At 36.5% G+C, this 72089-nt stretch overlaps 5 protein-coding genes and 2 long non-coding RNA genes across 8 annotated transcripts in view; 3 read left to right on the forward strand and 4 right to left on the reverse strand.

The window, feature by feature from the left end:
* Positions 1-1894, reverse strand: part of LOC104093113 (mitochondrial import inner membrane translocase subunit TIM8-like) — a 4411-nt gene extending 2517 nt beyond the window's left edge. Inside the window, exon 1 of the mRNA XM_009598829.4 lies at positions 1738-1894. Coding sequence (XP_009597124.1) covers positions 1738-1785 — 48 coding nt within the window. The 5' untranslated portion in view covers positions 1786-1894. The remainder of the gene's footprint in view (positions 1-1737) is intronic.
* Positions 1895-40291: 38397 nt separating this feature from the next.
* Positions 40292-41879, forward strand: LOC104093122 (NAC domain-containing protein 83-like). Its single transcript, XM_009598837.4, has 3 exons — positions 40292-40582; positions 41077-41363; positions 41460-41879. Exons 1-3 carry the CDS (start codon positions 40402-40404, stop codon positions 41727-41729), a joined length of 738 nt encoding a protein of 245 aa, XP_009597132.1. The 5' UTR covers positions 40292-40401; the 3' UTR covers positions 41730-41879.
* A 6282-nt stretch (positions 41880-48161) lies between these two features.
* On the forward strand, positions 48162-49355 carry LOC104093128 (uncharacterized). Its single transcript, XM_070198883.1, has 4 exons — positions 48162-48483; positions 48609-48775; positions 48846-49217; positions 49320-49355. Exons 1-4 carry the CDS (start codon positions 48162-48164, stop codon positions 49353-49355), a joined length of 897 nt encoding a protein of 298 aa, XP_070054984.1.
* Positions 49356-52414: 3059 nt separating this feature from the next.
* LOC138908788 (uncharacterized) lies at positions 52415-53866 on the reverse strand. The gene is made up of 4 exons (XR_011415194.1): positions 53635-53866; positions 53400-53523; positions 52654-53177; positions 52415-52574 (listed from the first exon to the last, which is right to left on the reverse strand). It is a non-coding gene; the product is annotated as an uncharacterized lncRNA (long non-coding RNA).
* Positions 53867-53918: 52 nt separating this feature from the next.
* Positions 53919-55225, reverse strand: LOC117276074 (uncharacterized). The gene is made up of 3 exons (XR_011415193.1): positions 55165-55225; positions 54533-54950; positions 53919-54457 (listed from the first exon to the last, which is right to left on the reverse strand). It is a non-coding gene; the product is annotated as an uncharacterized lncRNA (long non-coding RNA).
* A 4012-nt stretch (positions 55226-59237) lies between these two features.
* Positions 59238-61495, forward strand: LOC104111016 (uncharacterized). 2 transcript variants are annotated; one of them, XM_070197325.1, is made up of 3 exons: positions 59238-60414; positions 60919-61007; positions 61193-61495. In XM_070197325.1, the coding sequence occupies exons 1-3, from the start codon at positions 59979-59981 to the stop codon at positions 61334-61336; spliced, it is 669 nt and encodes a 222-aa protein (XP_070053426.1). In that variant the 5' UTR covers positions 59238-59978; the 3' UTR covers positions 61337-61495. The 2 variants fall into 2 exon arrangements, with proteins under 2 accessions (XP_070053426.1, XP_009618908.1); XM_009620613.4 differs by having other exon boundaries at positions 59259-60414; positions 61190-61495.
* A 130-nt stretch (positions 61496-61625) lies between these two features.
* Positions 61626-69969, reverse strand: LOC104111017 (uncharacterized). Its single transcript, XM_009620614.4, has 4 exons — positions 69703-69969; positions 68773-68983; positions 62733-67477; positions 61626-61856 (listed from the first exon to the last, which is right to left on the reverse strand). Exons 1-3 carry the CDS (start codon positions 69859-69861, stop codon positions 62733-62735), a joined length of 5115 nt encoding a protein of 1704 aa, XP_009618909.1. The 5' UTR covers positions 69862-69969; the 3' UTR covers positions 61626-61856.
* Between the last annotated feature and the right edge of the window lie 2120 nt (positions 69970-72089).

Consider the following 72089-nt stretch of genomic DNA (forward strand, 5'->3'; position numbering starts at 1 on the left):
TTGTTCATCTTTTTTACCCTTAGTAAGTGAATTCCAAGTTGGATATAATTGTAATTGTAATCATTAATAAATTTTTATTTTTGGGAAAAAACCAAAAACAGCGGTGTATTTAGGTTTAGCATTTTTAGGTTTTTCTTTGTTTAGGATTAGGATTCCTTACTACGGCTTTCCTTTAGGTTTAGGATCCTTAGGTTTTTCTTTGTTTAGGATTCTTTATTTAGTGTCTTTTCTTTGTTTAGGTTTGGGATTCACTTTAGGCTTCTAGAATATTAAAACCAAAACAATTTAGAATAAGAAGAGGTAGCGACAACTTCCATAAAAGAAGTCAATATTCACATTCTTTATCATAAACTCTTGATAGTATTGACGTGCTTGTGATTTAAGGTAAACTTTCAAACATGTAGTATTCTTCAAGTTATAGAATCGACATGCTTGTGATTTGAGGTAAACTTTCTATTTATCTGCAGTATGTTCTTTAAGTCATGCAATAATAGACATTCGTGTATTATTGATAAATATTTGCAAATTGAAAAGTAGTCAATTGTGATTTTTGTTTACAATATATCATATACACCCATCAATTTAAAACTGCCTTATTTACAATTTTTGTGCATGTCATTTGGGTCATTGATTTGTAACAAAAATTGGTTAGGCATTCGAACTCATATCTATTGAAGTCTTATTAATTCAAGATTGCTTTTGCTCTATGTTTTACAACTACAATATTTAATTGCTATGCCAGCTCACGTTGCTCATATTTGGCACAAGAATATTAAATTTGATTACCTCTTTTAATTGATTGTATTATATATATTACAATTTAAAATTGTGTTATTTAAGAATAGCCATTGGCAACTGGCATCCTTGCATCTAGCAGGAATTCTTAGATAATTCTTCTTAGCTCATAAAAAATAATTATTATAGAATCACTTCGGTGCGGTGTATAATTTTTCTATCCCACTTACAATTTAAAACTTTGCTAAACAATATAATTGTGTTTCAAAATTTTATTACTTAAAACATATTGTTTAATTGCTACTTATTTAATTTTTTAAAATTGTGTACTCATTGATACGGATACACGCGCAATGTGCTTACTCTAAAACCAGTTTAGTATTAAATGAAACAAAACTGGAACAGAGTAAAATTGCATATAGTCAGCTCCATTTTAAGATTGAGGCACAGTTGATTGACTAATTGATATTGACTAAATTATATAAGGAAAAATCAGCAATGAAGATGTTCTTATATTCTGTTGCAAATAAACGAGCTGCTAACCATAAAATAGTCATAGAAGACAGCTTTACATTATAGAAAGCCAAATCATACATGATATTACTAGCTCATACACAGATGTGCATAATGAATATTTGTGCTACAGCACCATCATATATAGAATATGCATATCCCACAAATTACACCAAACTACAGACAAGATAAAACCAAAAAGATCAAAGATCAAAGTAATAATTTCCCTACCCATTAAGTCATTAAAACAATATCCACAAAAAGACGCATAATTGTCTGAATCAATCCTTCTAAAACCAGTGCAGCAAAGCATCTTTCCAAAGGTATAATGCCCAAATAAATTTTCAAAATATAATGCCAAAAGAACTGTTGGTAGCCAAAACTGGATCAGTTTACAAATATCTAGCATAAACTATAGGGAAACCAAAAAAAAACAAAAACAGATAAGTGAATACACATCAAATAAAACTGTTCATGATTGAAACTTACACTGAGAAATTGCTGCAATTCCGGGGAATTTAGGGCTGAAGGATCCATGGAACTTTTGGGTTACGAATGCTATTTTCCGGTTTTCGTGGAGGAGTAAAGATTTCTTGATTAGAACCCTATGTAAAACCCTAACAAAAGTCGGTTGAAGTCGGCGGGTTATATGAGATGGGCTACAAATTGGATACTAGAACAAGGACAGGCCCGTTTTCCTACCAAATCGGATTATTAGCCCATTGTTATCTGTTATGCATAAAACTGTTAAGGGATTTTTGTTGGGGAGAAGTGCACAGTTAAAAACAGAGATGTCGTTACTCTTTAGCCACTATTTAAAATGTATTTATTCTTTAGTTAGTGTTTAATAAATTTTTACTCGTCCGAACAAAAATACTCTTGTGCTAGACATGAGTGTTGTGTAAATATTAAGGACATGATGTCCTTAACTTCATGAATGTTGTGTAACAATTAAGGACAAAGTGTCATGTATTTGCACCTTTCGCTATTAAACTTTAGGACAACATGTCCTTAACTTCATATGTGCAGTGTAAATGTTAAGGACATGTCGTCTTTAACTTCATGTGTGCAGTGTAAATGTTAAGGATATAATATCCTTAACTTGTATTTACACCTTCTTGTTAAACTTTAGGACCTCGTGTCCTTAACTTCATATGTGCAGTGTAAATGTTAAGAATATGGTGTCCTTAACTTCATGCGTGCAGTATAAATGTTAAGGACATAGTGTCCTTAACTTTATGAGTGTTGTGTAAATATTAAGGACATGATGTCCTTAACTTTATGAATGTTGTGTAAATATTAAGGACAAAGTGTCATGTATTTGCACATTCCGTTGTTAAACTTTAGGACATCATGTTCTTAACTTCATATGTGAAGTGTAAATGTTAAGGATATGGCATCCTTAACTTCATTTGTGCAGTGTAAATGTTAAGAACACCATGTCCTTAATATTCTCATGAGAAAATGGTAAAAATGTCTTTTCGTATTAATTTTAATAGAGTAGTGGTTATTTTTTCTCAGTATTAAAAATAGGCAGAATACATCGACAACCCCTTAAAGTTGTCCCCACTTTTCACTTAGACATTTTATCTTATATTTGTTTCATTTGAACACTTTAACCGAATATTAACGGTGTCATTTAAATAAATTTTGATGATGTGACATAGTGTGTGTATTACACCATTTTTAAGAGCGTGAGAGATCTATTTTTCTTTTAATTTTTTTTCTCTCTTTCTTTTTCCTCCTTTTCTTTCACACACCATGATATGCTTTATTTTTCACTGCCGGATAAGTTTGCCGGAAAAATTTCACACATTTGTTCTTCTTCGTTTCTCTCCTCTTTTTCCAACTCAAATTCAAAATTTCACACAATTTTGACCTTTCTCCTTTCAGATACCATAAATGTTTTTGACAGTTTCTTCGGATCTGAAACACGTAGGTTCCGGTACTGGCGAGCTTGGTGGATTAGTGCTTTTACTTTGGGGCATTACTAAAATCTTTATTACAGATCCAATCCAAGCAACATGGGTATCTCTGGAAGATCCAAATTTGTCCATTGGAAACAAATTAATCCACTAATATTCATTGTTGGTGGATTTATTTTTTAGCAATTTGGGATTAATATTCCATGACAAGAAAATTGTTACTATTTGATTTCTATGTTTGCTTGTTCTTAGTGTTGTAGAGCGCTCGGGGTGGAGATCAGGAGGAAGAAGAATGATGGCAGGAGTGAGTTTGTGAAGAAGACAACATGAGCTTCCTTCGTTTTTTTCCTTTTTGGCATAAGAAGACAGAAGGGAGGGGGAGTCACGAGGAAGATGACGAAAGAGGGGTTGGGGTTCTTGTTTTTCTTTTAATTTTTTCTTTTTTCAAATCTTTTATTTATATATTTAAGTTAAATCCACATGTCTCCATCTTATTCGTTATCTTGGTGTGTTAATTACACGCATTTTTTATGTTTAGCTGCTTATCAATTTTGTGTCTAAATGACACAGTTAATGTCCAGTTAAAGTGTTCAAGTGTAACAGACTTAAGATGGAGTATCTAAGTAAAAAGTGAGGACAACTTTAAGGGGTTATCAATGTATTCTGCCTTAAAAATACTGGATAAAAACTAAATACCATGTTAAAAAGTGGCTATCCCACGCCATTTTTACTTTTTGTTGGGCAAGTTATATGGTTTGTCGGTAAAAAATAATTACATCTGCTAGCAAAATATACAAAATATGTATATTATATATTAATATACCAAAATATACATTTTGCTGGTTATTATTTATGGAAGCGGCTATACTGTTTAGTATTTCCTTTTTTGTTTTAAAGCTTAGAAGATTTTTGAAGAATTGTTTTTTCTCGAGTGATTTTGAAGAAGTCGTTAGACACTGCAAAGCAATTAAACCAACGTATTTGTTACCCGTCGTATTGTATTGTATTGTATTATTATCCCAGACACAATTTTTGTTTTGATTGTTAATATAAAATTGATTGTATCGTATTGTTAAATCCACTGTTTCGGAACAATGAAAAGTCTCATTTTATGAAACAACCAAATTGGTGTGGTGGGATTGTTCCATATTTTTCTTTCCAATTACGCCCCCACTTATTATTATTCTATATTTTAATTTTACCCTTAACCCTATTATTTATATTATACTTCACCCAACTACATACTTTGTCTCCATCCTTCTGCCGTGCATTATTTTGGTTAGTTATCCCTATCATTTTTTCTGTATTTTTATCTCATCGATGATCTTTGCAAACTTTTTGCTGGTTTTATTAATATATATAATTTGCTTAGGTTTTTGCCATTTGAAACTACAGGTACTTTTTTCCCCAATGACCATATATTTTAATTCTCCTTATTGTGCTACAACTATATTTAATTTTTGATGGGGCCGTGAATTATTATTATTATTTTGTATAAAACGAGTTTGGTCATTTCGCTATTATGGTAAAATGGTAATTTTTTTTGTTGGTAAAATGGTGATTCCATGTGAGGAAGACGGGGATAAAAATAAATCATTTTTATGAGTAAGTCTTTAAAAGTTTACTATTTAAAATAATTGAGGGTATTTTAGTAAACTTACAAGTACAATACAATACAGTCAAATCAAACAATAAAGATGTTATTTAACAATAGCAAATGATACAATCTATCCAAACGTTGTATCCATCAAAATGATATAATACAGTACAATACAATATATTATAAAATGATGGGTAACAATGATCCAAACATAGTGTAATTTGGATTTATTTTATCACCTTTTTATTCACTTTGATTCAGTTACAAGTGGAGATCAAGTATATCGTCAAAACTTGAAGTGACGTTACTCATTAAATTCTTCATTAGATAAAAATATTTTTATGGACTTAATTAATATATATTAACAATATAAAAATATATTATGTCATATTTTTTAGCTTACCAACGACAACAAGCCATTTAATGTTCTATAGGTTACTAATTCACATTTTCTATGAATGATACTTATAATTGTGTATAGGGTAAAATATGTTCATATTTAACGATCGCATGAGAAAGCGACACGTGGAGCCGAAGACAGAAGACAGTCAGGTCTGAAGGTAACGATCTCGAAGAGAATGGTATTCATAAAGGCGAATTAAATAACTTGTCACCCTGTAGCATTTAATGGAGAATATTCTATAGTATTAAGTGCACGGTCAGTAACCGTATGGCATTCACTGCCCACCATTACACATTCTTCAATGGTCCTCATAATTATCATTTAATAGGGCCTTGATCCTAGGACCGTGTTTCCTAAGCGCAACTATAAATAGTGAGCTCTACAATCATTGTAAAATATGAATTTTTTGACAAACATAAGCTATATTCTGTTCAAAGCTCAATAATATTTTATTTTCTTGCTTATGTAGGGGATCAAACTTGGTTTGTTGTTGTTGTTGTTGCTTATTATTTTGTTATCACTGCCTCCGGAAGCTCTGCTCCCAGAACCAAGATTTCTGTTGTTTTATTTCGACTTCAAGGCTAAGTCTTACATTATTGTCTAATTTATTTATCATTTTAGGATCAAGCTGATTCACTTGTCTATAAACCACGTACAAATTCAACTGTACCATTTTACGGGTCAACAGTTTGGTGCCCACCGTGGAGTTTAGACAGTTGTGTAATTGAATTGATCCTTGAATCTATTACTAACTTGTTATATTTTTTGTTCTTAGTAAAAATCATAAAAAATGGCAGATAACGATGTCAACATTGCACATAATGTTGATGCCCAAGGAAATTAGCCTCAACACGAAGATTCCATAAGTGATACCCGCAATGAGGGGGTGAGGCATGGCTGGTTCATGGAGGGCAATATCTATGATATGTTCGAGAGGCAACTCCTGATGATGTAGAAGATAAGCACGCCATTAAAACATTAAGGATCATGGGGGAGCAACAAAAGTCTATTATGGGCCATCTCTCACGGTAGGATTAGGTCATGACGGAATTAAGGCAGGCGTTCTCGGGTGCTTCAAACAACGCAAAGGGTCAACAACAATACCCTGAGGGGTGAAGTCGGCTTTGACAGGGCCGGGGGGAACCATAGAGGATCCGGTAATAACAATGAGAATGATCCCTTTAAGACCGAACTCATACAATTTATGAGGAAAATAAACGCCCGGATGGATCAGATTCCGGGCGCACCACCAGTGTTGAAAGGACCGGACTCAAAGAAGTACACCCAATTGCCATTCAAACCAAGCGCGACACCGGAATTAATCCCGAAGCAGTTCAAAATGCCAGACGTGCCAAAGTATGATGGGACTTCAGATCCTCAGTAACACATCACCACCTATACAACAACGGTGAAGGGGAACGATCTAGATCCGCACGAGATTGAGTCATTCTTATTGAAGAAATTTGGGGAAACCCTCACGAAGGGGGCCCTGGCATGGTATTCACTCCTACCTGAGCACTCCATAGATTCCTTCGAGATGCTCGCAGACTCTTTCATCAAGGCCTATGCCGGGTCCAGGAAGGTACATGCCTGAAAGGCCGACATATTCAGGATTGCACAAGGAGAGTCCGAGTTGTTGCGGGAATTTGTGACTCGATTACAAAAAGAGAGGATGCTGCTCCCGGCCATACCAGACGAATGGGCAGTAGAAGTATTTATTAAAAGGCTGAATCTGAGAAGTTTCGATGCTTCCCAAAAATTGAAAGAAAGTCTGCTTGAGTTCCAGGCGACAACTTGGGAAGATGTTCACAACAGATGTGAGTCAAAGATAAGAATTGAAGATGATCAACTCGGTTTTCCAGCATCAACCAAAGGCCATGACTGGGAAAAGAATAAGGAGAAATCAAGGATGATTTCGACACAGATCAACGGTCTTCAAGAGGTCGGTTTTTGCTCTATGAAATGGCCGACGGATTCTGGTCGGCGGATAAATTCTCTACCGATAGGAGAACTGATCGTGGCCATAATAATAGGTGATTGCAGGACAAGGAGATATCTGGTTCTCGAGATTCTTTCCACCCCAGGCTTTCCGAATACAACTTCAACGTCAGCGTCGTGGAGCTAGTGTCGTCTATGAGGAACATTAAAGAGGCACGATTCCCGAAACTAATAAGATCTGATACCATCTAAAGAGATCCTAATTTGTGGTGTGAATACCATGGGACCAACGGCCACCGGATAGGGGACTGCCGACATCAACATGAGGAGGTGGTGACATTGCTGAAAAATAACCATCTTAGAGATTGTTTAAGCGACCAGCTAAAAATAACTACGGCCGCAATCGTGATAATGCAGAACCTTCGAAAGCAGGAGAAGATTCCCCATTCTTGGTGATCAACATGATTTTCGGGGGAACGAGATTAATGGTGTGGTCATTTTCGGCGGCAAACAAGACGAAGGTGTCAGTGACCCACAGTAAGAGACTCTGGGAAGTCTCTGAGGATGACATTACTTTCACGGAGGAAGATACAGATGGACAGCTGTCGCACAACGATGCATTGTAATCTCTTTAAATATCTTAAATTTTAAAATTAAATGTGTTTTGGTGGACCTAGGAAGTTCATCCAATATATCCAGTAGAGAGTGTTGGAGCAATCCAAGCTCACTGGGAGTATCATTCCGGCCACAAAACTCATCGCCGGGTTCAACATAACGAGCGTGACAACCCGTGGAGAGATCCTGCTGCCCACAAATGCCGAGGGTTAATGAAGACGACCCTTTTTGAGGTAGTAGACGACGATATGGGATACAATATTATCCCCTGGAGACCATGGTTGCATGACATGAAGGTCGTGTCATCAACATATCATCAATTGCTGAAGTTCCCAACTCCTGAGAGAATTAGACAAATAAGAGGAGACCAACCAACGATAATAGAGATGAATGCAATCTCAGTTTTCAGCAGCAAATGGAAGGAGCGTGCAACATAGCAATTACATGAACCGGCACCTGCTCCTGAGATGAGCGAAGCCAACCAGGGGGAGGAGTCATCTTAATCCTATTAGGTACCAAGATATTTCTAGGTACCAGAAGAAACGGACGCAACAAAATTCACAGTGGAAGAACTTGAACAAGTCGCATTGTTCGAATTTCTTTTGGAAAGGATGTTCCACCCGGGGACATGACTAAACCCCGAGCTCACGTCTAGATTTATCAAATTTCTTAAATTTAATGTTGATTATTTTGCGTAGTCGCATGCGGATATGACAAGTATCTCGCCTGTCATGACCAAATTCTATTTTAGGCCGTGATGGCGCCCAACACCATTGCTAGGCAAGCCAACAGTGAACAAACTAGTGATTTTCCCATTTTAATAAGTTTTTCCCAAGTAATTAACTTTCCTTAATTTAATAGGTTTAGTAAGAAACAAATTTAAATCAATAAAACGAAAGCAACTGAATGTATTTATGGCCATAGGAATAAAACCAAAATCATAAGTCTACTAATGTGTGCCAAGATCTGGTGTCACAAGTGCGTGGGCTACTAGTAGAATATACAAAAGATCTCTACTTTACTGTTTGAAATAGAATATACAGAAAAAAATTCAAAAGAGAGACTCTGGTTGTTGCTGAACACTCGGAAGGGCAGCTCACCGTGTGGTCTCGAACCAGAAGTCAAGCGTGACGAGGGGTCGACTTCGACACTTACTATGGGCCAAAAATATAATAGTATGAAGTTCTAATTAAACATGATATATAAAATGATAATGGAACTCAGAGCAGGAAAATAAGTAAAACAATCCTTTCATTTCAAGTAAGAACCAAGTCATTTCTCTCGATTAATCCTTTCACCTTTCAAGTCCATGGAACAATATTAAATATAAAAGGGTTCCAATATATTTACTCACGATTTATGCCGAGGACGTACGACCCAATCCAAATATACATATAAATATACTGTGCACTGTCGAGGGTCGAACAATCCAAACCATAGATACATCAATTAACATGCCGAGGCGAACGACCCGCTCCCATGAGAGTAGTGAAAATTTATCCCGCTCGCGGAATATACTTGCTAAGCGGTTGAATATAGATTTTCTCAAGTTATCATAATATTTCTCAATTCTTTTTCAAAATAAGAAATTCAGCTAGGAACCTTCAAAATATTGAAATCCTCAACCTCCGCTCTAATCCAAACAATTAGTAACATGGTGTACGCCTAAATCTACCAGGACATAAGCATGAATAGTAGCTATGCACAGACTCTCATCACATCGTACGTACGTAGCCCACACAAATAGAAGTACATAATTATTAAGTTCACCTATGGGGTTAATTCCCTCTTACAAGGTTAGAAAAGAGACTTACCTCATTTCAAGGCCTACTTCCCGGTCCAAGAATGAGCTCACACCCTTAATTTGGTGCCGAATCAACCCAAAATTAATCAAATAGTATATAAACTAATCAATACATGCTCAAAAGTTCGTATTCTAACTATTAAAGAGCTTACCCTACCCTAAATGTAAGATTCTTAAAATTCACCCACGTGCCCGGATTCCGAAAATATTTGAAGAAAGTTGTTACCCATAACCTCGTGAACTAAAATATATGATTTTTACTATATTCCATAACAAATTTCTTGATTAAATCTCATTTTTATCAAAAACCTAAGTTTTTCTCCTAAACCCATGATTTTCACTAATTTACATGTTATAATCTACCCATAAGTTATGTATTTGACTCATATTTGGTAGGAATTACTTGCCTTAAGGTGTTAGATGAAAATACTCTCTTTAAGAGCTCCAAGAATCGCCCAACAATGGAATAAATTAGCCAAAATGACTTAAGTCCCGCATTAAATGAAGGATACTGCCTTCAGCGGTTTCTACAACTGCTGAGGGACTTCCGCTTCTGCGGTCAAAGTACGCTTTTGCGGAACCGTCCTGGCCACTCGCCCATCACACCTGTGGAGCCAGGGCCGCTCCTGCGGGCGACACTTTCGCACCTGCGGACACAGTCGCTTATGCGGTCACAGTCATCACACCTCCGCGTTCGCAGGTGCGCCAAACTCCTCGCTCTTGCGGATCCTGGGAAGGCTTGGCTTGCTCGTTTAAGTGGTTCCTGGATCACACCTGCGAGCTCGCACATGCGGCTAGCCAAGCGCAAGTGCGATTACACCAGCAGTTGGGAACTTCAACTGTTGCTCCCAGGTTTCAACTTGGTACGAGCCTCATCCGATCGATACCTGGGGTCCCCCGAGGCCCTACCCGAACATACTGACAAGTGTTAAATCATAAAACGGACCTGCTCGAACCCTAGGAAAACCCAAAACGATATTAAAACTAAGAATCACACCCCAAACCAATTGGATAAAATATATGAACTTTAAGTTCTTCAATTTACTCCCAAAGCGCCGAAATGTACTTACACTACTCGGATTGACACCAAATTTTGTGTGCAAGTCTTAAATGACATTACGCAACTAACCCCAATCTCAGAATTCCATTCGGACCTCGATAACACCAAAACCTACCCTAAACCAAATTTAAAGAATTTCAAGAACCTTCAAGGAACCAACTTTCAATATTAGGCACTGAAACGCTCACATGTTATCCACAACCTAGTCCGAACATACTCCCAAGTCCGATATCACCATACGAACCTATTGGAACCGTCAAATCCCGATTCTGAGGTCGTTTACTCAAAATGTTGACCGAAGTCAAACTTAGCCTTTTAAGGCCAACTTTAAAGAACCAAGTGTTCCGATTTCAACCCGAACCCTTCCAAATATCAAACTAACCATCCCTGCAAGTCATAAAACAGTAAAAACATATACGGAGATTCTTATTTAGGGGAACATGGTTCTAAAAAAATAAAACGACCGGTCAGGTCGTTATATTCTCTACCTCTTAAACAAATGTTTGTCCTCGAACTAGTCTAGAATCATACATGGAGTGTTGAATAAGTGTGGGTATCTGTTCCACATGTCTTCCTCAGACTCTAAGGTCGCCTCCTCGACTGGTTGGCCCCTCCACTAAACCTTTATAGTGAAAATCCTCTTCGATCTCAACTGGCGATCCTGCCTATCAACAATGGCAACTGGATCCTCTACGTAACCCAGATTCGCATCTAACTGAATTGTGATGAAGTCTAACACATGTGACAAGTCGGCATGATACCTCCTGAGCATAGACACGTGGAATACCGGATAAACTCCTAATAGACTGGGAGACAAATCAAGCTTATAAGCAGCCTCTCCAACTCGTCTCAACACCTCAAATGGGCCGATAAACCATGGGCTCGACTTACCCTTCTTCCCAAATCTCATGTTCCCCTTCATCGGCGATACTTTCAAAAGAACCTTCTCGCCTACCATAAATGATAAATCACGCGCCTTCTGGTCCCCGTAACTCTTCTATCTGGACTCTGCTGTGTGAAGTCGTTCATGAATTAACTTTACCTTTTCCAAGGCATCCTTCACCAAATCAGTACCATATAACTTAGCCTTGCCGGGCTCAAACCACTCGATGGGGGAACGACATCGCCGACCATATAAAACCTCAAATGGAGCCATCTCGATGCTGGACTGGTAACTATTGTTATAAGAAAACTCGGCCAAAGGTAGGAACTGATCTCACTATCCCCCCAAAGTCAATCACATATGCTCTAAGCATATCCTCCAAGATCTGAACTGTCCGCTCCGACTGCCCGTCGATCTGTGGATGACATGCGGTGCTGAGCTCTACACGGGTCCCCAAATCACTCTGTACTGCTCTCTAGAAATGTGAAGTAAATTGAGGACATCTGTCTGATATGATGGAAACAAGCACACCATGCAGTCGAACTATCTCCTGGATATAAATCTGGGCCAATCTCTCTAAAGTATACATAGTCATCACAGGAAGGAAATGTGCTGACTTGGTCAATCGGTCTACAATGACCCAAAATGCATCAAACTTCTGCAAGGTCTGCGATAACACAACTACGAAGTCCATAGTAATGCGCTCCCACTTCCACTTAAGTATAGTCATCTGCTAGAGTAGGCCTCCTGGACTCTGGTGATCATACTTAACCTGCTGGCAATTTAGGCATATGGCTACATACGCAACTATGTCTTTCTTCATCCGCCGCCACCAATAATGTTGTCTCAGGCCGCGGTACATCTTCGTATCTCCTGGATGAATGAAATATCGAGATCTGTGCACCTACTCTAGAATCCTCTCCCTTTAGCCATTAATATTTGGAACACATAGACGACCCTGGAGTCGCAGAACACCATCCTCGCCGATAGAAACCTCCTTGGCACTACCCTGCAGTACCGTCTCTCTGAGAACCGTCAAGTGCGGATCATCAAACTGTCGATCCTTGATCTGCTCCAATAGTGAGGACTAGGCAACGACGTATACAAGAACTCAGATGGGCTCTAAAATATCCAACCTCATAAGTCTGTTAGCCAAAGACTGAATGTCCAAGGCTAGTAGTCTCTCCTCCGCTGAAATGAATGCCAAGCTACCCATGCTCTCTGCCTTCCTGCTCAAGGCATCGCGACCACATTCGCCTTGCCCGGATGATAAAGAATGGTGATGTCATAGTCCTTCAGTAACTCAAGCCACCTACGTTGCCTCAAATTGAGATCCCTTTGCTTGAACAAATGCTGCAAGCTGCAATGATCAGTGTAAACCTCATAGGAAACCCCATAAAGATAATGCCTCCAAATCTTAAGAGTATGAACAATAGCGGCCAACTCTAAATCGTGCACAGGATAATTCTTCTCATGGGGCTTCAGCTGACGTGAAGCATATGTAATAACTCAACCCTCCTACATCAATACACAACACAAGCCAACACATGAAGCGTCGCAATACACAGTATACATCCCCGAATCGGAAGGCAACACTAGGACTGGTGTTGTAGTCAAAGCTGTCTTGAGCTTCTGGAAGCTCGTCTCACAATCATCGGACCATCAAAACTGAGCACCCTTCTGGGTCAATCTAGTCAAAGGTGTTGCAATAGATAAGAATTCTTCCACGAACCGGCGATAATAACCTGCTAACCCCAAGAAGCTCCTGATCTCAGTCGCCAAAGTAGGACGAGGTCAACTCTAAACTGCCTCAATCTTCTTGGGATCCACGTTAATACCTTTGCATGATACAACATGCTCCAAGAATGCCACATAATCTAACCAAAATTCACAGTTAGAGAACTTAGCATATACCTTCTGTTCCCGCAAGGTCTGAAGCACCACTCTCAAGTGCTGCTCGTGCTCCTCCATGCTACATGAGTAAATTAAAATGTCATCAATGAAGACAATGACAAACGAATCAATATAAGGCCTGAACACCCTGTTCATCAAGTCTATAAACGCTGCTGGGGCGTTAGTCAAGCCGAAGGACATCACCAGAAACTCATAATGGCCATATCTAGTACGAAAAGCAGTCTTAGGAACATCCGAGTCCCGAATCTTCAATTAATGGTACCCCGACCTCAAGTCGATATTAGAGAACATCCTAGCACCCTGCAACTAGTAAAACAAATCATCAATACGTGGCAACGAGTACTTGTTCTTGATGGTCACTTTGTTCAACTGGCGGTAATCAATGCACATCCGCATAGTCCCATCTTTCTTCTTCACAAGTAGCACTGGGGCACCCCAAGGTGATACACTTGGCCTGGCGAACCCCTTTGCTAGAAACTTCTCAAGCTTCTCCTTCAACTCCTTAAAATATTTTGGAGCCATACAGTACAGTAGGATAAATATAGGTTCGGTACCTGGAGCCAAGTCAATACAGAAGTCGATATCACAATCTGGTGGCATGCCTAGAAGATCCGAAGGAAACACATCAGAGAACGCCCGGACTACTGGTACTGAATCAATCGCCGGAGACTCTATAGTAGTATCCCGAACATAGGCTAGATAAGCCAAAAAATCCTTCTCGACCATGTGTCGAGCCTTCATAAAAGAGATAACTTGACTAGATGTACTAACAGACGAACCCTTCCACTCCAATCTAGACAACTATGGCATCGCTAAGGTAACAGTCTTGGCATGACAATCAAGGATGACGTGACATGGGGATAGCCATTCCATGCCCAGGATGACCTCAAAGTCGGTCATATCTACATAATGTGATCACACCGGACCGATAGATCCGATCCAAAACAACAGAATAGCACACATAAGTGGACACATAAATAAGAGTACCCAAGGACTCACGAGGAATATCCAGAAAATGAGCAAACATAGATGACACATACGAATAGGTAGACCCTGGATCAAATAGTACTGAAGCTTCCCTAGCGCAGACAGAAATAATACCTATGATCACGACATCTAAAACCACTGTATCTGGTCTGGCCGGAAAAGCATACAATCTGGTTGGAGCGCCACCTGGCTGGCCCCCACCTGCCAGCCCTCCGCCTTTGGGCAGCCGGACGGCTGGTGCGACTATTGGTGCTGTAATCATAGTTTGCTGACCCTGCTTCATTGCCTTGCCCCGAAGTCTGAGGCAATGTCTCTTCATGTGACTGGGATCCATGCACTCATAACAACCTCTCAAAGCGGTGGACTGCTGCCCTAAAGTCTGACCCAGATGGCCTGAATACCCACCGGGAGAACCCTGAAGAGCGGATAGGCGGTATGAACTCTCTAGCATAACACTGAAATAGGCAGTGGAAGAACCCTATATAGCTGGCGGGCGGTAATAACTCTTCGGCATAGCACTGAAGTAGGGTCGTGCTGGAACACCCCGAGGAGGTGGTGGTGCTGAATATGGGAGCCTGTTGGGCTGCCCCTCCCAAAATGACCTCTACTCCCAGTTGGGGCACCTCTTAACTCTCCAGAAAAACTAGACCTCTTGTCATGCTGCATCTACTCTCTACCCCTCTAACGGTAACCCTCAATCCTCTGAGGAATCTCTACTACCAACTGATAAGAAGTCCCCATCTCAACTAGAGTGAATACTAGAGTCCATACTAGCCTGAATACTAGAGTGCAACCCTGCAACAAACCTCTGAACCTTCTTTGTGTCGGTAGGAAGTATCATAAGTGCATGGCAGGACATCTCAGAGAATCTCACCTCATAGTCGGTCACTAACATCTGACCCTGCTCGAGCTGCTTAAACTGACACCGCAACTCTTCCCTCTGGGAGGGAGGAATATACATGTCCAAGAATAGGCGTGTGAACTGGTCACAAGTCATGGAAGGAGAACCTGCTGGTCTGCTAAGGAGATAAGACTTCCACCACCTACGTGCTCTTCCCTCTAACTAAAAGGGAGTAAAATCTACCCCGTGCGACTCCAATATGCTAATGTTATGCAGCCTGTCCCTGTACCTATCAATGAAGTCCTGGGGATCCTCATGTTGCCAACCCCCAAAGACCGGAGGGTGAAGCCTAGTCCATCTATCCGGTAGCTTCTGCGGCTCGCCGATCGCAACTGGTCTAGACTCAGGTACAACTGTTGCAACTGTCTGGGCTCTGCCCACGGGTAGTGTTCCCGGGGTCTGATATACTATAGTTGCATGCCCAGGAGCCTGAGCAGTAGGGGTTTGTGCTCCCCCTCTCGCCAGAGATGTGGCTGGGTCTGCTGGAAATAAACCAGCCTAGGTCATAGAATCCATGAACCGCAGTATACGGCCCATGACCTCCTGAAAGCCCGGTGACCGAGGCTGGCTCTACTGTGGGAACCTCACCATGCTCCTCATCAATGAGGTCCTCAACTGGATAGGCTGGTGGTGCAACTGGGGCAACTCTGGGATGTCCTCGTCCCCTACCTCGGGCAGGTGCCCTCCCCCGGCCTATGCCTCGTCCTCTAGCAACAGGGGGAACAACTCCTCCTAGGTCCGGAACATCTTCCGCACGTATTCTCACCATATATGAGAGAGTAAAAGAAGAAACTTAGTAGATCATCAACTGCACGATAGGAGATGAATAAATAGTAGTTTCCTAACATCCTATAGCCTCTCGAAGATAAGTACATACGTCTCCACACCGATCCGCAAGACTCTATGAGGCCTGCCCATAACTTGTGAGACCTACGTAAACCTAGTGCTCTGATACTATATTGTCACGACCCAATTCCATTTTAGGTTGTGATGGCACCCAACACCATTGCTAGGCAAGCCAACAATGAACAATCTAGTGATTTTCCCATTTTAATAAGTTTTTCCCAAGTAATTAACTTTCCTTAATTTAATAGGTTTAGTAAGAAACAAATTTAAATCAATAAAATGAAAGCAACTGAATGTATTTATGGCCATAGGAATAAAACCAAAATCATAAGTCTACTAGTGTGTGCCAAGATCTGGTGTCACAAGTGTGTGGGCTACTAGTAGAATATACAAAAGATCTCTACTCTACTGTCTGAAATAGAATAGACAGAAAATAAATCAAAAGAGAGACTCCGGCTACTGCTGAATGGCTCGGAAAGGCAGCTCACCGTGTGGTCTCGGACCAGAAGTCAAGCGTGCGCGCCGGACTGATAACCAGATGCACCTGCCTCAGATCCTGCACATCAAGAGCATAAGTGTAGCGTGAGTACATAAACATCATGTACCTAGTAAGTATCAAGTCTAACCTCGAAGAAGTAGTGAAGAGGGGTCGACTTCGACACTTACTATGGGCCAAAAATATAATAGTATGAAGTTCTAATTAAACATGATATATAAAATGATAATGGAACTTAGAGCAGGAAAATAAGTAAAACAATCCTTTCATTTCAAGTAAGAACCAAGTCATTTCTCTCGACTAATCCTTTCACCTTTCAAGTCTGTGGAACAATATTAAATATAAAGGGGTTCCAATATCTTTACGCATGAATTATGCCGAGGACGTACGACCCGATCCAAATATACATATAAATATATTGTGCATTGCCGAGGGTCGAACGACCCGAACCATAGATACATCAATTAACCTGCCGAGGCGAACGACCCGCTCCCATGAGAGTAGTGAAAATTTACCCCGCTCGCGAAATATACTTGCAAAGCGGTTTAATATAGTTTTTCTCAAGTTATCATAATATTTCTCAATTATTTTTCAAAATTAGAAATTCAGGTAGGAGCCTTCAAAATATTGAAATCCTCAACCTCTGCTCTAATCCAAACAATTAGTAAGCATAAACAAGCAATGGTATCAACAATAGCATGGTGTAAGCCTAAATCTACCCGGACATAAGCATGAATAGTAGCTACATACGTACTCTCGTCACTTCGTACGTACGTAGCCCCGACAAATAGAAGTACATAATGATTAAGTTCACCTATGGGGTTAATTCTTTCTTACAAGATTAGAAAAGAGACTTACCTCGTTTCAAGGCCTAATTCCCGGTCCAAGAATGTGCTCACACCCTCAATTCGGGGCCGAATCAACCCAAAACTAATCAAATAGTATATAAACTAATCAATATATTCTCAAAAGTTTGTATTCCAACTATTTAAGAGGTTACCCAACCCTAAATGTAAGATTCTTAAAATTCACCCATAGCCCATGTGCCTGGATTCCGGAAATATTTGAAGAGAGTTGTTACCCATAACCTCATAAACTCAAATATATGATTTTTACTAGATCCCATAACAATTTTCATGATTAAATCTCATTTTTATTAAAAAAACTAGGTTTTTCTCCTAAACCCATGATTTTCACTAATTTACATGTTATAATCTACCCATAAGTTATGTATTTGACTCATATTTGGTAGGAATTACTTACCTCAAGGTGTTAGATGAAAATCTTCTATCTAAGAGCTCCAAGAATTGCCCAACAATGGAATAAATGAACCAAAATGACTAAGTTCCGCATTAAATGAAGGATTCTGCCTTCAACGATTTCCGCACATGCGGAGGGACTTCCGGTTATGCGGGACCGCTTATGCTGTCAAAAGTCCTCTTCTATGGAACTGGCCTGGCCACTCGCCCATCGCACCTGTAGAGCCAGGGCCTCTCCTGCACAACCGCTCCTGCGGCCGACACTTTCGCGCCTGCCGACACAACTACTTCTACGGTCACAATCATCGCACATGCACGTTCGCAGGTGTGCCAAACTCCTCGCTCCTGTAGATCCAAGTGCAGGTGCGATTACACCAGTAGCTGGGAACTTCAATTGTTGCTCCTAGGTTTCAACTTGGTCTGAGCCTCGTCCGATCAATACCTGGGTCCCCTGAGGCCCCGCCCAAATATACCGACAACTTTTAAATCATAAAATGGACCCGCTCGGACCCTCGGAATGCCCAAAATGACATTAAAACTAAGAATCACACCCCAAACTAATTGGATCAAAAATATGAATTTTAAGTTCTTCAATTTACACCCAAAGCATCGAAACATACTTACACTACTCAGATTGACACCAAATTTTGCGTGGAAGTCTTAAATGACATTACAGAACTAACCCCGGTCTCAGAATTCCATTCAGAGCTCGATAACACTAAAACCTACTTTAAACCAAATTTAAAGAACTTCAAGAAACCAACTTTCAATATTAGGCTCTGAAACGCTCCCGGGTCATCCACAACCCGATCCGAGCGTACGCCCAAGTCCGAAATCACCATACAAACCTATCGGAATCGTCAAATCCTGATTCCGAGGTCGTTTATTCAAAATGTTGACCGAAGTCAAACTTAGCCTTTTAAGGCCAACTTAAGGAACCAAGTGTTTCGATTTCAACCTGAACCCTTCCAAATATCGAACTGACCATCCCCGCAAGCCATAAAACAGTAAAAGCATATACGGAGAGTCTTATTTAGGAGGACGGGATTTTAAAAAAATAAAACGATCGATCGGGTCATTACACTGCCAGAAGTGGCCGTGCACAAACTAAGTCTGGATCCCAACATCCCTCCGGTAAGACAGAAAAATGTCCTATTTCTAGGTCATAAACAAATTCGTCAAAGAAGAGGTAACTCGATTGCTTGATATCTGTTCAATCCGAGAGGTAAAGTATCCTGACTGGCTAGCTAACGTAGTAGTAGTTCCAAAGAAAAATAATAAATTTCGCATGTGCGTAGACTATAAGGATTTAAATAAGGCATGTCTAAAGGTCTCGTTCCCATTGCCAAACATTGATCAAATGATTGATGCGACAGTCGTGTACGAGTTAATGAGTTTCCTTGATGCTTATTTCGGGTACAAACAAATCAAGAAGAACCCGGAGGATCATGAAAAAAACTTCTTTCATAATGAACTTTGGCACATATTGCTATAATGTGATGCCTTTCGGGCGAAAGAACGTCGGAGCCACTTAACAACGGTTCGTAAAAAAACTGTTTGAGAAACAAATATGGAAAATTATGGAGTTTTACGTAGATGATATATTGGTTAAGTCTTTGAATGCAAATGATCATCTTAAACACTTGCAAGAAACTTTTGACATCCTACGAAAACACAACATGAAGCTTAACCCCGAGAAGTATGCATTCGGGGTCAGCTCTAGTAAGTTCCTGGGATTCCTGGTGTCGCAAAGGGGGATCTAGGTTAATCTCGACAAAATTAAATCATTCGAAGATATCTCAAATCAACTATCGAGCGTGAAAGAGGTTCAAAGGTTGGTAGGAAGACTGGCCGCTTTGAGCAGATTAATTTCCTAATTTTTGGAGAAATGCCATCATTTCTTTGCACTCCTCAAAAAGAAGAATAACTGCTCGAAAGCTTAGGCCTTATTTCCAATATCACCTGATAGTCGCGATGGCCACTTTTCCCCTGCGCAATATTCTTCACAAACTTGAACTTTTAGCTAGGCCGGCCAAGTGGACCGTTGAAATGAGTGAATGTGACATAGAGTATAAACCTAGGACTGCGATTAAGTCATAAGTTTTGGCCGACTTTATGGTTGATTTCAGTCTGGGACTGTTACCTTTAGATACGAAAGAAGCAGTGATGGTGTCGGAATCGACATCGGGAGTTTGGACCTTATTCACGGACGAAGCTTCTAACGTGAAGGGGTACAAGCTCGACGTAGTGCTAACCACGCCCTCGGGAGAAACCCTAAAGCAGACCATAAGAACCGCTCTTCTGACTAACAATGAAGTGGAGCATGAATCTTTGATTGCAGGACTCGAGCTAGCCTAAGGACTAGATTCTGTGGGCATAGAAATCAAATGCGACTCCAGTTGGTAATAAATCAGGTCTACGGAATCTTTGAAGCCAAAGAGGAATGCATGCAATAGTATGTAGTGAAAGTCCAGGCTTTGCTCGCTCGGTTCAGGGAATAGTTAATTATGCACATCTCGAGGGAAGAGAATGCGGAAGCAGATGCACTAGCCAATATGGGTTCGTCTATGGAATGAAGGGATCGAACTCCGATACAATCGTACAGTTTATGCACTCAGTAAAATTAAATGCGACCAACTTGGTCTGGGACTGGAGAAATGAGATCATAGAGTATCTTGAGCACGGAAAATTACCTGAAGATCCCAAGGCATCTCGGGCGCTACACACTAAAGCATCGTGATACAACTTCAAGGGAGGTCAATTGCACAGAAGATCTTTCCAAGGCCCGTTGGCCCAATGTTTGGGAGCTTCCGGATCTAACTATGTTATGCTAGAAGTCCACAAAGGGATCTGCGGAAATCACTCAGGCGCAAATTCCTTAGTGTTAAAATTAATTAGGCCAGGATACTACTGACCCCTGATGGAACAAGACGCCAAAGCTTATGTTAAAAAATGTGATAAATGGCAACGCTACGCACTATTGGTACATCAACCGGCAAAGCCATATTTAGTTTTGTCACCATGACCGATCATGAAGTGGGGGATGGATATAGTCGGTCCGCTGCCATCGGCCCCCGATAAGGTAGGATTTCTTTTGATTTTAACTGACTACTTTTCTAAGTGGGTTGAATCAAGTCCTTATAAGAAGATCGGCGAATGCGAAGTGGTAGATTTCTTATGAGAAAATATAATTTGCAGATTTAGGATACCAAAAGAGATAGCCAGCGACAACGTGCCACAATTTAAAGCCGCAAAGATCACAAAGTTCCTAGAAGACATAAAAATCAAAAGGATCACATCATCAACCTATCATCCGAGTGCAAACGGTCAAGCAATATCAATGAACAAGGTGATTATACAAAATCTCAAAAAGAGACTGGAAGCAACCAAAGGTAAATGACCCGAAGAGCTGCTAGGAGTACCGAACAACAGCCAAATAAAGCACGGGGGAAACTCCTTTCTCTCTTATATACGTAGCAGAAGCCTTAATCCCGGTGGAAGTAGGGAAACCTACCTTGAGATATTTTTGGTAGAACTAAGAAACAAACAATGAAGCAATGTTGGTCAAAATGAAGTTGCTCGATGAACGCAGGGACTTGGCGCATATAAGGATGGCATCCCAAAAGCAGAGAATGGAAAGATATTACTTTCGAAGAGCCAACCTCCATTATTTTAAAGTAGGAGACTTGGTTTTAAGGAAAGTAACTCAGAACACCCGGGAGCTCAATGCAAGGAAGCTAGATCCAACATGGGAAGGACCCTACCGGGTTTCAGCTGTCACTGGGAAAGGGTCATATGAGTTGGAAAATCAAGACGGAATAAAGTTGCCGAGCAACTGGAATGTGGCACGCCTCAAAAGATACTATTGTTGATGAGTCTCGCCTATACTAAAAGTATGTGCTGCACTCTTTTCCCCTTCGTCTAGTTTTTGTCCCAGTTGAGTTTTTCTAGCAAGGTTTTTAACGAGGCAGCAACATAAAGCATACTACGAAGGAAGCTTCGTCAGCAGAAATAAGACCTTTAAATGACAAGGCATGCAAGCAACGAGCCAATACGGAGCGGTTAGATAGTATTTTGCTCTGTAGCAAAGTTCATATCGGGAAATAAAGTTTGTTGTTGGATAAAGATTACCCGACCATTCACAAGTGCAAGCCACTGGGGGATTGTTAGATAATCTTTGGCTCGATAGCATAAGTTCCTAAGGGAAGTGAAGTTTGCTATCGAATTGAAGATTATCTAACCATTCACTAGTGGAGTCTTCGAAGGTGCAAAACTTTCAGTGTTCAAATTCTCATTCTTCGCATTCAAACACTGGGGGGAATTATGAGGACACAGAAACAATGACTGCGGCATCGATCGGGAACACAAAAACTGGAAACAAATTTGTATCATCGGGACCGGGGACTGCGCGGCCAACCTCGTAGAAACAAGTTGTACAAGTTAGCCACAAATAATGGCAATTTATTTTTAGCACAACGGATGCTTATGTACTTTTGAAAATGGAAGGAATAAAGTAAAGTCTTTTTATTTTTATCTTGTTTCTTGTCCTATCGATGAATTAATTTTATCATTTGAAAGTTAAACAAGTACTTTAAATGCTAGTGCCATAATGAACAAGAGACGTCCTCTTCAAGAGCACCGTAAACATAAGAGGGCCCTCTCTTATGAAACCCTCACATTAAAGGGTTGATTTCAGAAGAACCTATGCCCAGAATCCAAATACTATCGGGGAAAAATACACCTGAAGCCTCGCATACCTCGGCACAAAAGACTTGCGAGAATACTTAAGCAAAAAGGAAGAAAAAAGGAAAACTTGCACAATACTTAGAGAGAAAGTACGTAAAGAGAAAAACTTGCACGATACGTAAATGAAAATATGCTTCTATTCACAATAAACGTGCTCAACAGTACAAGTACAAAGATATCTAAAATAAAAGAAAAATAAACTAAGCTACTGCATCTCCGGGTCCTGGAGGAAGAGAAGCATCTGCACCTCCAGGAGAAGTGGGTGGATCCGTCGCCGGCTCAATATCTTGGCCTTTACCATTTTGGCCTTCAGCATCACTACCTTCCGGTTCTTCTTCAGTTCTCGAGAACTCGGAACCGGAACCAGAAGAGTCGGTAGCATCAGGCCGCACCGGGAGACCCCTTCAGGCAGTTGACTCCAGCTCACGAGTCTTAGCAATTTCGGCATCAAAGTCAATGATACCCTTTATGGCCTCTTTCAAGGTTTTTCTCCTCATGCTATACATGGAATATGTTTTTTCAATAATGAGGGAAGTCGCTCAGTGCTGAAGCTCTTCCTTAAGCTGGTTAACCTTGGTCGAAGTATTATTCCTCTCTAGCCTAATGGATTGAAGGCAAGCATCGAGGTCGCAGATGGTGGAGTGAAAAATTATGTTATGCTTTATACCTCTTTTGTGCCTCTCTTCCAACCGGACATACTTCTCCTCGGCAGCAACAACTTCTTCAGCTTTGGAGTTTAAGGCTGCCTCCAAATTATTCAATATTTTAGCAGAGGTAGCCTTACGATCGAATGCAGCAAGAACGACATTATGGACTGACGAGCACAAAACACACACTTAAATATGCTCGCAAGTCGAATATAGTATAATATAATATCGTATTCACAGGTATTGGAGTTAAATAGTATTATCGTAATTTGTAGCTAGATTTCTATCCAAGATGATTAACAATTGAGAATTATAAGATCAAAAACTACAATTAACTAAGAATCTACGATTGTTGACTAATGACAAACAAATAAAAGTAAGCAAGGAAGATATCAATGGGGGAAAATAAGGATTGATTGGATAGGTGCGAGATAAATGTCTGGGATTTAACTCTAGTTAATTCACTTCTAATATTCAAGTGAGTCTCTCGAATTCACTCAATTATTAGTTCAAACATTTAGTAGAAATTCCTCTCTCGATTAAGTCTCAACCTCACAATATGAACCAATTTAAGCTTAGTGAAGATATACAAGAATTCGTAGTGGATTGGTCTTTAGGAGAACCTCTCTCGATTATCCTCCTAACTAGGATTAAACAATAATTCAACTAACCTCTTTCGATTACTAAGAAGAATTAATGAACTCAACCAACAACATAATGCAACGATATCACAAGTTATGCCTCTCTCGATTACATGAACATGTAAATATAAATGCAATAAATAAATCTTCCAAAACGATTCACTACATAAAAACTAGAGTTATAATCCACAAACAAATATCAATACACCAAATCCATCAAACCCTAAAAAGAACTACTCCATAGATATGGAGTAATTCATCACAAATAAGTTTAAGTTAAAGGAAAGCATAAACGATCCAAACTCTTATCTTGAGTGAGGATTGAATGATGAAATCCTTGTGCTCTTGCTTCTCTCACTTATACTTAGCCTCCTTAGGTCTTAGATATGTCAAAAGTCCCAAAAATATCGCTTTTCCATGTATATATACCAAGTAGGGTCGGGCCCAAGCGAAAACACCTTTTCCTACGCGAAATAGGGCAACATCCGGCATTGGACGTGCGCGGCCGCACACCTGGGAGTGTGCTCGCGCATATGGCCGCGCACTTTGGACTATATTCTGCCTAACTTGCATGCCCAGTGCGCGCTCGCGCACCTAGGTGGCCTATGAAATTTCCCAATTTCTGACATATATTTACACTGCTATGTCGCACTAGTGCATATTTTCAGTAGTTGATTCTTCCTTGAATTTTGACGTCCAGTAGTGATCCTCGACCCCCGAACACGATCCCGGCTTATTCTTTTGGGCTTTTACTCAGACTTCAAAGCTCCAAATAACTCGAATTAGTTTCACAATATCTACATAACTCAGAATCACTCATACAAGGCATAAAATACACAATTCGTGCAAAACACTAGCGATTGAAAGCTCAACTCAATTAAAGTGCAGTAAATTAGAGTGCGATAAGCAACTAAAACACGCAATTATAGCCTACCATCATGGACTTCAACCTATTTGGCCCTAACTTCTTCAAATTTCACCCTTACTGGGCAGTCTCCTGGCTAAGGGTCACTACTTCTTGCTCGCTTTGCTGCAACCGAGCCTCCAATTCAGCGGCCTCTGCAGCTTGTGCTTCCAGTTCTGGAAGGCGGGCACCAATCTGATACCGCTTGGCCAACAAATGCTCCCGCTCGGAGGTGAGTTCCTACTTATCAAGAATCCACCTTTGAAGCCCCTCGGAAGCAAGGAAGTTAGCCTGCAAAACAAAAATGCAAACTCAAAACCCTGCCATAACAAAGATAGAAGAAACAACAGAAGAAACAAAGATTATTCTGTCGGTGCGTTGTACATGGCATTATTCAATAAATACTGTCCCGAGAGAGTTTGTATTTTATTCCTATCTTTCTTTGAATCCAGAGGCTTCAGATAATTAGCAAGCTCCACCGGCCGGGATAACAGATGACATCCGGTAAACACCGAGAGGGTGATGCTCCTCCTCCTTTAGGGATCTTCGGATAGGGCAGAATAATTATGCCCCAACTTCCCATGAACTGGGGACTGGGGGGAGTGACATCCTCATCTCGGGCAACTACGACTGGTGGAGATGATGTAGTAGTTGCTAGGGGCGAAGGCAAGGTTGGCGAAGAAGGAGATGTAGTTGATGGCGTTGTAGGTTGAGACGTAGTTGCGGAAAATGCAATGCTGGTTGTTGGTTGCTCATCAAGCAAAGACGGAAGGGACCCGGTACTCAGCCTCACGATATCGGGCATGGCGACTGGGACTCGGAATTGAGAATTAACATCTTCCACCATATCGTATTCCCTCTAGAGCTTCAGGGCATTGTCCTCGGTTGGCTTAACTAGCTCAACATATTGAGCATTCTATTGAGTTAATGAAGATCATCGTCTTCTATGTAGAGAAGCCCCCTTATCACTATATCCAACATCATTGTCGATCACCACGGTGTCTATGGCTGGCTTGGGCGCGACGCTCATCACCACAACATCCGAAGACGACTCGAGAGCGACACTCTTTGCCTTTTTATTTTTTTCCTCGGCCGAGGAGGAACGTCTCCTTTTTGGTTGCTTGTTCTCCGGCCGGGGATTCCAAGAAGAAGCACTTGCACCAGAAGAAGGTCCAGAGACACTTGTTCAGGTGAAAGCCTCTTGCAACAACCTTTCTGCGTCAGTAGGATAAGCCAAAACGTCCTCCTGGGGGACGACAACTGAGCCCTGGGGTAGACCTGAATTCAAACGGAGAGAAAGGTTAATCAATTTTCTTATATGAAAGGTAAAACCAATATGAGTTCGACTTACCATGATTTTTGGCCTTCCACCCATATTTAAGAGCCAATTCTTTCCACGTGCGGGTCTGGGGCGTGGTGACATAAGATGGGTCAGTAACAACATGGGGCGATATTTAACTAGAAGAAAATACAGCGGTGAACTTACGAGTACTGTTCCATAATTCCGAAAAAGATGGAGTCATGGCCGGAATGATGTCTCTGATGGCAACTGCAATAAACTGTTACATCCACCCATGGTCGTTATCATCATCCATACTAGTTAGCAAAGTATGCTGGCCACATTTCCTGAAATTTATCATTCCCCCGCAGAAAATCTTGGGGGAATAAAGGTTCATTAATTGAGCAAGAGATAGCTCCTCTACCGTCTCTTGGTATAGACGTCGAAGACAAACAGCTATCCTCCACATAGAAAGACTTACTTGTGCCAGGCATACCTGGTAATGGATGCAGAACTCCACGATAACGGAGTCAAGCTCCCCGCTCAAAGAGAACGGTCCCAAAGTGAAGGAATATGTATAAAAATACGTGAAACCCTTCTTGGGTAAGGTTATCTTCTCCGCTAGGTCAGGAGAGAAGATATTTAAATCATGGCAATGGCAGTCTTCTTTCACAGCAGGAATGCTGGAAGGACGGATGGAGGAAGGATACATACCAATAGCCTACTTGTGAGGGTTAACAGAAGGATACTTCTCTTCGAAGTCCTTACATGTGACAAGATTCCTTGGAATGATGGTGCTCACCGTAGGAGCATCATCATCATTAGCTTTACCTTTGTTCTTTGTGGAACTGGAATTTCTAGAAGAAGAGGCCATTATTATCAGAAGGGAGAAAAAGTGTCACAACCCAAAATCCCACCACAAGCGTCGTGATGGCATTTAGTCTCTAAGACTAAGTAAGCCAATTATAATAATAATTCAAGCCATTTTAAAAAAAAATAGATAATCAAACCCAACATAGGAAATAATTATAACACCTTCCCAAGACAGGTAATACCGAGTCACGAACTCTAACTGAATACATGCAATGATTTCAAGGATCGAATATACAATACTGTTCAAAATAGAGTTGACAGTACAATAAAATGGAAAGACTCCAAGTGACTGCGACGACCAAGCAGATCTACCTTAAGTCCTTGCGATCACACTCTAATTCTATCCAAGTCTGATATCTCCAATACCTGGCTCTGCACAAAAATGTACAAAAATATAGTATGAGTACACCATAGTCGGTACCCAGTAAGTATCAAGACTAACCTCGGTGGAGTAGTGACGAGGTACAGTCAAGACACTCACTAGTCTAATAACCTGCACAATATATCATACAAAAATAATAGAAAATAAATAACAATGATAGTAACAATAATCAACTAGTGATATAAACAACAGGACAACAAGAATACCATAAATATTGCTCAAAAAATAATGAATACAATTACAACCATTTAATCAATTCCTTTAATTATAAATATTTCACCTAAAAGTTTTTCAAATAATAATCTTTAGAATATAATCCTTACCAATAAATATATTTCGAATATACTTCCTTCAAATAAATATCTTTCAAATATAATTCTTTCAAATAAATATCCTTCGAATATAATTCTTTGAAATAATATTTTGAATATAATTCTTTCAAATAAAAGTCACCTTGTGACACCTCATTTTAAAATCATAAAAAATACGGGTCTGAGCCCACTTCCATATTTTTACGGTACCTCATGCCCATATTTCTATCACAACTGCACGGACAACTAATGTGCCAATAATATCAATGTATATAAGATTCACATGATCAATTTATTTCCACTAAAGCGAGTTTATAATTTTTAAATCAAGTAAGAAATCAACAAAGAAATGAATTTATTTTAGAAATCATCTGGGTGAAGAAAATAACATTGCACTTAAATTAAAGCGTCAGATAAACTACTCAAACTATTTAATTTAAAATATAATAATAATTTTTTTTATTTAAAACAACTCAATCATCAATAATCAGTAAGAAAAATCGGAAATATACTTCTTCAGAGTCTCGTTCTAAAAAGCCAAAGCCAACACAATACAACTAGAAACACAAAACACATAATAATAAAGTCAACTAGTATATCACAGAAGAAGACAAGAATTTACATATTAAATGAAACAAAATCACCAAAGACAAGAACATAAATAAAGAAATATCAACAGGGCACTCACGAGGTACCGCCTCGTAGTCTCAAATCATAAATAAATCTACAATATATCATTTTCTTATATCACTGCGGGAGCCTTCACATTTAATTTTTAAAGAAATTATTTTTTCCAAAATAGCATCTCGCATTTTAGCCACCCTTATCACACCGCATGACTTCTAGTAGTTCCCACCCTACTAGCCACACATTTCAAGCCACCCTTATCTCACCACATGCGTTTCAACACCCTGACCTTATACATCACATGCGTATCAATATCACAATATTTCACAAATTGCACCTCAAGTGCCCAAATATCACATCATAATACAACTTGCACCTCAAGTTCTCACATATCATAACATATCACAAATTTCACATCCGATGCTCAAATATTACAACATATCACAAATTGCAAATCAAGTTCTCAAATATTACAACTTTCCACAGTTATCAACAATACATTATTTTTTCACAATAAGGAGCCCACGACTCAATAATAATGTGCACACCATTTTAACAAAATGTTCGGGAGTGAACAACTCCACCGAGTAATATTTCACAATTTGGCACTTTGCCTCAATATGATTCACGACATTTAAAATCCAATACCAAATTTTTAACAACGTGAATTGAAAAGTAATTTATCAAGGAACAACACCTCTTTTAATTCACAACTTCAAGAAATAAATAGATTTATTCATATTATTAACTAAATTTTTTATTTAAATTATTTGTAGGTAAAATCAATAATGAAAGTGTTTTCCATAAAAATGGCAACTCAAACAAACACAAAGTTCACATAAAAGTCAAGTGGGAGCCTTCACATTTAATTTTTAAAGAAATTATTTTTTCCGAAATAGCATCTCACGTTTTAGCCACCCTTATCACACCACATGACTTTTAGTAGTTTCCCTACTAGCCACACGTTTCAAGCCACCCTAATCTCACCGCATGCGTTTCAATACCCTGACCTTATATTACCGCATGCGTATCAATATCACAATATTTCACAAGTCGCACCTCAAGTGCCCAAATATCACATCATAATACAACTTGCACCTCAAGTGCTCACATATCACAACATAGCACAAATTGCACATCAAGTGCTCAAATATTACAACATATCACAAATTGCACATCAAGTGCTCAAATATTATAACTTTCTACAGAAATCAACAATACATTATTTTTCCACAATAAGGAGCCCACGACTTGATCATAATGTGCACAATATCTTAACAAAATGTTCGGGAGTGAACAACTCAACCGAATAATATTTCACAATTTGGCACTTTGCCTCAATATGATTCACGGCCTTTATAATCCAATGCCCAATTTTTAACAACGTGAACTGAAAAGTAATTCATCAAGGAACAACACCTCTTTTAAATCAAAACTTCAGGAAATAAATAGATTTATTCATCTTATTAACTAAAATTTTTATTTATATTATTTGTAGGTAAAATCAATAACGAAAGTGTTTTCCATAAAAATAGCAACTCAAACAAACACAAAGTTTACATAAAAGTCAAGTGGCAATCACACCAAATTATCATATAAAAACAACCTCGACAAACAAGGAATGAGACATGACAAATAGGAGATTTAATAAGTTACAACAATTTTTCAATTTAGTACTTAAGGGCGTCTACGAATTTCAACCGATATAATTTGCACATATAAACCAAGTACGTACTCGTCACCTCGCGTACATGGTTTTCAATTACACAATTTTCACATAAGACTCAATGCCTAAGGGGTAATTCCCCCACTCAAGGTTAGGCAAGATACTTATCTCGCTTCGCAACCAAATTCAAGATTCCAATAAACCATTGCCTCGCGAATTCATATACGAACGCTTCAAATCTATTCACAAATAATTAAATATACTTAATACGAATCGTAGGAATTAATTCCATATGAAAATACTAATATTCCGTATTAAAATCTGAAATTCATTTTAAAAATCGACAGTGGGACCCTTTCACGACCCAATTTTTCCTCTGTGTGATGTCGTGACGGTACCTAGTCTCTACAACTAGGTAAGCCTAACATTTTGCGGAATAATGAAATAAAAATATAAATTTAACCAACTATTCAAAAATACACAACAAATCCCAAAACCCGGAACATCGTGAATCACAAACTACAGAAGGAAAATCTAGCGTCTTTATACATTAGAGTCTAACAAAGGAAAAATACAGAAGATAATGGACAAGAAAAAGAGTAGAAGGGGACTCCGAGGTCTGCGGACGCGGCATATATACCTTGAAGTCTCCAAAGCTGTTCCGGCTCATTGATAGTGCGACTGATAAGGAGTACCTGAATCTGCACACGAAAAACATATGCAGAGAGCAGCATGAGTACACCACAATCGGTACCCAGTAAGTGCCAAGCCTAACCTCAGTCGAGTAGTGACGAGGTCAGGTCAGGGCCCTACCGATAAATATATAATAAAATAATATAGAGTGTAATACCGCAATAAAATAAAGTCTGAAATTTAACAACAATGAAATTATAGAAGGTAACAACTCAGTACATAGAAACACAATAGGGGATCTCCCGAGATACCGTCTCATAGTCCCAAACGTAAATGTGTAGGGGGATCTCCCGGAATACCGTTCCGTAGTCCCAAGTAAATGTATAGAGGGATCTCCCGGAATACCGTTCTGTAGTCCCAAAGTAAATATGCAAGACAGTGGGATCTCCCGGAATACCGTTCTGTAGTCCCAAAGTAAATATGCAGTAAAGAGGATCTCCCGAAATACCGTTTCGTAGTCCCAAAGTAAATATGCAGTACATGGGGATCTCCCGGAATACCGTTCCGTAGTCCCAAAGTAAATATGCAGCGCAAACAATAGAAATGCAACTACATCACGAAATCTTACGATTTAGACTAAGTACCAGTCAAGGAAGAAGCAAGAAATTCACTAAGCATGCTGCACAGAGTTCACATAAGCAATTAAGACACGTAGACATGGTGTATTAGACTAAACATGATAGCTACACAAATGGGAATAACTCAATTATGAATGAAAATAGATTAATACTCATAAAAATGGTATAACTCAAAATAAAAGGAAAACAGGTTGTTGCTCAGTAAGAAAATTGGGTTTTTCCACAACTAGCACGTGTACGTACTCGTCACCTCACGTACACGGTGCTCACATATCACAGTAGTTCCAAATCTTAAGGGGATTTCCTACACACAAAATTAGGCAAGCCACTTACCTCGAACTAAGCTCAATCATTCGGTCACAATGCCCTTCGCATGAATATCCGGCTCTGAATGGCCCAAATCTAACCAAAAGCAATTACATAGCATAAATACAACAATAAAAGACTCATCTAATTAATGAAATCAACACTTTAACAAAAATTCCGAAATTAACTCAAAATTCGCCCGTGGGGCCCATGTCTCGGAATCGGATAAAAGTCATAAAATACGAGCACCCATTCGCTCACGAGTCTAACCATATAAAATTTACTCAAATCAGACCAATTTCAACCACAAAAAATCTGAAATTAAATGATAAAATCAATCATAGATTAGTGAAAAATAACCATAAAGGAGTTAAGAATTATTACTCAAAAACTTACTCCGAAAATCTCTCCAAATTTCGACTTCTACCGAGCTCTCAATCAAATTTTTGAGCTATGAACCAAAAACCCTCGATTTTGAACTTTAATTCTGCCCAGATATTTTTCCTTAATCGCGATCGCAGAAACACTCTCACGATCGTGAAGAACAACTTAGTTGCCCCATTATTTTACTCTACGCGAATGCATAACTCTCCATGCGAACGCATAACTCTCCACGCGAACGCGATGAAATAGCTCCTCAGACTTACGCGATCGCGAAGAACAACACCCAATTCCACTGCTGCCTTATTTCTTCTTCGCGAACGAGGCTTAGCCAATGCGTTCGCGATGCATAACCTGACGAACCTAGGCGATCGCGTCCCATTCTTGGCGAGGCGAAGAGATAACCCAGCTGGTCTCCCAATTACTCTACGCGATCGCGAGCCTTCTCACGCGATCGCGATGAAGGAAACCAACTGCAGAACACCAACAAAAACTGCCAACTCCTTAAGTCCAAAAATGACCTGTTAAGCATCCGAAACACGCCCTAGGCCCCCGGGACCCCAACCAAACATACCGACCAATCCTAAAACATCATACGAACATAGTCAAGCCCTAAAATCTCATCAAACAACGCTAAACATCGCGAATCACCCTCCAATTCAAATCTTAAGAACTTGAAACTTCAATATTCTACAACCGATGCCGAAACCGACTAAACCACGTCCGATTGACCCCAAAATTTGCACACAAGTCATATTCAATACTACGAACCTAGTCTAACTTCCAGAATCGAATTCCGACCCCGATATCATAATTTCCACTACCGGTCCAAAACTCCAAAAATTTGACCTTCGCCAATTCAAGCCTAAATAAACTACGGACCTTCAAAACACAATCCGGATACGTCCCTAAGTCCAAAATTACCTAACGGAGCTAACGGAACTCTATTCTGGAGTGGTCTTCACATAGTTACAACTACGGTCAAAATTCTAAGAATTAAGCTCCCGTTTTAGGGACTAAGTATCCCAAAACACTCTAAAAACAAAAACGAAGCCTCCTGATAAGTCACATAAGCATAAAAGGGTACGGGGAAAACAGTAAATAGGGTATCAGTGCTATTACTCTCAAAATGATCGGTCGGGTCATTACAGACCCATGTTTCAAATCCCAAAAAAACTCACAAAATCTGAACACCCGTTCCGATACGAGTTCAAATTCCGACATCGGATTGCCCTTCAAATCTTCAATTAAAGTCTTTGAAGATTTCTACTATTTTTCAACCCAATCTTTACCCATTTGAACGTAAAAAGCTTCCCATAACCTTATTGGTACAAACATGTATAACTAATACTCTCACGTCCAAGAATCATCTTACTAATTACCCATTTCTAGTTAGATTTCAAAATTGAAGGATTGGGGAAAGAAATTCTTACCTCTTTGAAGCTCTAGCAACCCTTTGATGCGATTTCAAAGTTTGATTCAAGGTAGAGTAGTGAAATCCTTAGTCCTTTCTTTCCTCTCTCTAGAATCGCTCCCCCTCTCTCTACAACACCAGAAAATACCCAAAAATAAATCCTAAATGAGTTATATAAAATGGCGGTTGGGTTATAAAAACCCTCCAAATTTCGGACCGGGCTACAGGCCAGTCTAGGCACGCTCTGTAGCGAGCTAAATACCAGGCTTCACGAGGGATATAACACGGTCTATCACGCTACAGACCTGGCTTCGCGAGGGATATAGCACGGTCTAGCGCGCTACAGACCTAGCTTCGCGAGGTCAAAATGATTCAACTCCCCAACGCACTGTTCAACCCAATAAGTTCGAAAATACAATATATTAGCCTACCTTGGCACCACGAAGCCTTAAATTTCTTGGCAAAAGTTTACAGTGCATTACAATAGGGCTTTTTCTAAAGAAGAAGATTAAAGAAAGTTGAAGACAAGTACGAGTTGAGTAAAGAGACTTTTAGAAAGTTTGGAAAGTTATGAAGTGTAAATGGAAAAGTTTGATGCGTATAAGTAAAGGAATAGGCGGCAAAAATTGTGGCCATAATTACCTTGATAACCGAAAAAAGTGGTACTGAATAGTGGGATGACGCATGTTCAGGGCATTAAATACGGAGAGACGTGCGTCTAGTCAACCATCAGAAACTTTTCAGAGGGGGTAGGAGAATTTTCCGCCAAAAAAGGTATCTTTACTAACTTCCTGGTGACACAAAGTTATGCCACTAGAAAGTAGGGGGACTATCTGTATAGGATAAAATATGTTCATATTTAATGATCACATGAGAAAGCGACACGTGGAGCCGAAGAGAAGGCAGTCAGGTCCGAAGGCAATGATCTCGAAGAGAATGGTATTCATAAAGGCGAATTAAATAACATGTTACCCGATAGTATTTAATGGAGAATATTCTATAGCATTAGGTGCACAGTCTATTATAGATAATATGGCATTCACTGCCTACCATTACACATTCTTCAATGGCCCTCATAATTGTCATTTAAGAGGGGCTTGATCCTAAGATCTTGTCCCTAGGCGCAACTATAAATAGTGAGCTCTACAACTATTGTAAAACATGAATTTTCTCACAAGCATACACTAGATTCTAAGCTCAATAATATTTTACCTTCTTGCTTATTTATATTGTTATTACTGCCTCTGGAAGTTCTGCTCCCGGAACCAAGATTTGTGCTGTTTCATTTCGACTTCAAAGCTAAGTCTTACATTCTTGTCTAATTTATTTATCATTTAGGATCAAATCGATTTACTTATTTATACACTACGTACAAATTCAAGTGTACCATTTTACGGAATAACAAATTAGATTTTAAGTATCAATGCATATAATTTTAACTATTTAAATTGAATACGACTTTGGAAACACGAGCCAGACTCATGTCAAATTTAAGAGGTAAAAGCAATCTGCATATCATTTTTTCACAAACAAAAAATGGAGTTCTTTTTGTTTTGTACTAACAAGCTAGTATTTAGTAGGAGTGGGGCATAAAATTCGAAAAATCGAATTCCGAACCGAATCAAATTAATTTAATATTTCGGTATCGATTTTTCGGTATAGGACTTTTGGTATTTTGGTACAGTGTTCGGTATTGAGTTTTAGATATTTCGGTATACCAAAATACCGAAATATTTTAAGTCCAAGCTCATCTCTATTTCTATTTTCCAGCCCAATAAGCCTAAGCCCAATACCCCAAACCCTCTAATTTCATGTATATACTTGAATTTTGCTGCTCGTTAGATGCTGGCCTGCTGCTCGTTAGAAAATTAAAATGATTTCCTTTTAATGAATTATGCTGCTCGCCTGCCGTTGCAAACTTGCAAGTGCAATTGTACTCGTTGCTTAGATAAAGTGTATTTCCTAAGTCTTACTTCCTATGTTATCATTATGGACAAAAGTTTTTAAGTTATGGATGAATTGAGAAAGGAACTTTATTTACATAAAAGAAAATGCATCAATGCCTTACATTGGAGAAAGTGCCCCTTAATATTCTTCTTCAATTGCTTCATTGCGTGGTTCCGCATATTTCACATTCAAATACTCATTTGTGAAATGCTTTATATAACCTGCTAGCATAGCACAACGTGTTCACTGTCCACTCTCCATTTACATCATCTATTTAGGTTTGTAAAATATTTCCTTTTAAAAATATGATTTACCGAAATCGTACCGAATCAAAATAAAAAATATCGAGCCGTATCGAACTACTTTGGTATGGTGTTTGATATACACAATTGATAAACCGAATATCGAAATATCGAACCGAAGTACCGAATATCCACCCCTAGTATTTAGTCTTGAAAATCATAAGTTGAAACAAATCAAAATGTAAAATATATTTTGCTTATTTGTAAAGTTCTATCAACAACAACAACAACCCAGTATAATCCCACTAGTGGGGTTTGGGAAGGGTAGTGTGTACGCAGACCTTACCTCTACCCTGAGGTAGGGAGAGGCTGTTTCCGATAGACCCTCGGCTCCATCCCTCCAAAAACTCCCCACCTTGCTCTTGGGGTGACTCGAACTCACAACCTCTTGGTTGGAAGTGGAGAGCATTTACCACTAGAGCAACTCACTCTTGTCAAAAGGTAGCCAACCCTCTAGAGATGTCTTTTCCTTTAAATTATCTTTCTTTTAGTCCTTTTTACCCTGCCCTATGGAGGGATGTTTATGTCCTATTTCCAGTTGAATGACAACTTAATGATCTCTCTTCAATGAAATTTTCCTAGCCTCGGAAGGAACTGACAAAGAAAGAGAGAAAAAGAAATGCTTTTAGGATATTCTACAAGTAGGAATGAGAGGCGGTGCGGGGCGGATTCTGTATGAACCCGCACAATTTCAATCTGTCCCGCCCCGCATAGGATTTAAACTCGCATTCACCTGTCCAGAGGCGGATATAAGATTTGATAGTTATGGGTGTCACTGTCTTTAAGGTGTACATTTGGCTAGTTCGCTCAGTTTTGAATTAGCTCGGTTCGGCTTGGTTCGATTCATTCCATTTTTCAATTAATTCGGTTTACTTCATAAGATTTTTGGTGCATAAATACACACGTGATAACCAAACTAAAAATGTTGGTTCTTGAAGAAAAAAATAACATTAACTAGATCAAAAGAAAAATGATTAAAACATATTGAAATTTCAAAATTCGAGATTTAGAAAAGGAAAATAGAAATAAATATACTTTTATAATTTAAATAACTAATAAAAATGAAATTGTATAAAGAGAGAATACAAAGATGAAAATAAAAAATTAAGATAAAGCGAAGACCTGGAAAAAGAGGGAACAAGGAAAAGCAAAGCAAGCTTTGTTAAAAAAAGAGTGAGAGGAGATTCAAACCTAGGTCTCGGGCCTAGGAGGAAGCACTTGGACCGTGGCACCTACCATAACTTTGTCACAATTTTACTTTATACCTTTTTACATGAAATATGTGGAATACTAATACTAATATGAAATTCTACCGGAGCGATCGAGTGGCGTACCACCCACTTCCCTCTATTTAGATCCGCCCCTGCACCCGCCCCACACTCCATTCGCCTTCACCCGCCTCGCCTCGCCTCGCACCGCAATTGTTTTTTAAAAACAGTCTCTCTTTTTTTTTGGTGTTTTTTGTCGATAGTTGTATTATATAAAGACGCCACAAACATCTACACAACGTCTTAAATTTTGCATAAAGATACATTCTGTATTTTTAAGTCTAAGCATTTTGTTATATTTGCTAATCATTAATTTTCACTAAGATGATTTAAGAAATACCATCAAAATGTCATCTACGTTTTTAGCTATTTCTGGTATTTCCTATCGATGAAACAAAGCAAAGTATTTAGACTTGGTAACTTTGATAATTGACATGATACCCTGTACAGATTCCCATATGTTGTCATTCTCCTATTTTTGGCACTGTTTATTAGTTCAAAAAATAAAATCCCATCCCCGCCCCTCACCACCCCATTATCATCCCTATCTACAAGTTTGAGGTTAGGAAACAAAAGGACGGAGTAGGAAACAATTAATTAAATTAGAGTTTAACTTTTATACATTGACATTTATAAAATAGTTTTCACTATATCATGTCACTAAAAAGGTAATTACTTGATTCCTCGTAAAAAAAAATGGATATAGTAATCTAGAAAATAAAATAGATTATCTCCTAAACAGAGTAAAATTCTTTGATCGGATAAAAACTCACTACATTATCAGCTTATTTAAGTTAAATTAAATAAATTATATCCATGCATGAAATCAGCCACAAGGGAGCTGACTTTTTATGAATAAGAAGCTCTTTTGGAGAAACAAAAGCTAAGCAACATCTTCTCAACGAAGCAAAGCACCTATCCATTTCCAAATCAGTCAATTGGCCCTCTCATTCCTACCTCTCTATCTTTTCTTCGGATCTTTTGCTTTTTTTCTCAAAGCAAAAAAAGCATATAGCTTTTTCTTCCTTTCTTTTATTACTTTCGAGCCAAAAGATTTTAAAAAAAAAAACCCCGACGAAAAGAAATGACACTAATTCACTGTACCAGATTTTACTCTCCCAAATTCTCACTAACTAATCAATTAATAATTATTGAGGCAATTATAACAAAGAAGAAGAGGAAGATGTGGAACAATGGGCTTTTTAAGTCAGAATTCCAATCCCAAAGTGAAAGACTATGCATCTATTAGTTGAAAATGCAAAAGTAAACATTATTATGACATGAGATTGTTTTTAATGCAATCTGAACTTCTTTTCTTTTTTGTTTGTCCAAAATTGACCTTACTTGCATGGCATATTTTTCTCCTTCCATATATTCAAGCTAATAGAAGTATATATATTGTTAATTACGTGTTATTTCAAACTGAAATTGGTCTCTTATCGATAAACTACCTACGCCATCTTTTCACACTTGAAACCTTTTACTTCAAACACATTAATTTCTACTGAACTCCAAATAACAGTATATTCATATATATATATATATATATATATATATATATATATATATATATTGGGATGAATAGAATAATGAACAAATGTAGTACAAAATTACATTAAATTTAATTTAACAGTATTAATTAAATTTGTATCTCTCCTTGGATTTGGAATTGACTATTGGGACCCTCTGTTATTTTAGCAATTCCTTAACTTTTTTACATAGCGTAGATTGGTCATATGTTTATTTCATTGCTATATTAGAAAGAAAACTGCGAGTAAAATAAAGAAAATAATGAAAGATATATACTTATATATCTGTAAACGTGAAAATAGAGATAGGGGGTAAGCATGCACTATTGATGGTTTGCTTTACTGCTTTTGATTGCTTTATAAGTTTGAGCAAAAACAAGGCATTTAATTTGTTTACATGGGTTATGACTCAATTGTGTCCAAAATGTAGTCACAATAAAGTAAACCTTACCACGTCCTAAATACATGAGGGCGTGAAACTTTATAGGGCTCGTGCATCTCTTTTTTCTTTTCTAATAATAATAATTTATGTATGTTGGATTAGTAGTCAATTCAAGAGCAAAATGTCAAACGTTGCAAGTGAACCAGTCGTTGCTTTTATGACTCTTTAGTTTTTTCACTTGCTTTTGAAATATAAAGTTGGAAAAGATTAATAATCTTTGTTACTATTCTTAACAAACAAGTAGAACTACGCATGATTATTTCTCTTTATTCCTTTTTTTTAACCTAATTTTATTTATATTATTATTATAGGAGTGACATTTTGATTTTCTTAAATGTTAGGTAGGAAACGACTTCCAAACGCTTTAACTAGACAGTCTATAGATAATCTAACTATAACGTAAAAACAATGGAATGATTGAACAAGAATTTAACGGGTTTTTTTTTCTTTTTCCCGTACACCTTTGAATTTTATACACCTGTAAAGCAAAAAATAGAAGTTTTACCGATGAACCAAAGCTCAATCCACAAGAGTAAATGAATAAATAGATAAATCTATGGAGTTGCCTAACTAGCATCCAGTTCCCAATAAAAGAAGAAATAAAAGCATAATCTCAAGCTAGTGTATTTCATGTGTAGGGGATTCTATTCCCCTTATTTGGTATAGGAACTTCCTCTTGTTTGTCCGCTTTTATTACAAGCTACTAGTATTACATTGTGTGCGGCGACCGAAGAATCTCCCTACAAAGTTTTTGCTTCTCTTTGAAGTTTTAAGGAAGACATAAATGCAAAAGTTACCCAATTTTCAGTAAGGAAAAAGGAGAGCATAACGTAGATAGTGGCGGATCTATGTATAATTTTGAGCGATCATCGAACCTCGTAAATTTTTACAGAAATTTTATATATATACATACTTTAAAAATGATTAATTTAAATCACATAACACCCTGAACACTAAAAGTTTTTAGGAGGTACTAGTTGAGCAAAATATTGATATTTCCGTTATGTTAAAATTTTGGATCCGCCTCTAAATATAGTTATATGGTTTTAACCATAAACTAACACAATTATGAATTGTTACACTATGTCATCATATTTTAACATGTTGTAACTAGTAATCTACCATATTATTTTTCAAACTTCTAGTAGCATTTGTAATGAGTAATATTTTTTTATATTATCAGAGTATAATTATACTGTTTGAATATAGAAGGAATATTAAAGGAAATTGGGAGCTTAGTTCGTGTTGATATATGTGCTGCATGAACTTCAATTAGAAGTATTCGCTAGGAATCGTAAGGATTAAGAGTTCAAACTTCACTTACTTTTAATTAAAAAAGAAAAGATACTTTTGTCTCATGATCAGAAAGGGCCCCACTCCTCCTACACCTCAGAAGATAAAATTAGCTGCGTATCGAATCCCTTTCATTGGGTCTTACTATAAATAGTCAATATTACTGCTACTTTTAGTCACCACTCTTCCTTCCTTAATTCTCTTTGGCATTCATTAATTTCCATCTCAAACACACAAAAGCTTGAGAGAGATATATATTTATATAGTGTTTAAATTAAGTAGAAGATTAATTTATGGACAAGTTCAACTTCGTAAAAGATGGAGCCATAAAACTGCCTCCTGGTTTTCGATTTCAGCCAACTGAAGAAGAGATTGTGTTTCAATACTTGATTCGCAAAACATTTTCTTGCCCCTTGCCTGCTTCCATCATTCCTGAAATCAATATTTGCAAGCACGACCCCTGGGATTTGCCTGGTAATTAACTTCACTCCCCTCTAATTCTTTCCTACTATCCTTTTTCTATACTTTCTTCATTTTGCTTTTTCCAAAATTTCTTTACATGCAGTGATTGTTCCCTATCTTAATATTTATTTGTATAAGAAAATTAATTTGACATAGTATAGCTAGAGTTTGAAAGAATTGTCCATTAGAGTTTCAGGTTGAATACTTCCTTTTACGAATTAAATTCAAAACTTGCTAAATCATATTGTGCAGTGTGCATGCATAATGATAGTTTGCTTATAATCTTGTATTACTAGTTGATAGAAGATGTACTAGAAAATTTAGCTAAGAAAACATCTTGACGAGGATAAATGAGTTGTATTCCTTAACTTAATTTTCAAGAATAGTTAAGAAGAAAAAAATTCCATCACATACAATATGAGAGTTACCTATATATATATATATATATATATATGCATGGGTTGAATAAGCAGAAAGATTTAACTGACTTTAATTTGATGATACAGGTGATATAGAGCAGGATAGATATTTCTTCAGCAACAAGGAAGCTAAATACAGGAATGGTAATCGCTCCAACAGGGCAACTTCAAGTGGCTATTGGAAGCCAACTGGTTTAGACAAACAAATTACATGCTCAAAAAGAAAGCCAATTCTTGGGATGAAGAAAACTCTAGTTTTCTACAAAGGAAAGAGTTCTCATGCTTCTAGAACTGATTGGATTATGCATGAATATCGCCTTGTTCTCCCCAAAACTCAACCCTTCAATTTCCACCATTTCAAGAAATCCTCTCAGGTAATATAATGCACCATTTATTTAAAAGCTAAAAAGACTATTAATATATGTCAAAAGTTTTACTTGAATTTAATATCGTTTTCTTTGCAATTGCAGAGTTCTATGGTTCAAATTGGAAATTGGGTTCTTTGTCATATATTCATGAAAAAGAGAAACGGAAAATGTGATCAAGAAGAATACAAGGCTGATCATCAGCATATCCAAATACCAAAACAGACATTGTATTATGATTTTATGAGAGAAGATTTGAGTGATAGAGCAATTTCCTCTTGCTCTTCTTCTTTAAGCAATGATGATTCAAGTGAGGTTTCTTCAAATCCAAGTCGTTTAATAGAGCAAGAAGAAGCTAGCAACCGAGCTCTTTGATATATTTTTGTTTTCTGATTGTTTGATGCAATAATATTTTGTTCTTTCCCCCCTTCTCACACGGGAAAATTAACCGTAACTGTAACGTACCACTTGGTGGTAGAGATATTTTATTTTCTTTCTATATCAGAAATATTCAACTTTGACAAATGATTATTTAGTCCACATATGCTTCATTAAAAGTGAGTATATCTTTTGATGTTGTATATTTCGCCAGCTTTAGCACGTCTTTAATCATTTAGCATAATTAAAAGTTAAACTCGTTTATAAACCTAAATACTGTAAAAAATGCACATACATAACACATGGTGCTAGAGTTTATTTTTAATTATATCAGGAAAAACAAATAATCCACTTTTTTTGCTTACTCTCAAAATTATTTAATGAAGTAATGAAATCCTTCTGAGTTCAGAACAAACGAAGCCTAATACAAGGGGCATCTCCGAAATTAAGATATTAAGAAATAAGTTGGAAATAAGGAATGGCTCAAGTCAACGGAGAATTCAAGTAGTATAAAATTTAGGGAAATAGTTAAAGATATCATACCCCTCTATCATACGAAAAATTTTAATTTTACTATTCGTTATACTTTGAAATTATTTATACCATTGCCATTAGCAAATTCTCTCAAATTTGCATATCTTTGACCCTAACCGATCTCCAACAGAAAGTATAATGAATGATAATTTTGAGCAATAGTGAAAAATAGATGGGACCTTTTTTCCTAAATATATATTTTGGCACGTCCAATTCACTTAGTCCACCTAGGAGCTCTGTTAAAACGCAGGGCAAATAAAGACGATATTGAACTACAATTATATGAATGATCCTAAAGTATAATGCAGTAAAATTAAGATATTTTGATTAGTAAACGAGTAAATATGGTCTAAAATTTAGTTATCAAATTCTACGGCAATTTTACCAAGTAGTTAAATCATTAATTTGCATAATTCAATAATTTCCGGAAGTAGGATTAGAGATAAAATCGTCCTCCCATATAATAAATACTGAATGATGAAAGAACTCGAAGGTGTAGTAAAAAGCCATATGCAATATACATGTGAGAAAAAAACACTAAAGCAGATAAGTTAACTAATTTAATTGAAAAAAAAAAGGAATTGTTTTCCCATGAGAAAAACTGAACTGAAGAATCCAACTTTTCGACATAATTTTCTAGCTAAAAGAAGCTGCGCTGTGTACGAATCAAAGAGCTTTTGGAATCAAAAGGCTGTAACTGTTTGTTATTTTTCTGGTGAAAAATGATGATAAATATCAAAGGAGAGGTTGGGTAAGAAGCAAGCAAGGTATATACTCTTTCTTTTACTCTTTTTGTTTTTTCCTTTTCTGCTAGATATATTCTTTCTTTTCATTTTTCTCTACGTCAGCAGTGATAGCAGCAAATATTATACGAACTAAAGCATATTTGCACATGCGCCCACTTTCTTCTTTCTTTTAACGGAAAAGTCCTTTGAAATATGAAAAGTTTTCCCCAAGAAATGACAATGTAAAGCCGCAAAGTTTTTTCTTTTCCCTTTCGATTAAATTTCAGTAATGAGAGTAGAGCTATCAGATTTGGCCAAATTCTATCCAGAGGCAGATTTAGGATTTAAATTTAATAGATTGAATTTTTAAGAATTTTAGCATTGCCCTCATTGTTCTGTTAAAATTATGAGTTCAAATATAATATTTGTTAAATTTTTAGTAAGTTTTACATATAAATTCATACTCCGTGTCAAAAGTTATAGATTCAATTAAATCCGTAGTCGAAAGACTACATTTGCCCCGTTCGTATCATCTATCCACCCCCTCAATGTTTGATGGGCTTAGCGAGTATTCTGATTAGGGAAATTTACCTAGTTATACTATAATAGAAATTTATTTACCACTTTTCTTTAAGTTTCTTAAAAATTATATTCTCTATCTATATTTACTATTTATATACAAAACCTTAATAAAGAGAGCATCTTTAAGGCCTCATTTGTTTGCACTTAATGGAGGTCTGAATCTTAATCATGCAGATCTCAGACATTAAGTGCGTTTGTTTTCAAAATCTGAATCTTAATTATTCAGATCTTAATCGTTAAGTGTGTTTGTTTTTTTTTTTACTTCACAACCACTTAATGGGTCTGAATAGGTCTGTATCATTAAGATCAATAATAGAGACTTAATTTTATTAAGATGCTATCATCCATATTCATTATTAACTGCCGCCACCGCCTATGATTATCAACTACCACTATGCCACCCACCACCACCACCACCATCATCCTCAATCATAGCCGCTACCATTGTCGACTACCACTATCCACCATCCACACCACTCCCACCACCATCATTAACGACAACCAACACTCATCCACCTCAACTACCACCACTAACCATCCCATCACCATCAACAACCATAGTTGGCATTGCCCATCATTATAAACTACCACTACCCACCACCATCTTCCTCAATCACAACTACCACCACCACTACCCGCCATTATTAAATATCACCATCCACCACCACCATCCTCAATCATAATAGCTATCACTACCAATCACCACTAACTACTACCCTAAACTACAACCAACCACCGCTTTTAGTCGGCATTCACAAGCACTGTCATTAGCCATCATCACCAGCAACTATCATATTTTAAAAGCTATATATTTTAGTGATGGAATATTAGATTAATTAGTATTTTATTTAAATTTTATGTTTATTAATTTTTAAATAAACGTAAAATTTATATATTTAGATATTAAAAATCAAACAATCTTAATCATTTAGTATTCAGATCTTAATACACATCTTGACATTCAGATGTGTGTTCAGATTCAGATGTCTTAATCTTAATACACATTTTGATATTCAGATGTGTATTCAGATTCAGACGTCTTAATCTTAAAAAAAATAAATGAGGCCTAAAACTAGGATGTAACTGATACAACCCTTCCCTTTCCCCTCCCCCACGTCAGCCCCCCCCCCCCCACTCTCATGTATATCAGTTATGCAAAGTCCCTAAAATTAAGTTTTCATCCCATTTTTAAAAAGATTTTAAAATATTTCTCTCTTTCATACAAATTAATCCAAATCTTATCCTCTTCACATAAATTCATCGACATTATCTCTAAAATCGCAGTAGCAAAGAGTTCTCCATTGACAACCATTAAAAAGTTTCGAAGCTTTGAATTCAACATTTGGGTTTTACGAAATTGTGATTTATTCTCATTCTCTTCACACAAATTCATTGACATTATCTCTAAAATTGCAGTAGCAAAGAGTTCTCCATTTACCACCATTAAAAAGCTTTGAAGCTTTGAATTCAACATATGGGTTTTACGAATTTGTGATTTGTTTGGATTGGGTGCTCTTGCAAACGATTGAGAATATAACTTGGAGTTTATATCTCAATTATGAGGGATATTGATTAAGTTTAGTATTATTTTTAGGTAAAATTTCATATTGAAACTCGAAGAAGAAAAGTTTCTAAATTGTATCACGATTGTATGATAATTGTATTATAATTATATCACAATTGTATCAAAGTTGTATTTGACTTGTATCTAATATATCAATATGTAAAATAATACCTAATACAATACTAATATAATTATAATACAATATTGTATCAGAATTTAAGTTTAGAGTTGTGATTGAAACTTGAAGAAGATGAAGATCAGAATTGTATCACGATTGTATCATAATTGTATTTGTATCAGAATTGTTATAGAAATTGTATCACAAATGTATGATGATTGTATATGAGCCATTATCCTATTAGTAATAATTTTGCTAGAGTTAATAATTTTTGAATTGTTGAAGAAACTTTTAGCAACTGATTTTTTTGTCATCTCATGATATTCTATGCCGTGTGTATAGGTTTCTACCTGCAAAGAAAAAGTATCTTTTTGGTATCTATTATGGAAATCAGTTCTGTATTATTGAATTTGTTAGATTAGGTATCACTTTCCTAACATTATAAGGATAATAGGAACATAGAATATGTAGTAAGGAATTATATCCAGTATTTGAAGGTCCCAACCAAAATCATTCACAATTGAAGCAAAATTACCAATTTCTTATTGAAGACGTGCAACTATCGAAGAGAGAGAGAAGAGGAGATCTGCATACTGAAAAAATTAGGACGCATGAAATGAGGAGAAGTGTGAAAAAAGGAAAGGATATAATTAAATCCCTTAATTGAAGGTATTAATCATGGGAGAAGAGCTTTTTAAGGGGGGAGGTATACAATTTGTAAGAAAAACCTAGATACTTTTTGAAAACTACAAAATTTAGAGAAAATAAATTAATAAGTTCCTATCATAGTATATATAGGAAAAACTCCCTTCTGATTATGATAAGAATACTAGATCAGATTAAATTAACCCCTATCGTTTGGTCAAAAACTACCCCAAGTTGAATTGGGCCCGGTCAAAAATGGGGCGGGTTGTAAATAGAAGAATTAACCCACATAGCATCCACCCAACCGCTTAAACTAAAAATAGCCGGTGGAGGTATAATATATGCATAATTTATGTATAATTATGTATAATCATTGTATAATCTATGTATATGGCTATAAAAAATAAATAATGAATATGACCGTCTATTTGTGTAAAGATCCCTTGTAAATACCCATTTATTTGGTCTGAATCTAAGATCCACATGGCCCAATAAAAAAAAGCCGACGAATCAAAAAATTGACTCACAAGGTGTTCCGTTAAAAAGCGGGGTATTTGTATAAATACAAATAACGTGGTGTGTGTTTTGGATCAATAGATAGACAGAGTGTAAATATAAATCATTTACCAAAAGATAGGGTTAGTTTTGACCTTTTTCCTTGCTAATAGTATAACAAGATTATTACATTGTTGGTATATAACTTAAATTCTTATCATAATAAGGTCACAATGGGTCTGACTTTAAGTTGAGTTGTGAGCTAAAAGGGATTAAAAGGAGTATAATCTAAATTTATATGGAAAAAGTACAGAAATAACCAATTTAAACACAACTTACCGACCTCTAGCCCAAAATTAAACACTTACCAAAAGTAGCCCAAAATTAGAGATACACGCAAGGAAGGATTCTTCCATCCGAGAATCACGCTTCTTTCTCTGTTTTCAAGCGTATCAATTTATCATATCATGGTATTCTCTCCCTCTGTAAATCACGGCATTCTCTCCCAAACAATTCTCCAAAGGACCTCCAAATTTCACTCAAAATCGATCAATTTCCCTATATCCTTTCGCGATTTCTGTGTAGATACAACTTTAGCGATTTCTGTGTAGAATGAGCTACGAACTACAATCAAAATCAATCTAGGAATTAGAGAGTTTTAACCTAATTTCAGCTACTTCAATGGCAAATTTACCATTTTTTATTCAGTATGGTGGCCGATGGAATGTTGACAACAGCTGTGTAGATTACAATACAGATGTTGTAGTAGTTACCCCAAATATAAGTTTTGAAGATTTTGTAGAAGTGATTTCGAAACAACTTATGATACATACTTCATTGAATGTTATTGAAATCAAATACACTGTCCAAAACGGTTCTCCACCAATAGTGATACACAATAGTATGGGTGTATGTGTATATCTTGAGCTGAAAAAAAGCTCGAAATTTACAATGTATCCCCTTTGTATAACATCGAGTGAAAGGGATATGGACATGATCTGCTACAATTCAAATTCTGCTGTGATTTTCTCAGAATGTGCATAAAGCTCAGTTATAGAGGAGAGATACAATGGCAATACAATTAATGTGATCGAGTTTGGGGATGGAGAAGACTGGCATGATACAGAATCTGATGAAAATACAATAATAACTGACGCTCAACACATAGATGTAGAAGAAGGTCAAATTTATAAATACAAGGCTACGATGGTCAAAGTTATGAAGCACTTGACAGTAAAGGAAAAATTTCAGTTTAAGGTGTATAGATCAAGTGAAAGAAAGTATCAAAATATTTACTGTATAATTATGTATCTCAATGTATATCGTAGTTGATGTTAAAAATATAATTATGCAGAAAATAAGTTGCTGCTTGTAAGTCTGTCGATGTACACTTTTAAGTTGTGGTTGTTACCGTCTAGTACTGTATAGTTATTGTATTTTTTTATCTAGTATTGTTGATGGCAGTATGTATCACTATATATCATTGTATTTTATGTCGCTCTGTTTATTGATGAAAAAGTTTATATCCTTGTCATATGTACTGGCTAGTATGCATCAACAACATATGCGATTGGTATTTTAAGTCTTCGAGCCTGAAAAAAGAAAAACTTTTCAAGGTCAGAAATTTCAGCAAACTGCACCCATGCCCGCTGAAAGACAGATCTTACGCACAACGTCAAGCTACTTCAAAACTCATCGGCAGTCTTCTGATAGACAAGTATAAAGACCCAAAAATAATATATACTCCTAATGACATAATTAGAGACATGAACAAGCAGTATGGTCTTCAAATGACATATATGCAAGCATGGAGATCGAAAGAATATGCAGTTCAAGTACTGAGAGGGAACTCGAGCGAATCATACAAAAAGCTGACAAGCTACTTTTATATGATGGTTCTTACAAATCCTATGTCGGTGGTAAGTTTGAAAAAAACAGAGGAAGACTTGTTCATGTATGCTTTCGTCGCACTATATCTGTCTATAAAAGGATGGCAGTATTGCAAACCGGTTGTTGTTGTAGATGAAACCTTTCTTAAATCGACATATAGAGGAACATTATTGATAGCATCCACACAAGATCCAACAGGTAAAAATAAGAATAATAATATGTATGTATGTGTATATATATATATATATATATATATATATATATATATATATATATATATTTATATATATACTCACACATGTTTATATGATTCATTTTATTAGGTAGTATCCTACCACTCGCATATGCCATAGTAGATTCAGAGAATAATGCTTCCTGGGAGTGGTTTTTTGCGAGGTTCAAGGATGCATTTGGGGAAAGGGAAGGAATGTGCATAGTCTCGGATAGGCATGAAGGCATTGAAAATGTAGCGGCGACGTTGTATCCACAAGTACCTCACTGTGTCTGCATATGGCATCTATGGAATAATGTAAAAAAATTACAAGAAGAACCATTTGCAGCTCAAAGACATATTCTTTGCTATGGCCAAAGCATACACAATTGAGAAGTTTGATTACCACATGGCAGAGGTAGAGAAAATTGATAAGAGGGTCAAAGATTACTTAATGAACGTTGGGTATGAAAGATGGTCCAGAGCACATTCCACTGTCAACAGAACATTGACAATGACTTCAAACATTGCGGAGTCGATCAATGCAGCGCTCAAGGCTGCTATGGAACTCCCAGTACTGCCTTTGCTGGAGTACATAAGGCAATTGATCGGACAATGGAATGTTACAAACCAAAAGAATGCAATAGAGTCATTTACTGATCTTGGGAAAAAATATGATACAATGCTGATGGACAATCTCGAATTGTCACATCAGATGAAGGTATGAGTGGAATCTGTAGATACTTGTGCATATAATATGTAATCGTGCCGAATTCACGGATCTATTATATCTTGAACCCTTTGTGTGATTCTGTTAAACTAGTGTCCACCTGCACAAAAGCAAAGGCTTTCAATTTAATGTAGCATCTATGTCTACCCCACTGCTGAAATATTGGTTGGTTGGACATGATATTAAGCTATTTTGAATCTTGTAAGCTCTCTAGTATATGTATTTTGAGGACATATTCTTTGTCACCACTAATGATAGTTGATAAATTTTATAGGTGACCCCTTCGACGAGTTACTTATATTCAGTACTTGACAAGGGTAAGCAGAGAATGATGTTCCTAAAAGATCGAACTTGCAGCTGTAAAAGGTTTCAGTTGGATGAGCTGCCATGTACACATACTTGGGCAGTATTAAAATACAAATACATTGATTACATTGAGTATTGCTCGATGTACTTGATGATAGGCTATAATTACGTATTTTAGTCGCTTATTACACTCTAATTTACTGTACTTTAATTGAGTTTGAGCTTTAATCGCTAGTGTTTTGCACTAATTGTGTGTTTTATGCCCTGTAGGAGTGATTCCGAGCTATGTAGATCTTATGGAATAAATTTAAGTGATTTGGAGCTTTTAAGTCTGAGTAAAAGCCCAAGGAATTAAGCCGAGATCGTGTTCGGGGATCAACAGATGATAGTTAAGAACGAACGAAGAATCGAGTAGGCATATTGCGCACTGTCTAGTAAAATGCACATAACATTTCTCTCAGAACTCCATTTTATCTCTAGAATATATGGTTGGAAAGCTAATTCAAAGAGATACAACTTTTATGTTTTACGTATTTCCAAATTCCAATAGAACAGGGTGAAACATGTGCGACAAGTACGCAGCCGCGCACTGGCCGCGGATGTGAGGCAGAAACTGGCCAAAATCCGCGGCCAAATCCGCGGTTGAATCCGCGGCCGCGGACGTCCTGACCTGGAAAAGTGTCCTTTTTCGCGTAGGAGAAGGTATAATTATTTGGGCCCGACCCTACTTGGTATATATACATGGAAAAATATTATTTTGAGTACTTTTGATATATTTTTGACATATTTTTGACACAATTTAGACCTAAGGAGGCTAAGGAGACTGGGGATTCGACCTAAGGAGGCAAGAACACACTAGGAGCAATGCGAAGAATTCTTCTACAAGTTTCTCACTTCCTTCTTCCTATTTTTATTATTGGTTATGAATTCTAGTATTGTAGTTATGCATACTATTATGAATAACTAATTTGTTATCTAGGGTTTTGATGGAACCTTTTGTAGGATGAATTCTTGTTATGTTTTAATATAATTTAACCTTTGAATTTGTATATTTGTTCAACTACGTGCTTATTTCAGTTGATTGAATGGCCATATGTGTTGCTTGATAAAGGATACATATTTAGATGGTTGTTGAACAACGTCACTCATAACGTATATGAGAAATCAATACAGTGGGTTTAAAGGTAGGTTTAGAAATAACAAAGCCTTGACGTAGTCATAGTGAGCGGTTCGATGAAGGCAACTAGCGTAGTTCGAGAGAATATGTCTAGTAAATTATTATAGTTGCTCGAGAGAGAATTACGGCACTTAAAGTGCTCACGATCAGTAGAGAATACATCGGCGAAATTGTTGGGAACATAGCTGGAAGGGTTCCAACAATTAGGAAAATCATAACTCTAGACCTCCTTAATTTAGTCTCCAACCCTTTGTCTCGTTAGTTGATAATTTTACCGCTTTCTAGTATTTGCTAGTTGATTCGTTAGAAATATAAATATCAATCTTTATAATTTAGAAAATTGTTCAAACTTGTCTTCTTAGTGATATTAAAAAGCTATAGCTAAGCCTTAGTTCTCTGTGGGATTTGACTACTAACTTTTAGACCGAATTATATTTACAGCGACCGTTTATCCTTTTTAGGACTAGAGTTGGGCGTGATCAGTACTACACCAGGAAGTACCTATTGAAAACCTATGAAATTCCAATTTATCCGGTTCTTGATGAAGGCACATGAAAAATTCATGCAGAAGTTCTAGATGAAAAATTCTTGCCACCAGACGTGACTAAAATAATAGGAAGGCCAAGGAAGGGGAGGTGCAAGCCAATATCTGAAAGGGAACGAAAAAGGTTGATTTCATGTGGACAGTGTGGAGAAGAAGGTCACAACAGGAAAACTTATAGAAATAATCCAAAGAGAGGATGAAATATGTCAAACGTAGAATTACTTGTTATTTTACTTTACTGAATATCATAGAGATTTAGAAGAATCCAATAAATCAAGAACTGTATCAATGCAGAATGTCATTTGAATTTTAGATATAAATAAATATTTGATCTATCATTTAAAATCGTATTGCAAGTGTATTTTTTAAATTATACATTTGTTTGATTAAAAAGAAGTTGTATCAGCTATGTATCATATATGTATCTCTTGTGTATCACCTAAATATCTCTGTGTATCAATAAATTATGCATCTGTTTGATTAAAAAGAAGTTGTATCAGCTATGTATCATATTTGTATCATCTATGTATCTCTTATGTATCACCTATGTATCTCTGTGTATCGGCTCTTACTCATGTCTGTATTTGTGTAGTAACAAAGCTAACTAATGGAAAACAGTCATAGCAGCTAGAAAACTATGCAAATAGTTTTAGAAATTTGCAAATAAGAGTGTGGCTTCATCAATACATATTTCAAAACCAAACAAACTGCAGAACTCATTGTTAAGAAACTAATTGTGCAGCAATCCAAAATGACTTTATCACGTGTGTATCATATGTGTATTATATCTGTATCATATTTGTATCATATGTGTATCATGCGTGTATCTGCAAGAGACAATGTATCACAAACTACCGTAAATTTTTCATATTTTTAATTCACAACACAAAATCAAGGGAGAAAATACCAAAATAAACTAAACTGCAACACTCCAATATCGCATCGAAACTCATTAAACCTTTATAACAGAGCAAACATCTCATTTTCCATACAATTCTTAGAAGTATTCATAAAATTCAAACACAAACAAATCTGATCCGTCTTACAATAATGACAACATAACAGAACACAATACAAAACGAAAATTTTGAGTTCATCCTACAACAATGACAAAAGTAACTACTTCCTCTGCTTCCGCGACTTATTATGTCGACCAATAATCTCATCATCACTTTGCGCGTTTAGTTCTATCTTCTTTCTAGCATAACCCCACAAGAGAGCACTAAATCTGTGCCGGTGTGCATAGGCATTGGATTTTTTAGGAGGCGTCTTGACCTCAATGAAATACTCGGCAAATGATGCCGCAAATACACAACAATCACTGCAAAAATAAAAAGAACAACAATTATCAAACTGTAGAATCTAAAAACAAAATAAATTGTCTTGAAAGAAATTCATACGCTTCGACTTGTTGAGGCAATCCTTCAACTAGTTTTATATCAAAAGGGGTAATCAAGTCCTTTGATTTGTAGACACCAGTGCGCCAATTGATATCTTTTTTGTTTAAATAGAAATGCGTATGCACGAAAAAATGAGGTAGCAACACAGAATATTTGGCCATGGTCTTATGAACTTTGGCTTGATGAGCAGCTCCACCGCGCATAGAGTCATATACATAAATGCACCTATCCTTGAAGGACATCACATCCATTATCCAATGCCATTGTTCTGCAACATTAATTGGCATTAAGACGTGCTCGACAATATGCCATGGAACATTGGCATCCAAGACAAACCCCTGAATATACTCAGCAATGACATGTTTCGGGTTGCACACATCATCATCTCAATTTGTATCAATAAACGCCTGCCACAACTCATTAAGTTTCTCGTCGAAGTACCAATCTGTGGTGGTGAATGTTACAGGTAGGTCTTTGTCATACTTCCCCTTCTTCCTCAGCTAATAGAATAAAACAACAATGTGCTGAAACAAAACATAACAAATAACTAATCACTGAAGGCTCGTAAGCTTTAAGCAGCTACGGTTTTTCAAACCAAATTCACATAAAATAAAGAAAAATGAATTCTCACTACTTCTCTTGTGCCATGCAAGATAGAAATTAATAATCTGTTCTAACTTAAGAGGACTGATCACGTATACACTGGCTAAAATTAAAAAAAAATATAAAAGTAACTTCTTACATACCAAGTCATCCAAAGGCTGACCATTATATGCCAAAGTGTAAAATTATTTTTTGTCTTCAACATGATATACACCAAGATCATAAGCAATATTGAGTTCACTAACATGCTTCGGGTAAATTTTATTCCTGGTAACAGATATATACAAAAGAGATATAGTGATTTGATATAAAATAATGCTATAAGTGACAATATACTAAAATATAAAACTGAACAAAACTCAGAAGTTGGAAACATACTTCTTTCTGGACTTCCCTTCTTTGACCCACACAGCAAATACATTCAACAAAGAGCTGTTAATACCACTTCCGATTTTACTTTGAAAAGGATGCTTAACAACATAAATTTGCTTTTTTTCTTTTGCTACAACAACACCAGTACTGGAACTTGAATCAAATACAATAATGAACGGAGATTGCACGGCCTTTACAGGACATCTCTTTCTTTTTTCCATTTGCGGCGAAACTTCAGGAAGTAATTCAGGCTGGTACAGAACAATCTAAGATTCAGCAACCTCTTTCTCAGGTTTTTCCTTCATCTCCCCTGCCGCCTCATCAACACTTGCAGTCACACAAATAACGCCAGTCTGAGATTCGGGAACCTTTTGTTTCTCAGATTCTTCCTCCGTCTCCCCTGCCGCCTCATCTGCAGTCTTACCAATAGCGTCAGCATGCGCTACATCTGGTGTGAAAGTTACTTTAGCAACGAACATGTTAACTTTCACACTAGAAGGTCCTTCTATGATATTGACACCTAATTGATCTGCTGCATCGAGCACAATGTTGTTACAATGATACTCATTAGTATCTCCTTGAGAATGTGGAACATCTTTGCCTTCACTTCCACCGACCAATTTTTTTAAAAAAGAATCAAATTATCAAAAACAACAAAGAAAAGAAAAGGAAAAAGTGCAGAATGCACAACTAAACACACCTTACAACCATCTATTTCAACATCTTCATTGCCACCAAACTCCATATTGCTCACAAAATTATTATTGTCTTGACGACCACTGGTGTCTTCCTCTGGATGTGCACCATATTTGTCTTCGCTTGCACCTAGCTATTTTTAAAAAAAGGATACAGTAAGTTAACTAAAAAAATAAAAGGAAATACACAATGGAAAAGAAACACTTACCTTGGAATTTATCAACTCAAAGACTTCCTTGAATTTATCAGAAACATATTCCATGAAGAAATTTAACTGCTTATGGAGCTACAAGATGAAATAAATAAGAAATATAATAGACTTTGAATATACAATTTTAAAAATACTTTCAAAAAAATATATAAAAAATACTAATACAAACTTGTTTCACATCAGCTTTCAACTTCTGCAACTCACGGTCATAATCAATAGGTTGGACACCCGGTGCCTTTTTTGGTGGGACAGGCTCCTTAATCTATTTTGGGGGTGGCGTGACAAAATTATCGCTATCATCAATAGGAAGTTTTCCCATGTTACGTGATGTCAAATATTTCTGATACTCATCGGTAACTTCAATAGGCAAAGTAAATCTCCTTAGCTCTTCAGTTGTCGGAGAAATATTTTTAAACTGCAAATGTAACCAAAAGTGCTTCAGTCCTAGATGTATCAAAGATGTATAAAAATTATATATTTGATGTATTACAATGAATTATAGTATATTATATATATATATATATATATATATATATATATATATATATATATATATATATATATATATATATATATATATATATATATATATATATATATATATCCCATCAAGACATAAAAGCTGGTACCTTATTTCCTGTGCTGTTGAAGAAACCAGTAGAGAAGTCCTCACGCGTTGGCCTGTCTGTCATTTCCCAATTCAATATGCGTGGTTTATGATCTCCAACGTGAACAACAAACTTTTGATCAACTACAATGTAACATTCATAGAACCATACCTGTAGTGAAAGAGAAAATCCACCAATTCTATAAAACTCAGACTTTTCCCTCAACTTGTCCCTCACCGACTTCACTAAAGCTCGAAACGCATTCTTACCCCAGGGAAATCATACATACTCACCACTCTCGACAATATGGAAATTACGTTTACTTATAAATGTCTTCTGAGCGTGAGTGGACATTAGAAATGTGTTTATGGAATAAATGATTGCAATCTTAATTGCGTCTTCATCAGACTGTCATTTCTTCTTCTCTAAACAATCAATAAACGACTTCTTTGACACCCTTTCAAAACTAGAAAAATAAGTATCCACCAACCTATTGGGTCCACTGAATTTACCCTCAACATGTTCACTGCCACAACAGTTTAAACCACTTACAATACCAAATTCTCGAAGACCAAAACGTAAAACACATTCGTTATTCAATTTCACATAAAATTGATCACACTTATCTTGAACCAACTCCCTAAACATTAAAGAACGAATAAGTTGTGCCTGGATAGCAACTCCATGTAAATCAAGAAAATAGCCAAAACAGCTTTTCCTAAACATCCGAAGCTGGAATTCAGTCAATTTTGACTGTAAAACTGATACGATGTCCACATTAGTGTATGATGTCCAATGAGTAACAGGAAAAGGCTCACCAACTGGAATATAGAGCTTTCAAGGCTACAAATACATGACACGAATTAAAAACAAACAAATACAAACTAAATCCAATTTTAAAAGAAGATTCAACAATAGAAAAAATTATAACTGAAATTGTATGTACCTTACAAACTTTGTCAGGAATTTTAACTTTTTCTGCCTTCTGAACCTTACTTTTTTTTGGTTTGACACCCAAATTCACTTCGTCCTCCACGACACGTTTTCTCTTACCTTCATCATCATCCACTCTAACCCTTTTGCTCTTGTTTTTCTCAGATTGTCCAACAACATCCTTTCGAGATTCTAACACTTTAACACTGTCGGAATAATTTTGTCTTCGCATATTTCGTTCATCAATCGATTTTTCAACTATAACCGAGGTTGAGTGAGGAGATAAACTCATCGGCCTAGTTTCTCTTCTCATGTTGCTCGATTTCTCAATTGAAACCGACTTTGAATAAGGTGATGAAAATAACTTGGAATCAGACGAAAATAACCTGGAATGTATCTTGTTTTGTCGACAATTTCAGCAATTTTGGTTCAATTTAGGAAAAAATCGCATATATATATATATATATATATATATATATATATATATATATATATATATATATATATATATAGAGAGAGAGAGAGAGAGAGAGAGAGAGAGAGAGAGAGAGAGAGAAAACTCGGTGTGTGTATACAAAAATAACGGATACAAAAACTGACATTAATTGAAACTATTTGGGCCAAAAATGACATTTGCGCCTTTTTAATAGATATTTTATTTTTGGTTATTTTTGGTTGGGAAAGTTTATAGAGTGACTGATTGGGTAATTTTCTCAATTTATATCCCTACTTATGATACTTTATTTATCCATTCACATATTAATTTGAGGCCCAAAAAAATATTTCCCGCTGGCTTTAGGAAATTCTGTTGAAAGAAAAATATAAAGCTAGAGTGAACAGACTTTTCTTTTCATAAGAGAAAACAGCCAGCAAGCATTTTCATACTATGAGTCGTGTATTTTTGTTACAAATGATCTGGACATGTTTTTCCGCTACAGAAGGCCATTTGCTATATTTTAGTTTATTTCAAAAATAACAAATTTGATAACAATTGTAGGACATGATTGCTGTACGTATGGTAGTTAACAGGTTTAGAAATTAAATACGGACCCTCAAATTAAGGAATCACTTTTAACCTTATCAATGTATTCCCCGTTAAGGGTATGTTTGGACCTTATCAATGTATTCCCCGTTAAGGGTATGTTTGGAAAGTCACCCGGTAATTGGAATTGGTGTAATTACTAGGATAGTAATTACGTAGCCTAGTAGTTAGTTACACAATATAGTAATTACGACGACATGTTTGTTTGTCATAATGTAATTACAAGTGTATTGTTTGGTTGCACAAGTATAATTATAAAATTAGATTAAATTTTAAATGAAATAATTATCAAAACTTAAAGTTAATATAGTAAATATAAGCCTATAATTGATTTTTTATAAGTATAAATGATATTAGATTTGGTCTTTAAGATACATATTTTTTTTCTCTTGAATATTTATTAATTAGTAGTCATATATTTATAACTAACGTTGTAAAAATAATTAATATATATTTTTCAAAATAATAATATTTATTTTAATTAATTATAAAACTTAAAAAATATATTTTGTAAGAACATCATGGAATGCATGTTTTATAAAATTAATTAATATTTATAAATATAATGTGATAACATTATTCAAATGTTTGACAAAACTAATCTATCTATTCTAACTAAAAAAATGAACAACATGCAATGTGAAATATCAAGTTAATACTACTAAAACAAGTAAATTGGAACCATAAATATAACAAAATTTCAAAATCCAAAATAAAAATAGTTTAACATATGTCAAATTCCAACATAATAAAAATAAGTTCCAATACAATTTAAAATTAGGAAACATAATAAGTTTATAACCTCATTAAACAACGAAATTCTACTTTAATAATATCACTTATTATATGCCAAGTTTGTTAATGACACATTATTTCTAATATTATTAGGAAGTGTAGTATCAAAAACTAGAATAATAAAGCAGTTACGCTAAATGAAGAAAATAAAATAAATAAGAAATAAAATATACGAGCAATTACATGGAATCACAAGAAGTAAAGGTAGAGAAATAAAAGATAAATAATATATAACTAAAAATATATTTTAAAATTAAAAAAGAAATTTAAAAGTAAAAAATAAAACAAAATAAATTTTAAAAATGGAAATAAAAAGTTACAAAAAAATAAATTAAAATAAAAAGAAAAAAGAAAAATTAAAAAGTAACCATGCAATTACACAGTGTAATTACCACAAATTCTCACCTTCCCTTGAGAATTGGAGAGTGTAATTACATCTTTCCAATTACACTCAATTCCATGTTGACCAAGTAAATTACTTGGCCACACAAACATGCCAAATTATGTAATTACACCCAATTATATCCAAATCCAATTCCTAGACGGATCCAAATCCAATTCCTAGACGGCTTTCCAATCATGCTCTAATATTCTCTCATGATTACAATATCACTTTTAATATTTGATTTATTAACATAAATGAATCTTGATTTTTTTTCCTAGAAAAAATGCATAAATAAACACATATGAATAAACATTATACCACTATTATATCTTTTATATAATTAAATATGTAATATACCAAATTATTTTGTAAATATATAATGAAATTATTCCATTATTATTCCATTATCTCTAATTAAATATGCAATACATCATAAATTATTACTATTGATATTTCTGATTATACATGGTACATGATATCTTATCTGGTGCAATCGATACATAGTTTATGTCGTGTATAATTATCTATTATAATATGTAAATGGTTTATCATACCACTATTATATCATAGGCGATCCTCATCCTGCTTCATTTGCGATGTAAGAAATATCAATCTCCGAAACTATTTTCCTTCTCCCACTGCCACTTTCTTGACTTCGGAATAAAATAAGTTAGGTATTTTTTTCCCCTTCATCATATTTAGGGTATGTATCATTTATTTGGGTTCAGAAATTGAAGAGGATAAAGCAGTAAAAAGTGAGGCTTAGAAATATTACCGGTCACGCCTACTTTAAAAGTCATTACATTCTCAAAACTAATTAAACGATTGAACGAATCTAATAACTCAGTAAAATCTCAATTACCTTCGAACATGTTTCACATACCAACCATTTGGATTTTGAAGGATTGGTTTCTTCTAATTCAACTTTCTAAATATACGAAATATCTTGCTAACCAAGAGGAATTGTGGTGGATTTCTTGTTCTTATCCAGAATTCCAACTGCCATTTCTCCCACCTCGCACGCATAAAATTCACTAGGTTTAGTTTTGAAAATGTAGTTGCTATCTTTTCATTTTTGCTTTATGTTAAGTCAAATTAAACATTCCGAAATTATGTGCAAATTCATCCACATGTTCGTTAGCTTCAAAAGAAATTCCAACAGTCAAAACATATATGCAAAATAATTAAGAAAGTGTAACACCATTCTTCATTTTCCATCTTTATAAAATTAGTCGTCGTGAAAACTAAGAACACATATATGCATGCATTTCTTGGATGCCCTAGACGCCTTTTTCTTGAAGGCGGATAATTAAATTTAACCCTTATATCATTAATTACCTGCAGTTTCTAAAAGTAGAGACAAATTTAGCCATAGTCAAATTCTTCTCTTCTTTTAGGGCCTATGTTGCCCCCCCCCATAATATAGAATAAGTTTATGAATCTACAAATTTTCATTACCTAAGCATGCAACTATTCCTTCAACAACTTGTTTGATTGATTAGTAATCCTCCTCAAATTGCATTTTACCTTCATTGTTTTTTGCCAGCTTTATCATAAATTGACTAGTTTTACGTTGGCGGTCAACTTTTTGTAACCTGCGACCATAACTTATTTGGAATTGTGATAGAGTTAGTGTTGTTCTTGTTGTTGTTATTAACCTGTCTTGCAATATTGTGAAAAATGGGTGGTGAAGTATCTAAGGTAAATGCCTCACCAACTAGGATCCCCCCAAAATTCCTTTATCGCTTAGATGACATAAAAAAAAGGCGTATCAACGGACGAACGTCCAAACAGTCTACACCTTCTAAGAAAGAATTGCTTTCTGATCATGTCATAGACGAGTATGAGAAAGAAAGTCTAAGAAAGGAGGAGTCTGTTTATAAGGATATGAAAAAGGTAGAAGCAGAAAAGGAAAGGGTAGCAAAATTGATAGAAGCAATTGTTGAGGAAGAAGAAGAAGGGGAACATGGAGATGTTGAAGATGATGACAATTATAAAGATGATGATAGGGTGATTAAGCGTCATGTTGAGGAGGATAATTGTCCTGGTTCACCAAGTTTTAGAGTTTACTTCACAAATAACAATGTTGAAGACAGGAAGAACGCAGTTAATATTGGTATGTTTTCTTTAAGTAATTATCAAGAGATAGCAATCATAACACTATAATTCCATAGAAATGACATTTTATATGACTTACTTAAAAGAAAAAATAATATTGTATAGTCTCTTTCAAAATAATAGGAAAAAAATATATATTTTATATACTTTTGCGGTTGTAGGATATAAATAACTTCGGTCGCGGTTTGCCCATACTTAAATGTATATATGGATCTTTTGCCACATGTAAAATAAAATTTTCCCAACCGGAAAGAGGACTCTCCTAGCTCTATCTTAGAATTTGTGTTTCGTGATTCATGATGTAAATAGTATTAACGCAATCTGTTCACTTAAAAGATTGTTTAGATATATCTATTTAATAATATTGATTTGTATCCTAAAATAAATGAGAATTGGCATGTTAGAGCAAGTTAAATTACACTGATAATGTCAAAAATTAATTCTAAGGTCAGTGTATATAGCTTTAAACTTTTTTCCTTCTTACCATTTATGTGCCATGCAGGTAAGAAGGATGTATGTAAGGACACAACCCCAATTGCAGCTACCACACCAACTGTACCTATGGCTGCTACCATACAACCATTAACAAAGGTATGCATGTGATTCTTTCAGTCAAATGTAAATGGTTTGGAATATTATCTTCCTTCGTATATACACAAACCAAAGATGAAAGATGAACAAAAACTGGAATAGCAAAACATAAACAGAACCAAACAGTATTTGGCATATAACAAACCAAAAAGATTGATATCATTGTCCCACATTTCATACAGGAGCCCGTGGTCAAGGAGAAAGAAAGGAAGAGGAAGAGTTTTAGAAGAGCGCTGCCTAAGAATCTGTTGAACGTTCGATCATGTTGCTCTGCAGCTCACTCCTCCCCCGACCGCGCCCATCTTCTTCCCGGAAAAGCACCAGCTTGATCACTCACCAGATTTGTTTTTTTTTTTTTAATTATCCTTTATTCTTTATTGGCTATATTGTCTCCTTGTAAACTGGATGTATATGAAAATCAGTAAATTAAGAACTCAGCTTAATATTATCAAACAGAAAAAGAAAACACAAAGACCAATTGATTCCAAGCAAGGGATTCCAAGTTACAGTTTGTTGCTAAAGACCAATCGATAAATGCCACGAGCATGCACACACACCACATTATGGTGGATAAGCATGCTAACAAAAGAGTTAGTATGAAGATGGAGAGGACCAATCTTAAAAACATGGAAAAGAGGAATAATAAAGCTTTTAAGCAATTGTATCTCTAAGTGCAAATTTAGTAGATTACATAGAAAACCTTAGAGCAGCAAACTACAAAACAGAAAGCATTAAAAACTAGCAGGGATTTATAACAAAAGATAAATATCCATGCAAGAGACTTCAAAACACCAGAAATCCCATTTGGTATCTATAGAGGGCCTCACCCAACCGTAAAGTTCTTCCTGCCTGCACAAATAGAGCATGTCACGTTAGTTAATCCTTTGCTGTATCTCCAACAGTGAATAGATTAGTAACCATCTCAAATAACTATACCATAAAATAGTTTGATGGCCTGGTGTTATGCAGTTTAAAAGAGAGAATGCATCAGGAAGTGAGAGTTAAGTAGATGATCAAGTTTTAACATTGTTTAAGACAACTTTCAGAATTTCTTTGACAAGTTTCGGTGTAAACGGGTACACCCCTTTTTCTTCATAGATTGTTCCCACTCCACCAATCTTAACAATATAACTAATAAATGGCCTGAATATAAGGGAATACACCTGTGGTACCTGTAAAAGGGGTGTTGCATTTACCTCTGCTGAGAAGCAATATCCTGCCAAACCCCCTCTATTTGATGTTTAGAAAAATAATGTCACACAACAAATTGTCATATGAACTCTATGCTATTTCTGTTGGAATTCGGTAAAGCATAATAATGAATTCAATAGGCAACAACAACAACATACCCAGTATATTCCCACATGTGAGGTCTGGAGAGGCTAGTGTGTACGCAGACCTTACCCCTACCTAGTGAAGGTAGAGAGGCTGTTTCCAATAAACCCTCGGCTCAGAATAATAATTCAAAAGGCGATAGCAGAAAATAGAGAGCCAAAAGAAATTGCAGAGCTCCTTTCGGTTAATGATACATCACCAACAAAAGACATCCAGAACCATTAGAAAACTATGATATATGTTGGAAAGTAAGGTAATCCATCATCCACCTCAATACCAAAACATGTCAATAGTATATTTCAGGAAATTACCAAAAAGCAAAATGAAAGTTTTACAAAGACATTAAGGGGGGTGCATAATGGGGATGGTGGATTTAGTGCCCATAAATACCTATTCGGAAGTGAAGGCAGCAGAAAGGAATTCTTCATCCTCCAAAAATATCTGCAGATTCTTTGTTTTCATCAAGAACCCAACAGCTGCCTCATCGAATTCCAGGATGAATCCCAACTTGATCAATTCAGCCAGTTGATGCACATAATCATCTTTCTCCCTTAGAATTCCCTCGGCTACTACTTCTGAGAAATATGTAGCAAACTCGAGCTTACATCTGTAACCACCTGATTTGTCCAGCTTCTGTATAAAGATCTTTGCATTTTTTCTATCCCAGCACATCATTCGGCTCACTTTGACGTTCAGGACATCACCAGAAGAAAGTGACAGACAGTAATCCATGGTTATGGGTTCCAATGTCACAAAAATACTAACATCCACGAGGCTTTTGAGAGCTTCATGTCTCGTACGCGTTTCCATTTGAAGTGAAGGATCAGCAAGGAAGCCAAGGATTAACTTAATCAAACCCTTTCCGATGAAGATTTCCTCTGGCTGCACCTGCTCAAGTCCAACACAATTAACAGAAGACAAGCCATTTTTCAGAACAGATTCAGAGAAATTACGAACACCAATTTTGCCATAAATTTCAAGCAGCTTCTGCCGAGGCAAAGATGGCAAGCTTGGTTGCGGATACCAAACGAACAAGGGATGAGAAGCAGACTGTTCAAATAAATCCTTCAGATAGAGATCATCAGCAATGAAAACATCACGTTTGTCGAGCATCAATAGCCCGTCCGAGCCTGAACCCACAGGAAGCCTTGACAAGTTCTCAGATAGAAATTTCTCGGTTCTTAAGCTCCAGTGCTTCACAATGAACTCCCAGAAGATTTGACACTCTGATTGTGACAAACTGCGGTCCGCATCTTCCCATGACTTCCAAAGCTTGAGAAAATCATCAAGAGAAGGATTGCTTTTGACACCTAATTTGGAGAAGAAACTGAGCAGTTCCTTGTCATAGTGCTTCTCTAAAACATGCAGCTGCCGGCCAAAGAAACCACTTTTATCATGCAGAACACAATCATCAGGATTCACCCACTCTCCATCGTTATCACCATTTGGAATCCATATGTTTATAGGATCTTCTTTAGTTGGTTCCCAGTTGAACTTACTCAAGTACTTGTAAATCCGAGTGATAGTAACGCTGCTGGAATGGCAATCAAGGTAATCGGCAAGCAATGAGCATCCATCTCCAATTTCAACCACAACACCAAGAGACTTCAGCTCTTTCTTATACGACCCTATGTTGGAGCCATAAAATTTTTCATCGATGAAAGGACCATCTTCTGGCTGTAAGAGAGTATTCCACTGGGGACCAAACAACAAACACTTATCTGGAGACCTGTAACCAGCATTAGTCTTCATCCATTTTCTAGCAAGTTTTGACCGCAACATAGCAATCTGATCATCATTATGCCCCATCTCCAACTTCCGCAAGCAGTCTAACAACGAGAATGCTACTGGAACAGTAATGACGCTAGAGTCTTCAGGTAATCGAAGGCTTGCAGGCACAAACTTTACCCCACTTGCAAATGTCACGGTAACTCCCATACTCTTAAGTTCATCCTTGTACTCATGAATGTCCCTTCCATACCGAGCCTCACTATCATCAACAAAAGGTAACAGAGAGATTGAAGAGATAGATTCCCAATCTGAACCAAAGAGTATGCAATCTTTAGGTTCTCTATCAACACCAATTCGAGTTCGCAACCACTTGACCTCTTGAAAGCAGCTCTTAAGATCTGAAGGAAATTTAAAGCTGGCTGCCTTTAACTTTCTGTAGCTTGCAAGAAGAGAAAGGGCACTATCCTTGTTTAAGGCACCCTTCGCTGTCTGCTGCCTAAAAATAGAAGCAAAAGCTTTAGTTGCCTCCTCAAAATTAACAACCACCCCTAGTTTCTGCAACTCGCTTTTATATGACAAGATATCGCTTCCATAGAACTTTGTATCAATAAGAGGGGAACTGCTAAAAACCTGCAGCAGGCAGCCCCACACAGGATCAAGCAAAAAACATTCCGCCGGAGATTTGCACCCCATGTTTACGGTCTTCATACATTTGCTATCCCTAAGTGCCCTGCATATTTTGTCAGATGACCTCAGATGGTGAATGCACTTAAGTATCAAGAGCAAAGCATCAGAACTCAGGCAACCCAGGCGTGCTGGAGACCTCAGGTTGTCAACTACAAGCTGGTAATTTTGCTTGAAACCAAAAACCACTCCAAGCAGCTCCAATTCTGTTCTAAAAGAAAGAATCTCATCACCATAATGTTTTTGGTCAATGAATGGGATGTCACTGATCTGTGAGGCAGCATTCCACTCGCTGTCAAAGAAAACAGATTCCAGAGGGGTCTTCTCACCTTGAGTAGTCCGCAACCACCTTCTATCATTAATGCTATTAATGAAGGTGTCTGGGGAGAGATATTTCTCCCTCAAATACTTGATGAAATTGAGTATTGATATCACTTGGCCTTTGGTTAAAGTAGAATAAGTTGCCAGAGACATAAAATGTTCTCCAATATATGTACACGCCTCTTTAAATTCAAACATGACACCAGCTGTACTTAACTCATCCTTGTACTGTTTTAATTCACTGCCATAAAATCCCTGATCAACTAATGGGATATCTACAAGAACTGATCCATTCTGCAACAGATGTCCCCATGATGAAGTATGGAAGAATGATTCTGATGGAGGCCTGTAGCCAGGGCTACCACTCAGAGATACCCTCAGCCAGCTTCCCTCCCTTACGCAGGTCAAGAATTTTCTAGGCAAGGAAAACCCATTCATTTTCATTTTACGAATCCATACTAGCATCAGCAATGCATTTTCCTTGGTTAGTGGAGAAGACAAGCTGGAAATTGCTGCATCAGGAGGAGGTAAGTCAGGAATGTCCATAGCTGCAACATAAATTTTGAGAAATCCCAGAAGCTCTTTCTTGCTGGTACAAACTCCAGCATAGCTGCCGGAATGCAAATAATCTTCTCCAAGCTCAACATAGCCTTCATATCTCCACGGGTTTGAACCAATCAACTGCACCCATTTACTTCCATTAGCAGGCACCAGTACCCCTTTCCTTTGCCTGGCAACATGTCCATAGTTATCAACAAGCGGCATTTTACTACATAAAGTAGCAACTTGTTCTTTAGATAAATAATTTCTCGCAAGAGACTGATGTAAGAAGTGGCTAAACGCCACGGCAAGTTTTTGATCATCACCGAGTGAGTTAAGAATCAGAAGAGCATAGTCGTACACATTTACTGAGCTCACATTGACCTCGTCTCTAAGCCAATCCAAAACAGTCTGCCTTTTAGAATGACTCCGGACTGCTTCTTGTGTTGATTTGGCAAAGAAAAGATGATTGGCGAAACGAAATTCTGAGTTCCAGTTGATCAGCCAAGAGATGTGACCAGATTCCCGAGACAAAAGCAATGAATAATCATCATTCAATGCCTCATATATGCTACACAAGGCCACATCATCATCAAAATCAACAAATTTCAAAAGATTTATGTTCATCATCTCAGTTGTCTTGAAAGAAGACAACCATTTCTCAGCCACAAATGATAGAAGCTCTAAGTAAACATCCTCTGAGACACCCAAAACAAGATTGGAACTCTGAATGCACTTTGCATACCATTCATTGTCAACTTGTTTCACCTCCAAAAAGTTTAAAATGTGGTTGTACATCTCCTTATCAAAAGCAGAGTTGACGATGAATCTTCCATGGGATGAGATGTTATGCAATATGACCCCCTGCTTCCTCGCCTTGTTCAGCAGATTCCAGAAAGCAGGATTCAACCTACCAACACCATTGGGTTTCTGGAAGAACTGTTGTTCCATGTATGATTCGCATGGAATGATACTTTCATCCAGCAGTTTTCTTTTAATGGAATCTCTCACGTCGTTAAGAATTGGATAAGGAGATGCATTGACTGGTAAAAAGCCAAACATATGAGTAAGAGTAGAAACTGGAGCACCTTCATTAGCTCTCACAAGCGATGTGAAAGCACTGACAAAAGCAGAAGGGACGCAGTCAAGAATGCCCCGGTTCCATACGTCATCAAGAAGGATTGTCTCCCTTGATGATGCTAGAAGAAAGTCGGCCTGAATTATGAAAGGGAAGTTTGTTACCATCTCCGTGGGAAGAAAAGCATAAATACCGGGGGAACTGGTTCCCCTGTTGAGGCGCTCTCCATTGGGAAAAGCCAATGTGATTACCCACTCATCGACATCCATTCTTCTATCCACCCTGTGCTCCCGCCTAACAGGAAACTTCTGTTTCCACATGTAGTAACTGCATTCCCCCATACCAGATTTTTCATCAGCTGAGAGATGGAGCATGTAGGATTCAGCATCAATGTTCTTCTTCTTAACAAAATCGGTCTCACTTGAAATTGAAATAGCACTAACGGTATTAAGCCTGGGATCCTCATTGTCTTCCCTGACAGAAAGCTTCTTTATCTTTGAAAGGAAGAGAAGAACTTCAGGATGGATGCTTGAAAGCTGCTGCTTAACAGGTTTCACCTTGTCAGGTTTCAGTGGTAGCACTATAGTTGTGGCTGGAAGGGTAGCAGAAGACCCATAGATTTGTTTTATAACTGAAAGAGTTGGGTTTGCCTCCACCCATTCAGGTACAATATAGCCTACATTACAGTGCTGGCAAGGTTCCTCGCTGAATCGTATCTGGTACCCATTGCTGAAGATGTAGGGCTGCGCAGTGATGAGAAACACACTCTTGAAGCCAATGCCTGAGAGAAGAAACACACCAAGAAGTTTTAGAAACAAATTACAACTACAGACGAGGTATACGCATCTTCAATTAAGTAAGAAAAACATAAGAATATCAGTCATATGCGAATGCATTACATTGCTGGGAATTGATCAAGAAAGTATAGAAAGACCGATTTTCTGTTCAAATGCAAATGTAATATGAAATGAAGAAGCATCATAACGACAGGCAGGCATAAAATCCATGAGAACGAACATGACTTATTTAAGTTGAAACGAATACATTTTAAGCTAGTATCTGAAGGGAGAAAATTGTTAGCAGTTCTACTCCACTAAAGTGAATTTCATTCAAAAATCATGTTCGCGGTCTCTTTTGAGTGCACATATCCAAACATTGGAGTGTCAGATATTTTAAAGATGGGAGACTAACACAAAGCAGGACTATCACCTGCATCTCAATGCTGGGATGTAAACTGAAATATAATGTTTGTAGACATATCTTTTAGGCACGAAAAAGATGGAAGATGAGGTTAAAAGGAAACAAACCTAACATTATCTAGAAAAGGTACCATCGATCCACTTATCAAAATAATAATAAGATATCATTGTTCCTTCTTGCAACTCTTTTTAGTGTAGAGGAAAGAGGGGGAAAATGTGATAAGGTAGAGGAAAGAGAAAAAGATATAGCACTTCATAGCAATGAAAGCAAGGTTTTCCTTTTTATCAGCTTAAAACCCAGTTCTTTTATTTTTTTTAGAACAACCCAGTTCTCTTTTCAAACAGACATGGTTCAGTTGATTATTTGGATTCCAATTATCGAAGTCACAACATGAAAGAAATTATCTCTCAAAAAATATTTTTTGGACTGTCAAGCTCAAAATGTAGGGGGAAAGAAAACAGTTAATTCACAAAGTCTCAGTCCCATACAAGTTGGGTTCAGCTTTATATTCCTTCTGCTCTATTCAGGCCGAACTCATTCCAATTCAACAAAACAGCCTTTTAAAAACAAATTAGGAATTCTCTACAACTATAAGTTCTCTAAACATAAAGGAGGAAATATTTATCAATAACATTAAAGATTAATGAAACATGAAGGCAACCAGCAGGTATGACAAAGAGCAGCAGCACTTCAAAATTTTCACTAATTAAACTAGTAAAGCAAAAAAAGCCCGAGCCAAGTGTACACAAAAATGAACACACGATCATATATAGGGGGTAAAACGAAGAGTCAACATTTAGGAACAATCAATTGATATACACATGCCCATGGATAGGTACAAGTAGTAGACGAAAATTGTACAAAGTTTTTTATTACCTTTCTCGCCGATGTAGCCACGTTTGCGATTGCCCTTCTTAGTAGAACGTCCGACGCTGCAAATGGACTCGATATTTTTGCGGGAGAATCCCTTCTCGTTGTTGAATATCAAAAGCGTCGCCTGAGCTCCGGTGTCCGTTATATCTTTGGAAGTTATCACAAATTCCAGTGAAGGATCCACGCCTTCGTTGTACTCGTTATCCTCCGCGTTCTGCAATTACACAATGACAACTATTTATTACGAATTTACTACGCTCAAAATTATACTATTATTATAAGGTTAATTACAAAACTTAAGAAAAAGAGAAATGGTAATATTGGATTTCTTTTAAAAAAATATACTGTCACTTTGTATTGCTTGCCTTGCTCAAACATGGTTAACCTTTCTCAAAATTACAATCCAAACATCTTCGTACTTTATAACACTACTTGTGGCCAAAACAAAAACTAATTAACAAAATGATTTCTTAAATTAAAACCATTTCTAAAATATATGTTTCATCATTCATGTAAGGATAGATTTCTCGTTCGTACCGAATACACTATTTTATGCTCCTTTTTTCCAACAACCCTTTTTCTGTATAAATACCTTGATGTTTGAAATTTGTTTTCAACAATAAAATTATTTAATGATTTATGAGAAGCAAATGTTTGAATCAATATTTAAACATTATAATCAATTTGTAATGCCTAAGAGCATCGCCAAAACATTATGTCCTTGTACATTTATTAGGAAATCATATCATACATACTTTTATAAAATAAAAAATGACCCAAAAAAAAAAAAATTGATTTGATAATTAAGTATGACAAAATATTTTTCATGAAAATACATTTTGCTGGTAATAAGCGAAATAGTAGAGGCACGGACGTTTATAAAGATGGAAAAAGATATAAAAATGCAGAGAGAGGGGAGAAAGAAAAAATAACCTGGACGAGTTCCATGAAAAAGTGAACATCCTTAGCGTAAAGCTCAGCTGAGAGATTTTTGACAGCTTGATGAAGGTCCTCAGTGAGTGGATTAGTTTCACCTCCAATGGAGAACTTGTTTCTTCTTATTTCTTCAATGTGCTCTTTTGCCGTCGCCATTAACGTCTGATCACTCACTTCTCACCCAACTCGAAAAGTATGATTGTGCTTATACCAGAGAAGTGTTAGCAGTTTATGAGAGGTTGTGTCTCGACTTTTGAGGGATTTATAGAGTAGATGGAAAGCTTTGGACTGTTGAAAACCCACTGCGCCAAGGAAGCTCGTCGACTCTTGGGACCCTATGTCATGTTTGTGCTATTTTACCTTTTACCAAAAGTAAAATACAATTTTTTTCTTTATTTGGTTAGTCTTTTTTGAATGTTTTCAAACTTTTATAAATTGAGAACCTTCTCGTTTAATAGCATCCACAATATAGTTATAATGAGTTTGAGAGTCTTATTTAAGGGAAGAATTTTTGAGACAAGTATTAGTCTGCTACTTGTGTGTGTCTCGCTTTGTGATATTATTCTTTCAATATTTTTATACTCTCTTTTATATAGTGGATTACTCATCTCTACTTATAGACATAGATCAATTAAACAAACCATGTTAAATGCTAGTATCTATTTTTATATATTTCTCTTTTGTTGTCTAATTTATCGTCGTTAAATATATATTTTGTTAGCTTCTGCATAACACCTAATTATTTCGATCCTAACAATTAGAGGTGTACAAAAAAAAAATGACAAACCGCATTAACCTGATAATCCGATTCAAACCGAGAAAACAAACCGACTACGGTTCGGTTTGATTTGGTTTGGTGTTGAAAAAAAATCTGACCATAAGTGGTTTGATTTGGTTTTAACTAAAGAAAGTCAAACCAAAACCAAACTAATCCGACGATACATATATAGAAATTTTAGATATATTTAATATATAAATATACTTATTATGATCTAATTTATAAATACTTTTTAAATTTTTTCATAATTTTAGCTTTTAAGGTATTATTTCAATGTTGGACTTAGAACTTTTGAATATTCCAATAAGTTTTATAGTCATTAATATTAGTAACTCAAATAATGCTACCAAAAGCTCAAACTAAAATTAAATCAATATCAATGTTAACAAAAGAAATTTAATGTAATATTAGAAATGACAATGTGTTGAATATCTATTTTCTGTTTTGCAATGTTTTACATAAAAATGCATAACCTATTTTTAATTATTTTTAGCATCCAGTCATATAATTAATACTCCCTTATTAGTCTATTTATTTTAGCATGACTTAGTACTTGTAGATTATGTTATTTTTATTATAGTTTTTTAATTAGCAATATTTATATTACGTGATTTTATTATCTTTATTGTTGAATATTTTAGGATATTGCCATGACACATCTCATATTTTGTATTATTTTCTTGGAAAATACCTTATATAGTTGTATCTCACTAGGAATAAAGAAATATTTGGAGCACAAGTTATATGTTTTGTGCTACGAAGATTTTACTGGAGAAAAAACAGAAAAAAACCGAACAACCCGAAAAACTGAGAAAAACCGAGATTAAAAAATCCGAGTTTATTAGTTTGATTTTGTCTTTAGATTTAATAACTCGGCACAATTGATTTAGTAATTACAAAACCCAAACCAACACAACTTACCCTCGGAAAAAAAAGAGGTGTGACAATATAGGTGTGACAATATATACACCCCTACTAACAATGTAGGCGTGTGTTGCTGAATTACTTTTCAAATATTACAAGTGATTGTTGTAAAACTTAATTTCTTAGCTGCAGTTTGGTTTCAAAACTAAGTTATCTCAAGATTAATCTTGTAATTATAGTCCTCGCTATAATCATGATAGATAATTCTATGTTTTATAGGGTAATTCATGATTTTAGTGTAGATTGTATTCTAGTTTTAATTAATACACGTAATTTACAAACACTAAACAAAAAGTTATCTCAAATTTTATATTGGAATAACTTCCCTAATCATATAACCAAACGACCCCTTATTGTACTTTAATTCTACTTAGATCATGCTGGACAAGAGTTAGTAACTTTATCAACTCTTTTTCCTCTTTAATAATGATGTAACTCTTCCATATATTCCTAATGAATTTGATTGGAAGTTCAAAAGGTAAAGTCAATTAACTTGTTTCTAATGTTTAAAGTCTTATAGCTTGTTTGGGTCGCTTCTCACGAGTCCAAAAGTGTTTTTTTGGGAAAAATCCAAAAATAACCAGATTTACAAGTGGTAATTGAAAAATAGTCACAATTTCAAAAGTAATCGAAATTTGACCACTTTTCATGTAAAGATAAATCTGAACGAAAATACTATCAA

The sequence above is a fragment of the Nicotiana tomentosiformis genome, chromosome 3, assembly GCF_000390325.3.
Source record: "Nicotiana tomentosiformis chromosome 3, ASM39032v3, whole genome shotgun sequence".
Classification (NCBI taxonomy): domain Eukaryota; kingdom Viridiplantae; phylum Streptophyta; class Magnoliopsida; order Solanales; family Solanaceae; genus Nicotiana; species Nicotiana tomentosiformis.

Bases quoted from the DNA above. Each gene is read 5' to 3' on its own strand.
- LOC104093122 (XM_009598837.4), top strand. From the start codon at position 40,402: ATGGACAAGTTCAACTTCGTAAAAGATGGAGCCATAAAACTGCCTCCT. The intron at 40,583-41,076 runs GTAATTAACTTC...TTGATGATACAG, and splicing joins CGACCCCTGGGATTTGCCTG to GTGATATAGAGCAGGATAGA. The intron at 41,364-41,459 runs GTAATATAATGC...TTGCAATTGCAG, and splicing joins ATTTCAAGAAATCCTCTCAG to AGTTCTATGGTTCAAATTGG.
- LOC104111016 (XM_009620613.4), top strand. From the start codon at position 59,979: ATGGGTGGTGAAGTATCTAAGGTAAATGCCTCACCAACTAGGATCCCC. The intron at 60,415-60,918 runs GTATGTTTTCTT...TGTGCCATGCAG, and splicing joins GAAGAACGCAGTTAATATTG to GTAAGAAGGATGTATGTAAG. The intron at 61,008-61,189 runs GTATGCATGTGA...CATTTCATACAG, and splicing joins CCATACAACCATTAACAAAG to GAGCCCGTGGTCAAGGAGAA.
- LOC104093128 (XM_070198883.1), top strand. From the start codon at position 48,162: ATGAACAAGCAGTATGGTCTTCAAATGACATATATGCAAGCATGGAGA. The intron at 48,776-48,845 runs GTACCTCACTGT...AACCATTTGCAG, and splicing joins CGGCGACGTTGTATCCACAA to CTCAAAGACATATTCTTTGC. The intron at 49,218-49,319 runs GTATGAGTGGAA...CTGTTAAACTAG, and splicing joins AATTGTCACATCAGATGAAG to TGTCCACCTGCACAAAAGCA.
- LOC104111017 (XM_009620614.4), bottom strand. From the start codon at position 69,861: ATGGCGACGGCAAAAGAGCACATTGAAGAAATAAGAAGAAACAAGTTC. The intron at 68,984-69,702 runs GTTATTTTTTCT...GTGTAATTGCAG, and splicing joins TTTTCATGGAACTCGTCCAG to AACGCGGAGGATAACGAGTA. The intron at 67,478-68,772 runs GTAATAAAAAAC...TTCTTCTCTCAG, and splicing joins TGGCTACATCGGCGAGAAAG to GCATTGGCTTCAAGAGTGTG.